Source organism: Akebia trifoliata, chromosome 8 (genome assembly GCF_017979445.1).
Source record: "Akebia trifoliata isolate Shusen 1 chromosome 8, ASM1797944v1, whole genome shotgun sequence".
NCBI lineage: Eukaryota > Viridiplantae > Streptophyta > Magnoliopsida > Ranunculales > Lardizabalaceae > Akebia > Akebia trifoliata.
The window spans coordinates 6,602,220-6,657,740 of NC_141382.1; the positions used below are offsets into that span (position 1 = coordinate 6,602,220).

At 34.4% G+C, this 55,521-nt stretch overlaps 7 protein-coding genes across 8 annotated transcripts; all 7 read left to right on the top strand.

Moving 5' to 3' along the window:
- The first annotated feature begins 2,031 nt into the window (after positions 1–2,031).
- On the top strand, positions 2,032–7,850 carry LOC147395773 (mavicyanin-like). The gene is made up of 2 exons (XM_086450472.1): positions 2,032–2,296; positions 7,241–7,850. The coding sequence occupies exons 1-2, from the start codon at positions 2,125–2,127 to the stop codon at positions 7,594–7,596; spliced, it is 528 nt and encodes a 175-aa protein (XP_086306598.1). The 5' UTR covers positions 2,032–2,124; the 3' UTR covers positions 7,597–7,850.
- Positions 7,851–17,152: 9,302 nt separating this feature from the next.
- LOC147395774 (putative membrane-associated kinase regulator 1) lies at positions 17,153–18,478 on the top strand. The gene has a single exon (XM_086452196.1). The coding sequence runs from the start codon at positions 17,388–17,390 to the stop codon at positions 18,228–18,230; it is 843 nt and encodes a 280-aa protein (XP_086308322.1). The 5' UTR covers positions 17,153–17,387; the 3' UTR covers positions 18,231–18,478.
- Positions 18,479–25,091: 6,613 nt separating this feature from the next.
- On the top strand, positions 25,092–28,173 carry LOC147395775 (Tetratricopeptide repeat (TPR)-like superfamily protein). Its single transcript, XM_086450321.1, has one exon. The coding sequence runs from the start codon at positions 25,355–25,357 to the stop codon at positions 27,326–27,328; it is 1,974 nt and encodes a 657-aa protein (XP_086306447.1). The 5' UTR covers positions 25,092–25,354; the 3' UTR covers positions 27,329–28,173.
- Positions 28,174–31,478: 3,305 nt separating this feature from the next.
- On the top strand, positions 31,479–32,451 carry LOC147395776 (uncharacterized). The gene has a single exon (XM_086450325.1). The coding sequence runs from the start codon at positions 31,631–31,633 to the stop codon at positions 32,414–32,416; it is 786 nt and encodes a 261-aa protein (XP_086306451.1). The 5' UTR covers positions 31,479–31,630; the 3' UTR covers positions 32,417–32,451.
- Positions 32,452–38,021: 5,570 nt separating this feature from the next.
- On the top strand, positions 38,022–39,150 carry LOC147395777 (2-hydroxyisoflavanone dehydratase-like). The gene has a single exon (XM_086450322.1). It carries the CDS (start codon positions 38,131–38,133, stop codon positions 39,085–39,087), a length of 957 nt encoding a protein of 318 aa, XP_086306448.1. The 5' UTR covers positions 38,022–38,130; the 3' UTR covers positions 39,088–39,150.
- Positions 39,151–42,495: 3,345 nt separating this feature from the next.
- Positions 42,496–46,404, top strand: LOC147395778 (Chaperone DnaJ-domain superfamily protein). 2 transcript variants are annotated; one of them, XM_086450324.1, is made up of 7 exons: positions 42,496–42,875; positions 42,953–43,033; positions 43,187–43,224; positions 43,305–43,384; positions 44,878–44,937; positions 45,878–45,986; positions 46,090–46,404. In XM_086450324.1, exons 1-7 carry the CDS (start codon positions 42,588–42,590, stop codon positions 46,229–46,231), a joined length of 798 nt encoding a protein of 265 aa, XP_086306450.1. In that variant the 5' UTR covers positions 42,496–42,587; the 3' UTR covers positions 46,232–46,404. The 2 variants fall into 2 exon arrangements, with proteins under 2 accessions (XP_086306450.1, XP_086306449.1); XM_086450323.1 differs by having other exon boundaries at positions 42,513–42,875; positions 44,878–44,961.
- A 2,343-nt stretch (positions 46,405–48,747) lies between these two features.
- On the top strand, positions 48,748–53,421 carry LOC147395779 (P-loop containing nucleoside triphosphate hydrolases superfamily protein). Its single transcript, XM_086450704.1, has 12 exons — positions 48,748–48,975; positions 49,076–49,126; positions 49,500–49,639; positions 49,714–49,813; positions 49,910–50,173; positions 50,384–50,663; positions 50,764–50,925; positions 51,309–51,528; positions 51,625–51,658; positions 51,817–51,980; positions 52,088–52,201; positions 52,306–53,421. Exons 1-12 carry the CDS (start codon positions 48,969–48,971, stop codon positions 53,050–53,052), a joined length of 2,283 nt encoding a protein of 760 aa, XP_086306830.1. The 5' UTR covers positions 48,748–48,968; the 3' UTR covers positions 53,053–53,421.
- The last annotated feature ends 2,100 nt before the right edge of the window (positions 53,422–55,521 follow it).

Below are 55,521 nucleotides of genomic sequence, written 5' to 3' on the forward strand. Positions count from 1 at the left end.
CACTAAGAATATTTTGATCAATCATATTAATGGTTCGATTTGATTTGATTTATACAGATTCTCGGAATCGATTTTTCCCTCTCGATACTTTTCATATACATTTATATTGTGAGGCAACTCCGAGAATCCCAAAATAATGGGTAACTTCTACACTACCGGGCGATAACCCATCTACACCCACTATTTCTACGTTGATTCAGATGTCGATAGCGTGGGAAAAATGGCAAGATTGCCCAGCTTGTGAGAGTGAAGCCCAAGACAATTTGAAAAGACCCAACAATATACTACTTTATTGTAACTGTGAAGATTGCCCAGCTTAAGAGAGGAGAGGCCCAACACAAGTTTGACTTAGCTACAGAGACACCACTTCAAAAGATATCAATCCCCAACAATATACCACTTTATTGTAATTTTAACATGTTTTGTTTAGTTGACTCTAATTTTTTGTATTTGATGTTGTTTTTGTTGTTGTAATAAGAAGACATTTGTAATAGGATAATGCTGAAGTGACCTCAGGCTGAAACCTCATATCACACTTCTTGACGTGAAAGTGGATAGGAACCGTAGAATCTTGAAGTGAAAGTGGATAGGAACCGTAGAAGCTTCTACGGTTCCTATCCACTTTCACGTCAAGAAGTGTTGTATGAGGTTTCAGCCTGAGGTCACTTCAGCATTATTCAAATAAATATTGATTTGATTACCATTTAATAGAACTTAGGCCCTCTTTATCATTTTTTCTCAAAAAGGTAGTAAAAAATTCTTAAAACAGTAGACTATTCATTTTAATTCCGAAAACAGTAAATTATCATTTTTTGGAATTAAAATATTTTTTAGTTAAAGTGGAGAAAATTTCCCTCTTCTCTTCCATAAAATAGTAGATATTTTCCTTATTTTTATTTCAGTTAAAAAAAAAAGTTATATTTTACAAAACAGTAAATTTTTTTCTCTACTTTAACGAATGCGATAATTTACCATTTTTAGAATTGAAATAAATAGTCTACTATTTTGGAAAGTTTTCAATTTTGAGTGTATTAGCCTTTATTAAAAATGGAGAAAAAAATAAAAAATTTGATATTGTGGTTGCTGATAGTTTGATTGGAAGGATCAATCCCATTTTCTAATTTCAATTATAAAATTATTCTCAATGATATTGAAATGGATCATCAATGCTGTCATCAAATCTGTGGACCAAGTCAAAAGATCTATGGACATTTGTGGCCCAACAAGGCCTCCTATTTATATCACATACACTATAAGTCAAAAAGATCTAACCACCCAAAAATTTAATTGATTTGTTATTTGTTGGGAAAGCATCTCAACATAAATGAATTAGTTTTACATCAAAAGCAATGCTAGTACAACATAAATTAATAGGTTTTACCTAACTTTTAATTCATGGGCCCCATAAACAATGCAATCGGCCCATGGGCCTAAAAAATTTGAACCTTTTTTTGTTTAGGGATGATTCTTTATGTCCATCTAAAGCTCTTGTGTCACAATTTTTTGGGCCCACAGGTTGATCAATCCTGAACTTTGAAGCTTCATCCCTTCTCAATAGCTAGGGCAATCAGTGGGCCGGTATTTGGATCGGTCCAGCCTGTCTATTGTGGACCTAGTTTTTATAGTGTTACTGTTACAAGATCAATTTAGTTAAAGGGCTGGACTGTTAAGGCCCCAATCCCATTAAAGGTTTCGGCTCAAGTTTGTAAGGCCAAGTCTAGCCCACCTGAGCAGTCTTCAAATTCAATTTTAAATAATATATAAAATAGTTAGGGTAATTTATTCATGCCCTCTTGAGTTTTTGAAAATATTTAAGTTTCCCTCTAACTTTTCAAAGTGGTGACATAATCCTTGAATGTAGTCTTGTTTGAGAGACTAACAAAAAATATCTGAAATACCCATATCTTGAAACTTGGGTTTTAGTGACAAAGATGACCACATGGTCATGTAGTGGTCCTTTGGTCCACAGAGAAATTTTTGTTTCTTCTTGTTTTTCTAAAATTCTATCCACCCCTTCTCAAGGGTCATTATGATAGACAACTACCACACAAGAGGAGTGTTATACAACTCTCTCTCTCTCTCTCTCTCTCTCTCTCTCTCTCTGTTTCTGTGAGTTTATCAGCCATGGAGTTTGCTAAGAGATTAGTGGTGATTATGTTGATGGTTATGGGTGGTTTAGAGGTGTCCATGGGTGTAGTTTATAAAGTGGGGGACTCTGTTAAATGGACTACACTTGGCCATTTTAATTACACCAAGTGGGCTTCTTCCAAGAACTTCCATGTTGGAGACATCATCCGTAAGTCTCTCTCTCTCTCTCTCTTAAGAAAGAGAGACTTTTATGGGTTTCTTTTTTTTTCTTTGATCTTGATCCCATGGAGTCTTTTTTTTTTTCTTTTTAATTTTATGATTATGGGTATTTTCTTCATTTTTTTAATGTGTATTTATCATTACTCTATCCTTAATTAAGAGAGCTGCTATTGCGACACTAACTTTACTAAATATATCATCAAAGAATTGCACACAGTTGGTGTGGCGTTAGTAAAAGCTGTTGTGACAATATTAACTCTCTTAATTAATTGTGTGAACTTTCTTTTCTATTCTACTCCTGCCATTTTTATTGCTTTATTTTGTTGGGATATTTACGAAAAAGTGATCAACTTTAAGGGAATTTATGATTTCGGCTCATTGTTCATTTTAATTAGGAAAAATATAAAAAAAAATTAATTCGCAAAAAAATATCAATTTTGTGCAAATTGTCGATAAGAACCCATTTAGGGCTGAAAATATGTTTTAAATTAAAAAAATAAAAAATAAAAAATAAAAACTTACGAATAAAAAATGAACATTTCAACCTTTAATGGGCCGAATTTATTTTATATTATAATATTTTGATTTTTAACTCTTAAAAAGTCAAATTTTTTTTTAATTTAAAATTTCATGATTTTTTCTTGTCTTTTCACGATTTCATCTTGTTTTTACACGATTTTCCACCGACATTATCACCTTCATCTTCTTCTTCCTCTTTTCTCTCCTTTCTACTAGTTTTATCTTCATTTTCAAAGTAATTTTTCTACATTCTACTTTATATTCTATATTGGCATTCTATGTCAATCTATTCATAATCAAGATCGTGATCATGATCAAGATCGTAAATAGAAAAAATCGCTTAAAAATTAAACAAAGTTCGACGTGTAAAATTTTGGCCCTTATAAGACCGAAAATATAAGGGCCAAAAATTGAAATAGGATAATATAAAATAAATTCAACCCTTTAAAGGTCGAAATATTAATTTTTAAATCATAATTTTTTTTTTTAATTTAAAATATATTTTCAATCCTTTAAAAGTCAAAATGGGTTCCTACGACAATTTACACAAAATTAATATTTTTTTACGAATTAATTTTTTTTTTGATAATTTCTTCTTTTAATTATCAAAACATTAGCGGTAACGAATTTAAAGACTTTTAAAGTGACTATTTTGCAGGTTAAGGTGACTAATTGGAAATAGTCACTTTAAATCTACGAAATAGTCATTTTTAAACCGTTAAATTCATTATCGTTTTGAATTTTTTTAATGAAAATATGGTCATTCATGTTCGGATAATTAAAATGGACACTTAACACGAATCGTAAATAACTCATTTTCAACTCACTAAATGGTAATTCACCTTATTTTGTTCTTATTTTTGAGCTAAATCTGTCTAATCTTTTAGAAATCAACATGTTTGACACGAGTCTCCAAACAAGTGGTTTTAGTTTTATAACGGAAATTGCATTATTGGGACCATACATACCTTATCAGATATTCCTTGGATTTTTTCTCCATCACAAATTCAGTGCTCCTTCATTTAATCTCCGACTTTTCTAGCTCTAACGTCTGCATCAAACAGGTAAGATTGATGGAGTAGCAATTGCAGATTATTATTAGGGCTCAATACTAATTTCCTAGGGATCTGTTTTTCAAAAAGCTCTTTAAAAACTTAAATTACTAAATCAAAATTTCACTATTAAATCATGAAAAAAAAAAAAAAAAAAAGATAACGTTGACTTACAAGAGGGTTATACCTGATCTTTCATTTTGCAAGGGGGTAAATTTAATTTCACCAATTTTACAGGGAGTTGTTTCTAAAATACCCTAAAATAAAATAGATGGTAAAAACCTCATTTTTCCCCTCCTTTTTTTCATTTATGTTACTTAAAAACATTCGATCCATGTTCCCTTTCATGCGGTTTTTTTTTTTTAAACTAGTTTCAAACCAGGTCCAACCCAATTTTGTAATTAAATGAATTTCCTTAGTGAATTGTGTATTTTTCTGAACAAAATGAAGATAATATAGAAAAAAATTATAGTTATCAATTTGATTTTTAAAATATTGCTTTTGTGAAAAATAAATTTTAAGTGTTTTATTACCATTTGCACAATGTAATTTTCGATAGCTATGAACTCAGTTTTAATCATGATTTTTAAACTCGGTATCTCATCTCGTCTCGTTCAGCTCCGATACCGAGTTGTCTCGGACGAGTTTTTCGATATGTTTGAGATGTCTCGTGAGACAAATAAAAAAATTGCACGTGAGTCATAAAACTCGGTTAAAAAAATGACTTTGTGAGTTGGTCTCGTTCAGCTCTGATATCGAGTTACCTCGGGCAATGGTTTCAATAGAGTAGAATGGAGGAACATGATTCTTTGTGACCTCAAATCTTTGGTGGTGGCGGTGGCAGCGGCGGTGTAATGCTATTTTTATAAGGGTCTTGTTAACATGTGTCCTAAGAGCACATGTTAAAGTGGAATAAATACACTTTTGAAATTGGAATCTGAGGGTATTTTGATTATAAATAATAAAAAAAAATTAAGGGCATTTTCAATACAAAATCCAATTTCCAAAGTGTATTTATTGCACTTTAATGTGTGCTTACTAAAATTTTATTTGCACAATGACAATATAATCCTTGCTTTTTCTATTGAAAAATATAAAATGGTTTCTATGTCCAATGTTGCATTTGTTTCCAATTCTTGAATTCTTTTTTGATCATCCCTTGATATCTTAGACGCAATGTCTAGAGAAGGCCTTGAATTTTGTCCTGAAAATACAAGATTTAAACCCTTTACGAAAAATCTCTCTTATTAAATTTGAAGGTAAAATTAATAGTTCTTATTGATATATTCTTCTATTCTATATTTGGGTCATGATTTAATGACTAGAACACCTTATTTTGCTCAATAAAACCATGACTTGTTGTATGTTATATATATATATATATAGGGAAATGTTCAGCACCCAACCATTTACCCAACAATTTGCCTAACATGTTTTGTCTACATGGGTTAGAAGTTTTGGAATGGACTGGTTTTTGGTGAGGATGATCTTTACGGTTTGAAGATCATCCTCACCAAAAATCAGCCCATTCCAAAACTTCTAACCCCATGTTTACAAGTTGAAAAATCGTGGACCATTCATCTTTTGTAAATCATTTGTGATGGGGTTAGAAGTTTTGAAATGGGCTGATTTTTGGTGAGGATGATCTCTATGGTGAGGAGATCATCCTCACCAAAAATCAGCCTATCCCGAAACTTCTAACTCATGTAAACAAAACATGTTGGGTAAATGGTTGGGTGCCGAACAGGACCTATATATATATATATATATAAAAGGAGCAGTTCGACAACCCTAAAGTTTGCCAAACATTGTGCTAAACATTTTTTGGAAATCACTTTTGATGGGGTTAGAAGTTTTGGAATAGGCTGATTTTTTGTGAGGATAATCTCTACGGTGAAAAGATCATCCTCACAAAAAATCAACTCATTTTGAAATTTCAAACCCTAGTTTACAAGTTGAAGAATCGTGGATCGTCCAATTTTTGTAAATCTCTTTTGATGGGATTAGAAGTTTTGGAATAAGCTGATTTAGGAGATCATCCTCACAAAAAATCAGGCTCATTCCAAAGCTTCTAACCCCATGTTTTGAAAAATGTTTGGCAAACTTTAGGGCTGTTGAACCTCCCCCATATATATATATATATATATATATATATATATATAGGGTCCATTCGGCACCCAACATTTACCCAACAATTTGCCCAACATGTTTTGTCCTCCATGGGTTAGAAATTTTGAAATAGGCTGATTTTTTGTGAGGATGATCTCTATGGTGAGGGGATCATCCTCACTAAAAATCAGCCCATTCCAAAACTTCTAACCCCATCACAAATGATTTACAAAAAATGGACGATCCACAATTTTTCAACTTGTAAACATGGGGTTAGAAGTTTTGGAATGGGCTGATTTTTGATGGAAATCATCCTCACCAAAAATCAGCCCATTCCAAAACTTCTAACCCATGTAGGACAAAACATGTTCGGCAAATGGTTGGGTGCTGAACATTTCCCATATATATATATGGGGTCCGGTTCACCACCCTAAGCTTTACCCTACACTTTAACAAACGTGTTTTGTCCAACATGGGGTTAGAAGTTTTGGAATAAGCTGATTTTTGGTGAAGATGATCTCTACGGTGAGGAGATCATCCTCACCAAAAATCAGCCCATTCCAAAACTTCTAACCCAATAAAAAATGGTTTACAAAAAATGGACGGTCCACGTTTTTCAACTTGTAAACATGGGGCTAAAAATTTCGGAATGGGCTGATTTTTTGTGAGGATGATCTTCTAATCATAGAGATCATGCTCACCAAAAATCAGCCCATTCCAAAACTTCTAACCCATGTAGGACAAAACATGTTCGGCAAATGGTTGGGTGCTGAACATTTCCCATATATATATATGGGGTCCGGTTCACCACCCTAAGCTTTACCCTACACTTTAACAAACGTGTTTTGTCCAACATGGGGTTAGAAGTTTTGGAATAAGCTGATTTTTGGTGAAGATGATCTCTACGGTGAGGAGATCATCCTCACCAAAAATCAGCCCATTCCAAAACTTCTAACCCAATAAAAAATGGTTTACAAAAAATGGACGGTCCACGTTTTTCAACTTGTAAACATGGGGCTAAAAATTTCGGAATGGGCTGATTTTTTGTGAGGATGATCTTCTAATCATAGAGATCATGCTCACCAAAAATCAGCCTATTCCAAAACTTCTAACCCATGCAGGACAAAACACGTTTGTTAAAGTGTAGGGTAAAGCTTAGGGTGTTGAACATTTCCCATATATATGTTCTTGTTTCTTTGGAGCTGAAGTTAGTCTCTCATCCACTCCATATTTGTTGATGTTGTGATGCGAAGTTTTCGAATACAGTCCAGCGCACCACAATGTCTTGGAGGTGAACGATACTCACTACCAGTCATGCGATGCAACTGCTCCAATAGTCACCCATGCCACGGGCAATGACTCCATCATTTTAACGAATAAGCATTATTACTTCCTCTGCGGCTTCCCGGGACACTGCCAGTTAGGACAGAAGGTCGATATCAAGGTCGCTAATGGGTCTTCTTCAATGGCGCCTTCACCAAATCCCACAATGACACCACCACCACCACCATCACCACCACCACCTAGGAGCAGTGCTTCTCTTACTTCTAATGGGTTCCTTGGTATGTTGGCTTTGGGTCTAGCCATTGTTGCAGGGTTTGGCTATTAGGATGGTATGAGAGTTTGCATTGTTGGTCTTTTTGTGGAGGTTTAATTTACCATAAATTTGAACTTCTCAGTTAGCTATTAGACTTAGGTCAGATTAATTTAGTCATTTTATTTTGTGTGATTAAAGTATCATTTGTGGGTCTAGCCATTTTTTAAGGTTTTGCTTATTAAGATGGTTTGAAAGTTTGCATTATTGATATTTTATGTTGATTTGGAATAAATTTGAACTTCTCAGTGAGGTCATTTTAATTTGTATGATTGGAGTATCATTTGTGGTTTATGTGTTATATAATGTATATAAAATATTGGATTTCAGTCCAAGCCCAAGCTCAGGTGCAATATAGGACTGCTAGGCTTGGATTGGGATCTGTAATGTATGCCTGATTAACAGGTACAAAGTAACGTGGTTTGCGATATAGTTTGTTCTGGGTTCACGATGAGAAGTGTTGAAGTTCAAGGATTTTAGATAACTAGAACTAAGACTAAATATGTGGAGTGTAAATTTAGTATTGCGATACATCACCCAAGAAGAGGATAGTCAACTAAAAATTCAGGGCTTACATATAAGTCAAAGCTACTTCTTTCGTTATCTTCGATTTATTATACGTAAAGATGGAGAGATTGAGTTTTCTTCGATGCGAAGGTCATTCACTCCTAAGTCGAATAAGCTAGGCAAGTGGAGCCTCACCGAGCTCGCTCCTACAAGCAAAGAGGATACATTCAAAGAAGACCAAGGTCAAGAGTAGGATAGGCAAGATCGGACTAAGCTAGGATGAGTCCTCTAGGCTAATCATAACGAGGTGAGTTATACCTTGGATTAATCCTAAATCTATCAGGGCTAAGTTAATTGAGACCAAATCCAATCCTAACGGTTCGAACTATTTTATAAAAAATTAATTTTTAAGTTTTATAAAAATATTAAATTCATACATGTTTCAAAGTGATTCCTATTTTAAAAAGATCCGAGATAAGAGTAAATTCATTATTATTATTTTTTTTTGTCTTAATTTTTTTTTTTTTTTCTAATTATACATTATAATGGGTTAAGTCCGACTGGACTAGGCATTACTAGGCCCTAACCTGTCTCAAATTAAATGGGTTGAAATATTTTGAACCCGTTCCAACTCTTATGGACTTAAAATCTAGGCCCTAAACCTTATATTTTCAGGTGGACCGGGCTTGGTAACAGGCCTTTTGGACCTGTTCCATTGGGATATCTCAAATATTCTCCAAAAGATGGGGGTGGTATGTCTAAAAAAATAAGGGAAAATTATTTAAAAGACCCTAGCAGAGGTTTTTTTCAAAGTAGTCCCTAAGTCTTGGGCAGTCTCTTAATAGTCCATTTAGTAAACTTTTCTTTTCTTGACGGTCACTAAATGATATCTCCTACATTTCTCACGATTGAATGCCCTAATTGTTCGAACTCATTGTTTTCATCCAAAAAAATTAGATTTTTGGCATCTCAATTAAGTTCAGAGATTCCATTCCATTGGAAAAGATTTAAAAATGAAGAAAAAGCCATTTTCAATGGGGTTTTCAAGCATTTTGAAGATGTACATAAAAAACTAAGATGTTTTTCACTTTTTTTCTTAATATTTGGATGAAAATCGATTAAAATGGTTCCTTTGGGTTGCAATCATCTGGACAAGTCATTATCTTTTTAATCGATCTTTCCATGTATTTTAGTTGAAAAAACTCGAAAATTGAAAATGGGTGGGTTTTACTAGTGTCAAGTTTGACAATAAATAAAAAGTGATGAACTCGACAATAAATAGTGGTGAGTTCAACAATAAAAATTGTGAAAGTCGACACTAAATAAAAAAAAGGTCGAGTTCAACAGTAAATAAAAAGTGATGAACTCAACGATAAATATAAAAGCAGTGAATTCACCAATAATAAGGGACCATTAAGAAATAAAAAGTTTACTAAGAGCATGCTTGATTGCGGGGAAAATATTGTTTGACAAATCATTTTCTACTGTTTAAGCACATCATAAAAAATTATTTTTGTTGTTGAGTTGCATAAATAAATAAATAAATTATTTTAATATCTATCCAACTAGCCTTACAAGTTAGTAAGGCTTTCACCCTCACTAAGGGTACTTGGGCTCAAGTTTTGGCATCCAAAACCATGATCAAATGCTTTGGGGTTGTAGAGAATAAAATTGTATGAACTTTTAAAAAGAAATTCCAGAAAAGTTATTTCTCACCGTTGAATTTTACTTTTAAATTTGGGAGTTATGTAGTCGTCCATTTTCAAAATCTTTGAATTATTATTATTATTTATTTATTTTTATTTTTTTTGGAGGGGTGGGGGGGGGGGGGGGGGTGGCATCCATTTTCAAGTGTTATTTTCTTTTTTTCTTTTTTAATTAGTCCATTTGTGCGGGCAAATCAATTTCTGAGTGGAGGGGATAAGAATTGAATTTGCCCATAATCGCCGACAAATAAATGCAATTTGTTTTTATTTGCTGCGTCAAACACTTGAAAATAACATTTTGCCATGAAAACCCATTTTCCTTGCAATCAAACGTAGTATCTTAAATGTGCGTAAAATTTAGGGACTATTTAAAAACAAATCCCTCCACCAGGGTCTTTTAGGTAATTTTCCCAGAAAAAAAAAAGAAAAAAGAACGATACCCATGGATTTATCAGTTATCACTAAGGGTTGGATAACATAAACCTCGATTACGTTACCCGGGTTTACTTTAATACTTCGATGTACTTAAGGTTGGATAACTTAAAAGCGTGTTTGGGAAAATGTAATTGGCTTTTGAGGTCACGTGATGATTATAGGGATCCAGCAAATCTTACACCCAAATGCAGCGTTATCTCCCAGTTAGTTGTGGTCCTGGTCAGCCTTGGTCCGGCTGCAGGACTCTTTTGCTTCACGTGATCCATCAATCAATACCCCCAACAGCTTAGTTAGCTTAAAATCATGACACACAGACAAATGCAACAAAGAAGCCAGTAACGATGTCTGCAAATGAAGAGAACTCTTATTAGTACACCAACTTTTACTTATAAGACATTAATCTATATGTAAACTATTACTTAATCTCAAATGATTGGTGTCTTGTAAGTAAAAGTTGGTGTGGCAATAGAACTTCTCTAAATAAAAAAATGGTAACAATTTTTTTTTATTTTTTATTTCTTTTTACAGAAAGTTATAATTCATTATAACTATAAATTATTTATAAGTTGTTATGATTCCACTCTCACATGTTATAAATTTAGTTTGGCTTGGCCCACCAGTTCCTCTTCAACACCTTAACTCGAAAGATGAATGGGTATGATTTGAAAATGGGGAGAAGAAGAAAAGGTAGTAAAGTTGAAGGGGGTATTCTTGATGAGGTAGAAAGAGAAAGAGGGATAAAATTAAAAAAAAAAATTCTTGAGATATGTGCAGGATTGAATTCGAATCCCTCTTTATAGGGATAAACATTGAAAAGATAATCGTTATGTTTTAGTTATGTTGTATTATATAGATTAGGGTCAGGTTCAAAGGACAACCATTTCTACACACATATAGACAACGTGTTTTGTCTTATATGGGAAAAAATGTTTGGAATGGATTGATTTTTTGTGAGGATGATCTCTGTGATGAGGGGATCATCCTGGCAAAAAATCATCCCATTCCAAAACTTGTAACCCCATCAAAATTGATTTACAAAAATTGGACAGTCTATAATTTTTCAACAAAAATTGGACGGTCTAGAAGTTTCATAATGAGCTGATTTTTGGCAAGGATGATCTCCTCACCACAAAGATCATCCTCACAAAAAATCAGCCCATTCCAAACATTTTTGCCCATATAAGACAAAACACGTTGTCTATATGTGTGTAGAAATGGTTGTCCTTTGAACCTGACCCTATAGATTATAGTTTAGTCATGCCTACAAGCAACAAACATCCTTTTTGAAGAGGATGAAAGAGGAAAGACAATTAAATTGGTGGGGTATTATTGAAAAAAAGGTAGTGAAAGAAAGATAATAAAGTTGCATGGTTCTTCTTGAAAAGGGAGGTAAAAGAGGGGAGATGATAAATTTGGAATGACATTCTTAAAAAGGAAGAGAAGTTGAAAGACAATAAGGGTATGTTTGATTGTATGAAAAGTCATTTTCTATAGAATTTAAATCCATAAAAAAAAAACAAAAAGGTAGTTTGGAAAAATCAAATTCTATTGTTTGATTACATCTACAAATGCAGAGGAGACATAAAAATGAAATGAGGAGTAGAGGAAGAAGAAGGGACAAAAATATAGAGAAAGAGAGTGGAGCAATGAAAGACGTGGAGTACGGGTAGGGTGGGGGGAGGAGAAGAGAGAGAGAAAGAGAGAGAGTCATTGATGATTTTGAATTAGGGGTGAATTTCATTTTCTCATGAGGATAAGTGAAAAATGAAATCCATACATTATTAAATTTTTCAATGAGGGTAAATTTTCATATCCATTGAAACGATTAATTATATAAACTTCTTACTTTATTATCTTTCTTGAGACAAAGAGAGTAGGATACATCATTGTGTTTTATTATATATTTTAAAATTCACCCGTGCCTACGACACAAGTATCCTCTCTTGGATTAAGGGGTAAAAGCAAAAATAATAATTAGAGATTAAAAGGGTAAAGGACGAAAAAAAATAAAGCAAATTAATGGAATAAAAGAGGAACGATAGTAAAATTAGGGAATGTGAAGAATAAATGAAATAAAATGGGTCCCAAGAAATTATAACTGATGGAAGGGGTATTATTAAAAAAAACTGATATTAAAAGGGTAAGAGATGAAAAATAATAATGTGAATTAAATAGGTAAAAGAGAAAGTATAGTAAGGTTAGAGGAGGAAACATCCCCTTTAGAGTTAGAGGGGTATTATTAAAAAATAATTAAGATTAAATAGGTAAAAGATGAAAAATAATAAAGTGGATAAAAAGGTAAAGAAAAAAATGTAGTAAAATTAAAGGAGGTGAATAATAAAGAAAATAAAGTTGGCCAATGAAACTATAGCTCTTTTTTTTTTAATAACGAAGGGTATCTAAGCCAGCTTGCACGCATCAGACTAGTCCCTACGCCCCGCACCCAGGCTTTGCCCATTATGTGCGACGGTGCGTGACCACCAAGGTTTTTTTTATGGGTAATGGGATTTGAATTTAAGACCAAATAAGGAGCAGACTCCTTGACCCCAAGTCGGTACCATTCAGCCACCCTTTAGTTAATGAAATTATAGCTTGATGGGAAGTTTAACCCACAAACCTATTATAAAAAATTTGAGACAAAAAGGGTAAAATATGTAAAATAATAAAATAGATTAAAAGGTAAAAGAAAAAATACAGTAAAATTAGGAGAGATGAAGAATAAATGAAATAAAGTAGATCATAAAAAGTTAAAGCTTGATAGAAGGAGTATTATTAAAAAAAATTGACATTAAAGATGTAAGAAATGAAAAATAATAACGTAGATTAAAATGGTAAAAGAGAAAATATAGTAAAGTTAGATGGGCCATCTTTTTTTTGGGTTAAAGGAGTAAAAGTGAAAAAAAATAGAGATTGAGAGATATTATTAAAAAAAATTGAGATGAAAGGTGCAAAAGATGAAAAATAATAAAGTAGATTAAAAGGATAGAAGAGGAAATATACTAAAATTAGAGGAAGTGAAGAATAAATAAAATAAAGTTGGTCCCATGACATTATAGCTTGATGGGAGGTTTAACATACAAAAGTGTAGATAATGGTAGATTTGTCTTAGTTGGATTTGTTTCTCACAACACTGTAGTTGATTGAACATTTGTGTCTCACACAACTATTCCAACTCAGTTGTGTTTTATTATATAGAATTGGTCACTACTCTAAAAGAATTTTTTTTTAATTTTAAATTTAAGTTTTTTGAGAGAACAACTATAAACACACATTTCTAAAAAGAAGTCATTTTTAAGGATTTTTTTGTTGAAAAGAAGAAAATTAGAAACATAATACCATTAAAACCTTAAAGTTATAACTTTAAAATCCCTTTTGGATTTTAAGAAAAGAGTTGGATTCCAGTGTGAGAAAACACGTGATCCCAACTGTTTAGATACATAATCCAATAGTTATGATTTTTATGTATCTTGATAACAAATATATCATAAATACTTATCTTGTGGATAAGTCTCAACCATTGGAGTTTGTGTTTAAATGGTTGGGATTGTGTGTTTTTTCCATGAGTAAAGGAACCTCACCATTAAGAAAATTATATATTTCACCTTTCTAATTAAAGGAATGACATGTCTCTTAACTTTGGTTTTTCATGAGAGATTAACCTTAAATTGCCAAAACACCTTCATCTTCGAGCTTATGAGAGAATTTTGCCATTTTTTTTCCTCAAAACATGGAATGCTGACGCCCAAAAAGAATAAAAGTTGGGCGATGAAATCCTTGACTAATCTATTAATTCATTGGTTTGAGTGGTTATCCTTTCTTTGACAATTTTTGAAAAAAATATCTAAGAATTTTAGTGAAAGTGTAATTAAAGAGAAGGTTTGAATGCCACCTCAACTTTTGGGAAAAATTAGAGATACCACTCTACGATGAGTCGTACCACACAACCTCCGTTGAACACTGGCTTCAACATTGAGTTGACCTGATAGTGCACAGATAATCCTAAATTTATTTTCTTGAAATACAAGTGAGAAATTTAACGATTCTCTATGCATTATCAGGCCAGCTCAGTGTTGAACCCAATGTCCAACGCAAACAATCAAGCATTTCCCTCCTATAAGATCAAACCAATGACGTATTGTTTGTCTTTGATCTTGAATGAGAGAATAAAATTAAGAATCGTACTGGAGTGACTGTGCAAGACCGTGTTAGATACTGTGCTAGTGTGGAGGTGTGCACAAAACCATAGATTTTTTCACTTGTATCTCAAGAAAAAAACATCCGTGGTTCTGTGTGTATCTTCATGTCAACACAATGTCTAATGCAGTGTCCTGTCCCATCACTGCAACATTTTCCTAAAATTAACTAAAACACCCTCATTTTTAATTTAATTATTATTATTTTTTTTTTTTCAAAAAGCTAAATCTTAAGTCTTTGGGACTTTTTTTTAAACCTAATGCAACCCTCCAAACTTGTCTTCAATCCATCACCTTCAACCTTATCTTTTATTTTATTTTGGTAAAAACCTCTGAGTTTTTCTTTCAAAAAACTATTGTCCAAAAAACCCTCCCAAAATATATCCGAGTTTTGAGGTTTGATGATTGAAAGAGATGGAATCCTCAAGTTGGAAGAGAGGGTGAGAAATTTAAGACAAGGATAAAATCTAGAGTTTCCTCAAAAAGATAAGGAGGGGATATTTCAATCATTTTATATTAATCTCTCATGACAGACCAAAGTCAATGGATATATCATTAGTTTGGAAACAGAGAGGTATTTCTAATTTTCACCAAAACCTAGAGATGTTATTCAATATTACCAATAAATAATGGAGTTAGTTTAAATAAATAATAGGATAATATATATAAAATTGGGATATATATAATTTATATATTCAATATAGATCTTTCGGCTAGAACCGTCTAATTAATTTTGATTAATTTGTGGGACCCATAACTCTGTCGGTCTAGCTCCTACATGTGTTGTCTCTATACATGGTTTTCTATCACAGATCCAAACAACAAAAACAAATGAGAAATATTTCCCCCACAGTACCAAACAGAACAAATGGTAATTTAAAGCACCCCTGAACTTGTCGTACCAAATCATTGATCTTCATTTGGATGGATCAATCTTAACCGTCAAACCAATAGCTTTATATGGAATTATCAAATAAATGTGCCTTGGACTGGAGTGTGGAAATTATGGAAGGAGCATATCCAATAATCAATGTACCTAAAGTTGAACCTAACTCTATCCAAAATTAAAATTTAAAATATATTGTCTTGTCAAATCTTATCCTAATTCCATATTTTCTGATTTTTGCCTATTTATAAAATCTAAATATTGATATAATTTCAAATCCAGTAAGCGACGAGAGTCTGTAGGTTGTGTGTTCGATGTACCCAATATGAGCAATATTTTCTTGAGGCCACTTGCAAGGAGGTTCCCTTACTTACCTGGTGATGTGATGTGCGGGCGTTGCACGTGCTCAATCCCATATACCTTGGTTTCAGCCCTGATTCATTTGGTCCCCCTAGTCAGACATAAGCCCAGACGCCCCTTTATCAAAATAAAAATAAAAATAAATGCAACATACAAGTACGACTATAACATAAAAACTTTTATATTTTTACAAGTTATTGGTGAAAAATCTCCACTCTACAATTCTAAATCACATTTAATAGGGTTAGATGTTTTCGATTGGACCGATTTTTTGTGAGGATCTTTTTATCATAGAGATCACCCTTACAAAAAACCCAACCCAATCCGAAACTTTTAATTCTTATAAGACAAATGCATTGCTTCCCTAACGTTGGCTGCAGAACAAGACTCCACATATATATATTTCTGATTGTATTGCATGTCATCCAACCTACTTGTATTATATTCGAAAATACTAATACTTTATATTCGAAGTTTCATTAAGATGTCATTCTACGTGATATCATGATATATCTATTTGCCACATAATGTGTTTAATTGGGAAATATGTTTCTATCGTCGATTTTACGTTTTAGACTCCAATCCAAGATTCTTATGATGATTCTTTTAACACTCTTGATCACGTTTTGTAGAATCTAGAGTTTCGGGTTTTCTTCAGAGTCTCTCCTGTATCAAGATAAATTATCTATGTTTTACTTATCACAATTAGATTAACAAGTAATTTTTATTTTATAATAATTTTTTTATAAAATATGTGAGTAAGCATGTTGACTTTCTTTTTCATAAATCCATTGAGAATACCTCTTATAATTATGCCATCTCTACCACTATAGTCTCTTTAAAGTTTTACAAAATTCTATTCTTCTCTCTCTCTCTTTTTTTTTCTTTTTTTTTATTATTTAATTTTCTAAATTAAAAATGGAGTCCCAAATTGAGGATCTCAATACGAAAATTATGTTTAAGAATTAAAAGCAACTCCAACAATTATGTTCCCTCACATTACCTTATACCATTTTACTAATGCCAAACCAATTTCAATATAAATCGTCAAAGAGTTGGATATTAATTAGTGTGGCATTAATAAAAGTTGGTGTGGCAATAGAAATTATATTATTAATAAAAAGATTTGATCTCCATCATCTCTGCCTCAAAGTCTCATCACCCTTTCACGTGATTATCACGTGCTGCCTAACTAAAATAAACACAACACATGACTGCATCACTGTCAATAAAGAATTCAGAGAGAAAGTACAACCAGAAAGCTCTCTCAAACTCCCATGTGAGTTGTGTGACCTCTCTCTCTCCCTCTCGAGTGTTGATATTCAAGTAGAAAGTTTCACTCGGTCAATACTCGATTGATGTGTTATGGACATGAAATCATAGATCTGATTCTTCGGGATAAGCGCATGCACATCCTTTTGGGATTTGGAGGAAACAGATTTATGATTATGTCATAACACGTCAGCCGAGTATCGATCCAGTGAAGACTTTCTAGTTAGAAATCATTATTCCTCTCAAAACTTAAAACTGATCCTCCCATTATTATACCCCACTTTGAATCTCTCTCTCAACCCAAACTCATTATAAACCCCCACTTTGAGAATCTCTCTCTCTCTCTCTCTCTCAAACTCGCATTCGAGTTCTCATCCTCCTATTAGAACCCACTTTCAACTCTCTCTCTCTCTCTCTCACACACACACACACACGCACGCACAAGAGATGGGAAGAAGAAGAAGAGAAAAAGATGAAAAATCTCAAACTCTTCCATCATCTCCCTCTCATTCTTCCTCATCTTCAGATTTTGAGTTCACAATCTCTTTATCTCCTCGAAAATCTTCCTCAAATCTCTGTCCAGCTGACGAACTCTTCTACAAAGGCCAAATCCTTCCTCTCCATCTCTCTCCTCGTCTCTCACTTGTTCGAACCCTCTTTCTTTCCTCCCCCAGCACCTCCTCTTCCGACACCACCACCACCGCCTCACGTGACTCCTCTGGAAGTTCTAACGATTCCAACTCTTTGTTCCCTGAGTGTGACTCGTCTCGTCCGAGTTCTGTAACCGATGAAGATGACTTTAATAAGCGACTCAACAATCAAATCAAGAAACCCAATAAGTATTTCTCTCTTCTGAGATTCTCCTCTGTTTTTCGGAAAAACAGAGATCCAGAGAATGTGAAGCGGACGACTAGTTCCAGTAGTTCTGCGAAAGAGGTGATTAGGAAGTATTTGAAAAAGATGAAACCTCTGTATGAGAAATTATCACAGAAGCAACAATTACAGAGGAAGACGAACAAAACGACTGAGATTTCTTCTGCGAAGGGCAGTAATGGTGGATTATCTAATTCTTTTTCAGAAAATCTAAAGTACCCAAGAAGGGGAAGATGTATTTCGAGTTGCCCATCTTCGATTCGATCGTCTCCAAGTCACCATTCAAACAGAGATGTTCGTAAAAATAGTTTGATCGTGAGTGGGGTTTCAGATTCTTCAATGGAGGAGTTGCAGAACGCGATTCAAGGAGCTATTGCTCACTGCAAGAACTCGAACAATGGAGCAAATATTTCATGAGTAGATTTTGCTTCAAAGATCAAAGATGAAAGATTTCTTTCTAACTCTGTTTTTATTTTTTTTGGGACTCAAAAGTTTGCAACTTTATTTTAATTTTTTTTTAATGTTTATTATGGAAATCCCATCTTGATTCTCTCTAAATTTGGCTCGAAATTTCGACTTTGAAACTTTTGGAGTCTGAATTTGTTGGCTTTCGAGCTAAGAAAAGCTGTATTTCTCACTGTGAATTAACATTATTTATTGTTTGCTCTTCCCGTGTTCTTGAATCTTGATCGTCTCCATGTTTGATATTTATAATTAATTTATCTAATTTTTATTTAATTTTTTCTATTTTAAATTTAAAGAGGTTCTATTGGCAGACCAACTTTTACTTGTAACACATAAATCCTTTTGAAATTGCACTATTGCTTAAAAATTAGCTTATGTGTTAGAAGTAAAAATTGGTGTATTAATACAAGTTCTAAAATTTTATTTATTTTTAATTTTTATTACGAGTGAAGAGGAAGGCATCCATGACCATGTGCGTTAGATTAATTGACACGTAAGACGCTATTATTAGATTAAATATGACAGTTAAGTTGCTATCATGATAATCTACCAAACTAATACGTGGCAGTCTTTAAGTCTTACTGGTCTCATTCTTATTAAACCTAAAAAATCTTTTAAAGATTCTAATCTATAGATAGGCTGTCATCATACGTAAGCAGTCCAAACCGATATAAATAGAATCTAACGCTATTCAACACCACACCAACGGCCCTAATTAAGGGTGAATCTCATTCAACAATAATAAAAACACCTCATGAATTAATTAGGGCAACCCACACCATAACTAGTTTAAATTTCTTTATTTTATACGAATTAAAAATTTATGGTCTAGAGATCATCCCCACTGAAACTCAACCCATTCCGAAAATTTTAACCCCTTCTAAATTGATTTATAAAAAAAATTGACGATTTATAATTCTTGAACTTATTTTGATGGGATTGAAAGTTTCAGAATGGACTGATTTTTTGTGAGGATGATCTCCTCATCATAGAGATCATCCTCATAAAAATCAGCTCATTCTGAAACTTTTAACCTATATAAGACAAAATGATTTGACTATGATGTGGGTTTCTCTTATTAATTCGTAAGGTGTTTTTATAATTATTCATCTCCATTTCGTGCATTGAAAATGATGAAATTCTAAGCTCAGTCACTAATCATTTTAATTTCCAAAACATGCATTCGTCACTTACGAACACTGGTGTTAAATCTCGTCCAATACACTTGACTTGTTTATCCATCTCGTTGGTGGGCAATACCGAGATGTATCGGATGACTCGTCTCGATTTTGGATAAGATTTTAAATCATGTGAATTCATCACTTTTAATATCTATGAATTCGTTGATATACTGGCAAATTCATTGATTATAAAAGTAATGAATTCACTTGAAATGCATGTGTTTGAAAATGAAAATGAATAGCGTACAAAAATCGAAATTTAGACATAAGTTGCACACATTTTGAAAAAAAAAATCCTCCTAATTAATATCAAGAGCTTCTATTGCCACACCAAATTTTACTAAGCGCACCTAAGATGCGAACTAATCTTTTGTTGCTTTAACATAGGATTTGGCATATTCTCAACAAAAGTTGATGTGGAATTAGAATCTCTCATATGACCCTCCCAACCACTATAGAATCTAAAGACTTAAAGTCCAGGGCTTAAAAATGGGTCGGATTTTATCAGAAATCTGAGAGAATTGAATTCGAATTTAACGAGTTTGGTTCTTGCAGGTATATCCGAATTAAAAAAAAGGTCGAATATGGGTTGATGTTCCTTGACATGAGTCAGATCTGGGTCGGATACAAGTCCATCCCTATATTCGAATGATATATTACTTGGTAAGTTATATTTTATATTTTTCAAAGTATCTTTTTTCAACCAAACCCTATTAAAGTCCCACTAGCCTAACTAATATATGGCCAAACTCTTCAAGACCAACACATCATGTAAGAAGTGAATTTGTTATTTTATTTATACAAAGAGTTTAATGTCGTTTGTGATCTATTCAATAACCTTCATCCTTATTGGCGAGATTTATAATTTTTCATGGTTGATTATTAATCATTGATTAGATATTGTATTTTTGTATATTTATGTAGCACTAACCAATCTATTTTTTTGATTTGTAGGTCTAAATATCTTGGGTTATTGACCTTGTATTTTTTATTTAAAAAAAAAAAAAAAAACATTAGGTAGGATATCCCACATACATTTTAAGATTTCCCTTAAGGTTGCACGCCCTCACCCGCAAAAGTTTCCAACATGTGCAAAAAGGGTATTTTAGAACACACATTCATTCGGAGCAAACCCTTGTTGCTAGTTTTACCACTCACGCAACCCTATGATTTTATTGATCCTATGGATTGAATGTGCCAATCATTTTTTAGATGACTAGTTTTAGTGAGAAAATCAATGGATTTACTCATAGAGGTAGGTTATTTATGTTAATATCTCATACAAGAGACGAATGTTAAGGGAGTATATCCTCTGTAATTTTTTTTTCTCAAGTTCTGTGTGGTACTCTTTCCACATAAGAGGTAATATTGAAATAAAAAACTACGACATCATATATGTAAGGATCATGCCTTGGATAAGATTTGAAAGAAAAAAAATTAAAAATTATTTAACCTACTTAGGGGCTTTGAAAATGAACAAATGAATTTCAAAGTCGCTGTCATGTGGCACTCTTTTCAACCGTTTAAGTGCATTTCACGGAACTTCAGGAAAAAAACTACAAATGATCCACTCCTGAACAATCAATAAGAGATTATCAAAAAGAAAAAAACAATTGAAACCTCTCGACTTATTATTAATTGAGTCTAAATGATTTCGATAAGAAATTTTTGAATAGACCTATTAAGAATTATGTATTTTTTAAGTGAAGTGTGAATTTTTATTTTTTGATGCGAAAACTCACATCAAACTCCTTCTAATGGACATACAAACGAAGTAACATAGCCAAAACATTCTTAGTCCCATTAAATGCAAACGAAGTAAAATGGCCTTTCCATTGTGATTTTTGGGTTGGATCAACAGTGCAATCTCAAAATGAGAGGGGGAGAGAGAGAGAGAGTACACCTGTCGGTCTTTTATTAGAGAAATCTGTGTACACGTGTCGGTCTTTTATTGAGAGAAAGAGAAAAGCTGGAACAAAATAAATTCCTTGGTCGAGGTACTTGTGAATCATTCACAAACTAAAGTTATCTGTAATTCAATCAGAGCCAAACAGTGGGTTTGTTGTTTTCTTAACGTCATTTCTAAGATTTGATGGATGGAACAGATGTAAATATTTAACTTTTGTTGGGGAAATTTGAAATCTCAATTGATTATTGAGCCGTTGGAGGGCCCTCTAAGTGGTCATGTGGGACCAGTCGAATAGTATTGAGTATTGACAAACACAATCAATAAACCAATCATTTAAGTATAATAATTGATAAAATTGTAATCAATAATGGGAACAAGTTTGAAGCTACTTTGAAGTTGGGGACACGTTAGGTTTGCATTGGGTGGGACACCTCTAGATCATCATCCTCGTCAGGGGCGGATTTATCGGGAGAGGGGGGATGCACTTGTCCCCATCATAACTTTTAAAATTTAAAGTTTAGTGAGCTATTGTGACAGATAATAGCGATAGATAAAAAAATTTACCACTCTGATAGGGGATACGCATGTCGTTCCCATCAGAACTTTTAAAATTTAAAGTTCAGTGAGTTATTGTGACAGATAATAGCGATGGATAAAAAAAAATTTGCCACTCTTACCTCCACAAATTTTTTTTAACTCTTCGTTGTCAGTTAGGCTCTCGCGTGTCTAGGATTCTTGTCCCCACAAGAACTTTTAAAATCTAAAGTTTAGTGAGCTATTGTGACATATAATAGCGATGGATAAAAAAATCTACCACTTTTACCTCCACAATTTTCTTTTTAACTCTTAGTTGTCAGTTGGACTCTCGCGTGTTTATGGTCTGATCAAATCAACCAACGACCGATTTATAGAACAAAGAGTTAAGCAAGGGCCAAGAGATTGATGGAAGAACTGGTTGAAGTCAATGTTGTGTTCAACTCCTCGGGTTTGCTGGTTGGAAGGATTACTTTTTGTCCCCCCCCCTCTTTGCATACAAAAAATCACTGTACTCTTAATTGCCCCCGCATAGGCAAAATCTTGACTTCGCCCCTGATCCTTATCCACTTGTGAGAAGACATGGATTTAAAAAGAATTGAATTACTTCTATATTAATTTTGATAAGATTATCAAGATATAAATTAGTATATCTTGTCACAACCCCAACCCCAATCAAAGTAGCTAGTTTTGGCTTCAAGATTAATGTTAATGTATATCTTCAATGGTATTCCTGTAAATTTATTTCAATAATCATTCAATCTTTAAGGTGAGAGACTAAAGATATTGTTTTAGGAAAAAATGTGTATCTTTTCTTGGAGACAGTCTTCTCATTTATAACTTTTTCCTCATGTCTTGGTCGAGTCTACATTGTGTACTCCACGGATCACGCTTATCTAGACCATTTTGCTTGTTTATCCCATGAACCATGTTAAGTAGAGAAAGTTATCTTTTCTTCTTGATTGTTTAAAGACACATTGTCTTGATGTTGAACTTCTTTTTTATCTTTTCGTTAATAAGTACTCTTTGAATTTAATACTTTCATTCTTACAATGTCAACGTAATGAGGCCCACCTACAAAAACGTTTTTCTTAAGTGAGGAATCTACCACTCTATGTCTCGATTCCACATCCTTTCAATTGGTTGGATTTGGAAAACCTCCCTTTCTCAAGAAAGCACGTCCATGCTCTCCCCTCCATAATTTCTACTTTATCAGCCAATGCCTCCTCCCTTTCCTAAGGGTAATTGAAAAATCAAGATCAAGTCTAATAGAGGCCCAATATGTCAAAGTTATCTTCTTCTACTTTAATATTCGGAGAATATCACAATGAACAATTATAAAGATAAGACATTCATGATTAATTAAATCGAAAAGAGAAAACAAAACATGTCAAAAAGTCCTTGGATTGCTAAACAAAAAACATCATCGGATCTCAAAATAACTAAATTTTATTCGAAAACACTATCCATTTGACCATATCTAGCATGTTTAATCATAGAGTCGTGATAATCTGACTCCCCCTCTAACCAAACTCTCCTATCATGGAATGTGCACAGTATATAGATTTTCCTCGGTATTCACAATTTTACATCCCCATAAATATGTGTAGTTTTGTATCTTGAGGGAAAAAAAATCTATGGTTCTATACACATGCCACGTCAGGAGAGCATGTTGTGAGGGAGTCAGAAAATCATGTTTCTTAATCATAATAGATGGGTAAGTGATTCAATTGAATTTTCCATCATAAAATTCAACAGTTAACTCTATCATGTTCCACATTATTTCATACCAATGAAAATTGACAATCACGAAGGTGCGAACTTAGTTAAGTTGGTAAAACTTGAAGGAGTATTGATCAAATGACCTATGTTCAAATATTCTTTGAACCCACCTTCACCACTCTCGTCCACTAACACCTTGCTTGCCTAACAAAAAACAAGAAGACTAGCTCTTGCAACTCTCTCTCTCACAATTCCACATTCTTTATCTATAACAATATAATGTTCTAACCTTGGCCTAGTCGTATGCCGAGCCTTGATAAGCTCCTTAGGAAGGATAGGTCAAGTGTTCGAAACCCCATGAAACTATGAATTTCTTGAGACCACTCTTCAGGATCCGGTTGGCCCTCTGCTCAAAGGGTGGGGATACCCACGATAAGAAAAAAAAAAAGAAGTTAAATGATTGCCTTTTCAAATGAGCCTACTTTGAATTATTCACTTTCCGTTGGATTATTGTCGACATAATCAAATAATGCTAATTTTTTTCTAGAATTTTAGACTAAGCTTCGTATGTACTTATGCAAACATTCTTTTCTAATAAACTTGCTAGCCCACACACAAGCCTAAGAGTGTGAACTTAACCCATGTCTCCCAAGCCTTCATAAAATTCTTCACTTCAAATCAAATTAAACCACATGCACCATAATTTGTGCGGTCAATGTCAATTTCTTTTAGAGTTGCATGAGCCAATATGTACAACACTCATTTATGGTTGGGTTAACTCCCCTAACTCTTCCATTAATCCACAAGTCATTAGGACTTGCAGCACATGAATTACTTGATTGGATTAATTCGTCCAAGAGACTAAACCACCATCGACTCTAGTTTAAGGGATTCAGATTCTTGGTTCCTATTGATTTTTATAGCTTCTGATTCTCAATTGATTCGGTTCTAAGTGATCTAGTTCTAATCAATTCCAATAAAAAAAAAGGGATTTGAAAGTAGGGTTTGAGCTTCCAATTCGATTAAATGGGAAGCTATTGATAGGGAGCATTCAAGTACCCAAAACTGAACCCGACTCGATTTTCGGGTACAGGTCTGGTATACATGAAACTAGAACCGACCCATTAATTTTCAGGTATAGGTCGAAGATCAAAAGGGTATACCTGTACCCAAACCCAATTTTTCGGATACAAATTCGAGTGGGATACGGATTCGGGCATATATTGAAATTTAAAATTTGATTTATTTATATAGGTTAATTTAACTTTAAAATTAAAGTAGAAATTTATAAATATATACATCTTTAAAAAATAGAATACATACAAATTATAGAAGACATTTCTAAATATTTTAATGGGTAGCGAGTATGGAATCGGGTATGATCAAGTATTTTACGGGTTCAAGCGGGTTCTAGGCCATAGAAATTCTAATCGAATCGAACCAAGCCAGGTTTGGTTCGGGTATTTTTTTGGGTTCAAGTTGGTTTCAAGCATGTTTTTCGGGCGGGTAAAGGGTTCTTGGTACACCCCAACCCATCCAACCTAATCTTGGGTCAAACAAATTTAAATTTTGGTGACATGTGATCATGTAGAATTCGAAAACAGAACTATTCGTTACTTAGAGAACTCCATAGCCCCCAGCGCATCGTAGCAAACACCATCTTTAGCAAAATTCATAAGTTTAAGACCGTTAGATCTTCGACTCCAACGGTTTTTAACTGTTTTTCATGGATGAAAGCAAGATGGATAATAAGCAAATTCAACACCCACTTTCTCTCTTCTCCAATTTCTTGTCTCCCAAAAAAGAAATTTCAACCTTCACAAAATCCTCTTCTAGACACACAAAATGTCCATTTTGTCCTCAACCATGTAGACATAAGCCATCTCCTTTCCATATGTGGAAAGGAGGGGTATTTTCGTCTTGGGTCTTCCCTCCATGCCTCCATCATCAAGAATTTCGAATACTTCGATCCCAAATATCAAACTAATTCCCGAAATGTCGTCGCTGTTTGGAATTCTCTCATTTTCATGTACTCAAAATGTGGAGAATTATTGTTAGCAGCTAAGGTGTTCGATGTAATGCCAATTAAAGACACTATCTCATGGAATTCAATTATATCGGGTTTTTTGAAGATTGGAGAGTTCGAAATGGGGTTTGAGTATTTTAAACGAATGCATGGTTCGGGTATTTTTCTTTTCGATCAAGCAACTTTGACAACTATTTTATCTTCTTGCGATAATCCCGAACTACTTTATCTTTGTAAAATGATGCATTATTTCGTATTTTATAATGGGTATGAGCGGGAAATTTCGGTGGGGAATGCTCTTATAACTTCCTATTTTTGTTGTGGTTGTTTGACTTCGGGAAGGCAAGTGTTCGATGAGATGTTTGATAGCAATGTCATCACATGGACGGCTTTGATTTCGGGTCTTGCCCAAAGTCAGTTTTGTGAGGAGAGTTTGGAATTTCTTTTGAAGATGCGACGTGGATTAGTGATTCCTAATTCTTTGACATACTCAAGCTCGCTTATGGCTTGTTCTGGTTTAAGAGCATTAAAAGAAGGGCGTCAAATTCATGGAATCGTCTTGAAATCAGGATTTCAATCATATTTGTGTGTTGAAAGTGCACTAATGGACATGTATTGTAAGTGTAGTTGCATGGAAGATGCTTTCAATATCTTTGACTCTGTCGAGGAATTTGATGAAGTTTCCATGACTGTGATTCTTGTGGGTTTTGCCCAAAATGGATTGGAAGAAGAAGCTATTGAGATTTTTGTGAAAATGGTGAAGGCTGGGTTCCTAGTTGATTCCAATATGGTTTCGGCCATTCTTGGTGTGTCTGGTTTTGATATGTCTTTATCTCTAGGCCAACAAATTCACTCGTTGGCAATCAAGAAAAACATCAGTTCTAATCCTTTTGTGAGCAATGGGCTCGTCAACATGTACTCCAAATGTGGTGACTTGGAGCAATCAATCAAAGTCTTCACTCAGATGGCACAAAGGAATTCAGTTTCGTGGAACTCGATGATTGCAGCTTTTGCTCGCCATGGACGGGGCTTTGAAGCACTTCAATTGTATGAGGAGATGACATTAGAAGGTGTGGAGCCAACTGATGTCACATTTTTATCGTTGCTTCATGCTTGTAGTCATGTAGGATCAATTGAAAAGGGAATGGAGTTCTTGGAGTCAATGTCTAAGTTTCATGGGATTAGTCCAAGGATGGAGCATTATGCTTGTGTGGTCGACATGTTGGGGCGAGCGGGGCATTTAAATGAAGCTAAGAGCTTCATTGAGGGGTTACCAATGGAGCCCAACGTTCTAGTCTGGCAAGCCTTGCTTGGTGCTTGTAGCATCCACAGGGATTCTCAAATGGGGCGATATGCTGCAGATCGCTTGCTTTTGGTAGCACCGGAGAGTGCCACACCATATGTTTTGATGGCCAATATATATTCTTCTGAAGGCAAATGGAATGAGAGAGCTAGGGTTATTAAGAAAATGAAGGTGATGGGGGCGAAGAAGGAAACAGGGATGAGCTGGATTGAGATTGAGAGGGAGGTACATAGCTTTGTTGTTGAGGACAAACTTCATGCACGAGTTGAGATAATTTATGAGGTTTTGGAGGAATTAATTAGACTAATGAAAGATGAAGGATATGTGCCAAACAAAAAGTTCATGCTCTATGATCTTGATCAAGATGGAAAGTGAGCTTGCTAAGTCTAACTTTGGAACATGGATTCAATAGTGTAAAAAGTCTAATATCAAAACAAAAAACCATATCGGATCTGAACTTTGAATCTCCATCTCAACTTTCATGGGTAGGAATCTTTGTAAGAAAGGATTGCAGGTATGAAATGCAATGAAGTTTCTATACTCTTTGTTTTATAGACTAATAATCGCTTACATTTATTCAAATGTTTGATAATGTTGTGGTCATTGTGGTTTTATGGACTAATGCTTCTCTTTTATTATGTTAGCATGTTTTAGATGCTTAAATGTCTTGCTCGACTAATTACATATAAAGAAAATGTCTATGATCCATTTAGGTTTGTTTGGATGTCGAACTTTCTGATTCTAGTAATTTTTAATTTGAGGGCTCAATTTGTGAGAGAAAAAACACTTAAACACTTAGAAGCATCTCATTTTCATGCATCTTCTGATTGTAATTGAAGGAGATGCAAGAAATGTGCTTAGTTTGGTGTCTAGGGAAAAAAGAATGGCATGGGGTGATTGACTCTCTTACATTGTCAAAGAAACTCGGAATGTGTCTTTTTAGAAGTTACCTTCTCCCTAGGGCCGATTTCTGCTGGTGTGGTGGGTCGTCTCTGAACTCTCAGTTTGTCGAGGTATATGCTATTTCATATAAGTAATACATCTAGGTTCAAAATTTCATGGAGTTATATGGGGGAATAATTTCTTGGACTTTCGAGTTTAGGAGATATTTCCATGACTAGTAGTTGGACTCTTTGGCTTCCCTAATCTATTCTGTCTATGAAATCCCAATTGTTCTTTCGATCGAGGATGCTTGGGTATGGACCGCTGCCTTCAACAAGATTAGGGGTTTATCTATTGTTAATTTTTTTTTTCCTTTACAAAGATAGTATAAAATCAATTGATTGTGTTCTTATTGAGTATGCTTTCATAAGATAAATATGATCTTATTTAATTCTCATCATGTGCATAGAATGGATTTTCCCAACTTCGGTCTTTCTTCTATTCCAACGTTGGACTCAGGGGCCGACCTACATGGGGACTACGGGGGCCATCCCCCCCTAATTTTTTTTGGAAAATATTTTATCTAATCTATAAAATCCTAAAAAGAAAAGGAAAAGAAAATAGTGGCTGATAAATCCGTTGTTATAGCTCTATTTTTATTCTCAAATTTTTTTTTCTTTTTTCTTTTCCTTCTTTCCTTTTGTTTGTAATCAATTGATGTGGCAATTGAAAACAAGAAGATCTATCTCTTGATTCTCCATTCCTTCTTTCGGTCTCTCAATTGCATTTGCGTGCTTTTATTGGTTTTATTTGAAGTTAGGGTTATCGATTTCTTTCTTTCATTGATGGAATTTTTAAAACTTTTTTGAGATTCTGGTATTTTTAATCTGAATTGTAATTTAATTACTAGAGAAAATAGCTTCATTTCTTAGCTCCAAATCAAATTATAAATTGAATCCAGGAAGAGAGAAAGAAAAGACAGAGGAAGGCCTGCCTTTTAGATCTTTAGGTGATTTTTTTTATTTTTATTTTTATGATTGCTTGATCTGATTGATCTTTTTTATGATTTATTACAATTGTTTTTTATTATGATCAACTCATTTAATAGAAACATTTCTTTTGAAATTTCTTTTGTTTCAATCTGACCTTTTTTTTTTTTTTCTTTTGTTGTCAAGAATATATTTCTTTATTTTATTTAGCAAAATTTAAATATTATTTTGATTTCGTTGAGTTCTGATTGTAAATTTGAAGTTTTGTTATTTGAAGTGGATATCAGATTGACCATGAAATGCTAGTTGTAACATAATTTTGTCTCTTTAAAAAAAAAAAAAAAATTAAGTTGTAAGAATTTGATAATAAAAGAATTATCTCATTCAAAACTCTCTATTGTTTGTTTTATATAAAATTGATGTTGGCCTGAAATTTTATATTTTTATATGCATTACAACTAGAATGGGAATCAAATAGTGCAAGAAGCCAGTTTTAACATTGTTACCTTTTGTTTATAATCTACCCTTAGTTCTTATTTTACAGTAAAAATATACATTTAAGACTTTTAGTACAAAGAAATATATAATTATTATTTATAATTTTTCTAATTTTGCACACTAGTTCGGCCGCAAATGAAATTTTGTGGGACTTAAAATCCTTTTAGCGCGCGTAAGAGAATGCTTTGGAGAACTTCCCATTTTATGAAATGTCGAGGTAAAGGAGATGGAAATCATTGATGTAGTTATCAACATTATAGGTTTCTTGTATTATTCGCGTAAGCCCTTTAAGGAGTTTACGGGTTTCTTTTTTGAAGACTTTCTTTTTAGGTGGGATTCAGTTTTCAATCAGGATTTTCAGTAGCTCTCTTTATTTGTGCTTGTGTTTTCTGTTTGTTTTTCTCTTTTCTTTCGGTAGTCTTCTTGACTTCCTTTTCCTTCAATATTTTAAGCCCATTATGAAAAATACTCAAATCCAACGGTTTAAATTTGGCCGTAGGTCCATCAACCGTTGCTTGGAAACTCTCTCTCGATGATCGGATGGCTGTCATCGTTTCGCTAAAGAACAAGTTAACAGTGTACCTACCATGTGATCTCACTGCACTACTGTAGTGATCATCAATAGTGGGTGACAGGTGGTGGGCCTACACTGAACCACTATTCTCACTTTGAATGAGAACCATTTGATCCCTTTTGCTTTGGCATCAGTTTCAGATCATTAGGCCCTCTTAAAATGCACACAGTGCACAGTACACAGTGCACAGTACTTGTGAGTGATCACCACTAAAACCCTAAACTTGTGGTCCCTAAAGACAGTTCTTTTGAATATAATTGAGTCAAAACCATTCATTCCATCACATAAAACAAGTTCATGTTTCAATGATCGGCTCTATCGGTTGATCATAGCCATTCATTCAATCACATTCTTTACGATGATCAATCTCGAATCTTGTTAAAATAAAAAATAAAAAAAGTATACTATAGATGGTTTATGATGCTACATTGTTTAAGAGAGTTGCTATTGCCACACCAATTTTTTTTACTAATTTGTGTGGCATTAGTAAAAGTTGGTGAGGTAATAGAAGTTCTCTATTTTAAATCAATAAGATTCTGTAGTCCATTTATTTATTATTATGAGCTATCATAATCAAATCTTAAGATAACTTTTAATAAGATTAACAGGAGATCTACCTCTTGTAGACTTCTTTGATTGACAAAATTACCCTTTCCTAAGTGACAAATTAGGAGAGAGTTTAAAACCATTAATCAAACTTTTAAAAGGGTAATTTGGACAATTAAGACATGGGTTTGATACCTTTGATATAGTTGGGGAGTGGGAAGTCACATGGTAAGGAAATTTCTCTCATGTGACCACATGCTTGTAAGCAAGGTGAGTCAAGCTTCCAAAAGCTTATCTCTTTGACCAAACCCCCTATTAAATATAATTAAAATCTATTAAATAACCTAATTGATCAAAATTATTAGAATGCCCCTGCCCCTTGCTTCTTTTAATAAAAGATATTATACTCACCAATAAAGCTGGATTTATAATAATATAATAATAAAAATAAATAATAAAAATCACATTTTCCCATATTTCTCATCATATTTTCATGAGGGGGTGCTTGTTTTTGGGGCACAAGTTTATTCCAATTAGACTTATAACACTAACCAAACACTATCCAAGTTTTGCTAAAAAGAATCACAAAAGTATTTCTCAAAAATCAATAATATTTTGTCTTTAAGTGAAAGAATCAAAATTTTTTTTTTTTTTTTCATTATATAATGTTACTTTTTCTTAAAAAGGAAAAAAAACAGTTTTTCAAATTATGATATTTACAAAAATATTATTGCACGATGATATAAAATTGTATGATTTTGAGAGTTGTCAACATCGAATGATGCTTGCACTAAATATAACACTCTTACCTTACCAGATACGAGTAGGTTGAGTTTGCAAGTCGACGAGATTTAATTATATTGTTTTCTAGTTTGTGCACCGAGTCATCTCAAAAAATCATTGAGTCTGTTCGATTGGACATATCGAGTTGTCACAAAGTAATCAGCCAATTTGAAAGGAATTAACCCACAAAAGTAGGATGAGGTAGGGAAACTGGATGTGCAGGCTTCAAAGTAACTCATCGGGTTTTATAACTATGGTTTCAAGCTTTGGCATCTAGTTCCCATGGACTCCATGTGCTGTCCCCATATTCTAAACACAACCTTAACTCCATTGTTTCAACTTCACCAGACCACTTTAATTTAAAAATCTCAAAATTACGAAATTCTCTTTATAAAACCCATATTCATGCATGTCTTGCGACACACAGCCCTCCTCCCCTCCCCAAGCACACACACACACACACACACACATACATGCACACACACCATGGTCTCCCTACAAAGTGTTGAGGCAACCTCTACATTCGTTGAACCGATGTCCAGCCCACGGATCTCTTTCTCCACTGACTTCCTCGATACCAAGAACTTCATCTCCCCAAGCCCAAATGTAGATAACCAAAAAGTCCTTGAAATCGAGAGCGAGAAAATGCGTAATTTGGATTTTGAATTTGATCTCCTCTCTTGTGACTCGGCTTCTGATACCATGATAACGGCTGACGAGCTCTTCTTTGAGGGAAAGCTCCTTCCCTTTTGGCAAATGCAACATTTGGAGAAACTTAGTGACATCACTTTAAAGCCGAAAGAAGAAGAGAAGAACGAAAAGAGAGTAAGTTGGTTCATCGATGAAGACCCATCTCCTAGGCCACCTAAGTGCACTGTTTTATGGAAGGAATTATTAAGGTTGAAGAAACAACGCGCAACTTCATTATACTCTTCTTCTTCTTCTTCTTCATCTTCATCGTCGAGCTCTGTAGTTGATGTGAGTTCCTTTGATGAAGGGAAGGAAGGCAAGGATGGGTTGTGGAGTGGGGAGAAGCATGTGAAGAGGATTAAGAAAGGGTTAGAGAGAACAAGGTCAGGTAATGTTAGAATAAGGCCTATAGTTAATGTGCCCATTAACATCCAAGGAAAGACTAGAGCCTTACCACCTTTTCTTTCACCTAAGAAAGGGAATGTAAAGAGAGATAAGTAAGAATGGTCTTTTTTTCTTTTACTTTTTGTGTGTGTTGTAGGATTCTTCTTCTATCATGTTTTTTTGGGAATTTTTGTTGCTAGGGTTGATTTTGATGCATTGTAAGTAAAGATGACTTAGATTTTGTTGAAGTGACATTGACCATTGTGTATTTTTTCCCCTCTAATTTCAAATTTTCACGTATGAGTAAAATTTACTATTGAATATAATAGATAGTGAATTGTGCCCAAATTATCATTTCATGCGCTGAATATGACGAAATTCCCATTCTAACTCACTACTCATTTTAATTCTCAAAACATGAACAACGAGATTCCAATGACGATCTCACTGATAAAACGTAGCGAGATTGTCACTTTAAAATACCTATGATTTCGTTATTGATGTTTTGGGAATTAGTATGAGAAGTGAGCTGGAATGGGAATTTCGTCAAAAGTTGAGTACGTTTTTGGAATTTTATCTTGTAAATAAATAATACTTTATAAACCCAATCTCTCAACCATTGCTTCATGTGCAAAGATTGTTGGGATGGATCCAATATACAATGGGTTTATGATCATATAACAACCATCCAATTGATAAAATATTGTAGGGTGGGATGGATGATTGTGAGGTTTGGTTTCTTAAGTAGTCTACAAGTTGGGATTAACTACTCATCTTGTGCCACTTTCCCTTTTCACCCTTTACCTAATTATGAATTCCTTTTGGGTGAAATGGAAACAGCATGGCCAAATATATCCATAGAACTATTTCCACACTAACTTTTCTTTATAAAATATCATTTAAAGAAATTAAACTTAACATTCCAAATATGGATATAGATGAATATCTATATTTCTATGGTCTTCTTCTTGTATTTTCTTTAGATTAGAATCTTCAAGAAAATCTTCTATCTATTCTCTCCTCTCTTTCTCTCTTATCGAATCCTTTGCATGATCTCCTAGGATTTACACTCTTTAAAAGAAAATATTTTCCCTATGTTCTTTACCTCTCTCTCTCTCTCCCTTCTTTTGCGTATGTGAAGAAGACAAGGGTGGGTGGTTGCATGAAAAAAAGACTGGTTATCCCCACCCCACCCCTCACACATATTTATATTATTAGCATGTTAATACGGAAAAATTGATGTGAAAATAGAAGTCCTCTACGTATACAATTGGGATCCATTGACTTTAGTAGAATGACTTTAAAATATGAAATCCAAATATTAATGAATCTTAGGGATTCATGTAAGGGTGTGAATGATTCCATTCCTATTTGGCTCTTAAGTACCTAATAGAAACCATCATGTGGAGAGCCTTTCGGGCTTCCAATCCTTGAGATTTAAATTGACCTTTGATTGAAAGCTTGATCTCAATCCAATGATTTTCCTCTCACGTTGGTGAAAGATTATGGAAGTCTTGTTACCATTCCTGATTCTGAAATGATTGAAGGGGAGAAGGAGAGAATGATGAGACTCTTGTGTGGTGCCTACCAAAGAATCAGTAATAAGTGAAAGTGAGAAGAGATGAGAAATTGGAAAAGATGATGAACAATGAAATTTTAGAGTGTGTAAAATGAATTCTTAGATAGAGTAAAAACTTACGAAGAATTTAGGATTTTACCATCTCTCAATCTTTGAGAGGGGATTTTATAATTGGAATCTAGGGATAGGTGTTACCACACAGCTGATCCAAGTGTAATGCCATATAGGATGTGAATTGGATGAAGGTTGCCCATGCCTCACTGATATTAATACTTGAGTTTGATTAATAGTATCTCAATGTAATTAATGTTGAGTTAGTATAAATTAACTATTTGAGGGTGGATGAGTAAGAAAATATTACATCCACTCATAAATGGATAAATACTAATAGATTTCACAATTAATGTAATAGATTTGACGCACGAGAGAGTTCAGATCTTCATTAATATTTCGTCTCATTATACATAAAGCCTTGAGATCGAGTTCATGGATTAATCGATCTAAGAATTGATTTACGCCCCTGTTTGGACCACCTCAGTATAATAATATCTGTGTTAGTCCTTTGGTATCCTCTTTGGAGAAATACTCGGCTCATACCGCTCTAACTATGGACTCTGAATAAGTAGGAGTGGGGCTAGGTCTTTTTTACTTTTGACTGTGATCGGTTTTAATTAAGCATTGTCCTCTATTTTGATAATGCCTATCATGTTATGTTGTAGTCCCATGGACACATACTAGTGGAGTAAATGGTTTCCACACATCACACTATTTCTTTTTGGGTATCGATTCTTGTTGGTTTTGATTATAATTCTAAAATAGGTGAAACCTGAGCTAGAACTGCCAAAAATCATGAGTACTCATTGATTCTAATTCTCAAGAATCAAATAAAACAAAAAAAATACCTCTAAAGATAGTAGAATTCCATTTTACTTACATACAAACTTTTTTTTTCAATCACCAAATATGAGAAATCTATAAATAAAAAGTCTTCTATGAATTATTGTAAAGCTTTTTTTCTTTCTAGAAAATAATGCCTGATCTACGTAACATCAATGACACAATTAAAATTTGGTCAAGTAAAGATATGAGCATTATTTTTACAAAAATTAAAATTAATTTTCTACAAGTAATAAGACTTCTACGAGAATACATAATTTATATAGAAACTTAAAAACTTTATTAATTATAGACTAATCTTAAATTAATGTAAGAAAACTTAAATTATTTATAATTAAAAAAAATGACAAAATAAATTAAATCCGAGTACCCTCAAGTTCGGCTGGCAATGGATTGGTTTGGTTTCGGATCAGTATTAAATTTTGTACTATAATCCAGATTTGATTAAAATGTCATCCAATCCAAAATCGATCCGATTCGATTAAGTTTCATCAGATCCAAAACTGATATGATCTGTTTCAGAGATTATGAAGGAATCTAGGGTTTGATTTATGAGAGAGAGAGAGAGAGAGTGAGAGAGAGGGAGGAGAGGCGTATAGGCTTTGGGGAAGACGAATTAATGGTCTAGAGTTGGTATTTTTTTTATTTATTTATAACGAAGAGGAGATGAATGGTTTGTTTTGCATTGAGAAAATGACCGGAACGGATTTTTATCGGATTGATTTGGGGTTGATCCAAACACAATCCGAAAATCCAGAAACTTGATTCAAATCCTATTTTTTCAGATTGGATACTAAATAAAAGTCGGATCATTGCCAGCCCTACCCTCAAGTATGAGTCAAATAGAACCATCTTGTTTATAGTTCCTATTGGTTCAATTCCTTTAAAACCCGACTTTAATCTTGTATAGGAATCCAAAAGTACCCGTTGACATCCTTAGATACATAACGTATTTTTGGATGTACATTTTAACCTGACGGTATACATGTAAATAGGTTTGAAAGTTTTGATAAATCTCGTTTATATTTTATAACTAAGCTTGCATATTAGTCTATGCACCTCACTAATCACTTTTTTAGATTAAGAGTCCTTTATTTGGAGTTACGACCTAGACCCAACTGTTCTTCAGAGTTCTAAATTTTGAACTACCATTGCCATAGGGGTGGAGCTAGGATTTTCTTGTAATGAGGGCAAAATATGGTTAGTGGTATACTTGAAGAACTTGAAGATGAATGATTTTAAGGTGAAATTCAAAGATTTTTTTTGTTAGAAGTTGAATAAAATTATATTTATGTCATTTTCAATTAGTATACGAGAAGGCCCAATCAAGAAGCAATGTCATCAACAAAAAAACATTGAAAGAGGGAGGAATTAGAGGTAGATGAGGGTGTGGGGGTAAATGGGGAGTGGGGACAAATAGGACATGTAATTAACTAAAAATATAGGGGTATCTTAAAGTTTTGTGGGGATAATTGCCCCCACCATTTCCTTGCTAACTCCACCCTTGCATTGCCGTGAACTAGATTCCTAATTATGGTTCAAATAAATTTTTTAAGACCCTAATCTAACTTGATAAATTAGGTCATTCGAACAACTGGCTCAAGTGTACCAAGATATCATTTAATATCAATAAGTCTTTTTGTAATTTAGATAGTTTTTGTAAAGTCATTTATGATCTCAAACAAGCCCCACGAGCTTTCTTTGATTTTTTGGTGTTTCAAAGCTAACAAATAGTTGGTGTAAATAAGACGTCAAAGAATCAAATCAGACCCGTAGTCCGATCCAGTCTAAATCCGATTACTTCGGATATGGATTGAGAATTGGGCTCTTATCCGATTTGACCAACATTAATATTGGGCCCGATTGTTGCCACGTGGTGTACATGCCTTATGGTGACGGCTATCTAATGAGAATCTTTCGACAATTTTTATTATATTATTATTATTATAAATGGACGAGATCTCCATGCGTTGAATATTAAAAAATAAAATTCATTTTTAATTGGTGATGTAGACATACCATTTGCTCAAATATTAAAGACGCGTTTACGTCCCTCATGTTTTGAAACCCCAATGATTTATGCCCCTTGACCTTGGTTTTCTTGATAGAAAAATTTAAATGACTTAAATACCCTCATCTTCACCTTCTAACTAGCAACACTTTTATTTTCTCCCCCAAAATAGTAATATTCGACTTTTGAATAAAAAAAAACTTACTCTCGAATTTCTTCTTAAGATTTTTTTTGTTTTTAAATTTATAAAACAAGTTATATCACTTCCCTTTTGAGATATAACCTAATTCCTACGATTGCACATCCTGAATCTATGAAAGTTTTTTAACATATAACAAGGTATATCAAAAAGCCACTCAATTTCAAACACACAATTAGAGGGAACAAAGCCCTTACGCTAATTTTATAATTGAGCTTACACCCTAATTCCTTAAGTTTTAATATGATAACAAAATATGATCTTGAGAAGTAGAATGATGGATTCACCCTCTCTCTCTCTCTCTATATATATATATATATATTATATATATATATATATAAATATAAAGAGAGAGGGTGGGGGTGGGGGGGAGTGTTCAAGGGACATATGTAAAAACAATGGTTTTTCAAAATATGGGTTAGATGTTTTGGATTGAACTGATTTTTTGGGAGAATGGTCACTATGATGAGAAAATCATCATCACAAAAAATCAGCTCAATCTGAAATTTTTAAATCCATCAAAAGTGATTTATAAATTATTGGCAAAAATTGACAAAAAATCGACGATCTACATTCTAAATCACTTTTAATGGGGTTAGAAGTTTCAGATTGGACTGATTTTTTTTTTTTATTCCAGATGATTTTCCTAACATAGAGATCATCCTCACAATAAATCAGCTTAATCTGAAACTTTTAACTCATATTTTGAAAATTTATTAATGTTACATTGATTTTCTACAAGACCTTGGATATATGGTTAAATAGGTTAAAAATACCTTATCTTAACAACATGAAGATGAAAGCTTTTTTTTTTTAAGATTCTTGCTAGAGTTTAAAGATAAGGGTATTTAGGTCCTTTCCTATTAGTCTTTCAGACAAAATCAAGGTCAAGGGGCAAGGCTATCTCTATTATTGATCAAGAAGAAAAGGACAGGTTCCTAGGGATCCGTCATAGCACTATCTTCCCATCACAGCTGCAAGTTTGATGCTCTGTATTATTGGCCTTTCAGACGTCTTTTCATCTCCAAAGAAACAAACAACACTCTTACATCACTAAAATCGCCAAATTATTCTTATTTAAAACAGCTTCTACTTCTATATTCTCTCTCACCCGCTCACAATCGGTTCCCCTTCCGCTCTCTTCAATGGATTCCTCACCCCATGATTTATCTTACGATCTTCTCCCTCTCCTTCGAGTCCACAAAGACGGCCGAGTCGAGCGACTCATGGGTTCAGAACTCGTTCCTCCATCTCCACAAGACCCAGAAACTGGTGTCTCCTCCAAAGACATCACCATCTCATCTGACCCCACCATCTCTGCAAGAATCTATCTCCCCAGAATCACAAGCTTTGAAAAGAATCACCAAAATCTACCGCTTCTCGTGTACTTCCATGGTGGCGGATTCTGCGTAGAATCCGCTTTTTCTTTTCTAAACCATCGATATCTCAACATCTTAGTTTCCAAAGCTAACGTCGTTGTTGTATCTGTGGAGTACAGGAAAGCCCCTGAATACCCTCTCCCCATAGCTTACGAAGATTCTTGGGCTGGACTTCAATGGGTTTTGTCCCACTCGAAGGGACACGTGGCAGATGGTGAACCATGGTTGATTGATCATGTTGACTTTGACAAAGTCTTCTTGGGAGGTGATAGCGCTGGTGCTAATATAGTCCACAACTTGCTTTTGCGTGCCAAAAGTGGAATTCTAGGTGCGTTTGTGTCCCATCCATATTTCTGGGGATCCGACCCGATTGGATCAGAGTCGGATGCGGATCCTGGTGTGAGATCGTTGGTTGAGCGGATCTGGTTGTTCGTTAACCCATCGACGACTGGAATTGATGACCCATTGATCAACCCGTTTGGGTCTGGTGCACCGAGCTTGGCTGGGCTTCGATGTGGCCGGATCTTGGTTTGTGTGGCTGGGAAAGATGTATTGAGAGAGAGAGGTAGGGTTTATAGTGAGGAAGTCAAGAAGAGTGGGTGGAAAGGAGAAGTGGAGTTGATTGAAATAGAAGGAGAGGATCATGCATTTCATATGTTTGACCCTTATTGTGAGAATGCTGAGATCAATTTTAAGTGCTTGGCTTCATTTCTCAATCATTAAAGCTTTGTGTGTAAGGATCCAACCCTTATAATAAAAAATAAAATAAAGATCCTTATAACTATAGTTTCTATTGTGGAGGTATGTATATGTTCATATGTTCCATGGTTTTAATACTTGATTTTGCGTCTCATCTAGGACGAGTTTTTCGATATGTTCGAGACATTTCGTAAAAAAGTTTTAGTAGTCCGTCTCATCCATACCTGATATCGAGATGACTCAAATGATACGTCACTATGTGAAAAAGGCTCATATTTGACGGTTTTAGCTCGTCAAATTTTGAGAAATTTGATAGACCCTTCCGTCAAATATGCCCGTCAAATATTCTCTTGTAGAATTTTTTTTTTTGACGGCCCTGGACTATCAAATTATTGGAGAATGGATTTAAAAAAAACAAAAAAAAATCCATAGAGTATGATCGTCAAATTTGGAGGTTTAACAAATAATAACACGGTTCTCTAATTCACCAATCACAATGAACAAAATAATATTTAAAAAAAAAAAATTAGAAAAAGAAAAAACAAAAGAAAAATCATAAAACAAACTCCAAACTAAACTAAATAACCCAAAATTAATATACATGTAAACCTTTTTATTAAGATCGAAAATTCTGTCGAAGCTACAAATAACTGACAATAAAGCAGTATATGATATATATACAGCTATTTATGTCACACTCCTGATTTAATTTAGAACACAAAACACAAACAATTGAAGAAGCAATAATAGATTCTAAGAGATACCTAAAAGAAAGCCTAAGAAGTAACTTTATAGACAAACTGTAAGAGAACCAACCCTCCTCAATATTATATATGGCCTGCAATCTTGTTGTTGATCAAACTGTGAGTGGTTGTTGCTTGCCATTCCCATCATAAGGTTCGGTGGATGCCTCGGATTTCTTCTTCAGAACAACGATCCATGTCGTAACTTCCAACACTAATGCAATCCCACCAAATACACACAATACCACAATATAAGCTGTTTTCCACATTTTAGCTGGATCCAACATGTTTAGACCTTTAAACACCATCAACAACTCAAAAATCACTGAAACATAACTGAAAAATCATCAATATTAACAACTAAAGACAAAATAAAAGCACCAAAACCCTCCAAAAATTCAAAAATTTAAAAGAAAAATCTGAAACAATGATAACTTTATCATTAGGTGTAGAGATCGACTATAGAACCAGATCGTTGGAAGAGTAAATCAAATAAAAAACATACAAATAAAATGCAAGAGATGCAAATCAAAGAGAAGAGGGAAGGAGAGTTCATACCGATTAGCCCTAGCTAGAGCTTCGAGAGCTAAAAATCCAATATGAAGGAGAGTTCGTATCGATTTCTAGATTCTTACAAGGGAAGATGCATACTTGGTGATTGAGTCTATGTGTGAGGTGCAAAAAAACCCTAGAGATTGAGAGATAACATACCAGAAAGCCGAGTGAGAGATCGAGTTGAATGAGAGAAGGTAAATCGTGAGTGTTGCGTAAGAACCTTAGAGCGATGTCGATCGAGAGAGAGAGACTGTGAGAGAGAGATATGGAAGGTCGATCGATCGATCGATGACTGTGAGCGAGACACAGAGAGAAAGAGAGACAATGAGAGAGACACACAAAAGGAGAGAGAGATGAGATCGAGTTAGTGAGAGTGAGATCGAGTGTGGGATTGGAAACGTGGTCCGAAGGCCGCGGAATTTGGGTATCAAAAATTTGACGGGCCACGCCCAACAAATTTTTTTTTTTTAATTGGGGATTTTCACGTAGTGCGTCTTGATCTTGGACGAGGTTTGAAACCATGATTTAGACATTCCACGACCTCATCATTGTCCTTCGACTTCGAGCATTCCATAACATAATTTGATTTCGAGTTTCAATTTCCTAATCTCGAGGGCTCTAACTCAGGAGTATAGAGTTAGTTATCTAGAAGATCGCACATATTAACATGAATCCTGAGGTGACATGTGTCATCGTTGATTGGAATTATCCTCTCGACACAATCATTGTGAATCATGGATCTTGAAGATCCAAAATCTAATTTGTAGAGTTCAAAAATTGTAAAAATTAAACTAGAATTTACGGGAACTACTTTCGATTACTTTATTTTTAGATGAAATTTCTTGTGTAATTATTGATGTTTTAGAATTTTTTGTTCATTTTTACTTTTCGTTGAGGGGCTACCTCAATCTTCTCTTTTTGTATTTATTTCCTCTCATTTCTTCAATATATTTTATACTTATCAGGAAAAAAAAATCGGATAAAGAGTTCAAAAATTGTAGAAAACTAAACTATACTACCTCAAAGTCCAGAGGTGTCCACTTGACCCCAAAGTCTTGAAAATGTAACCATAACTCATCTTAATAAGTCATGGCGGTTAGGTGAATTACGACACCATTATTAAAAAGTTAACATATGCCTTAAGGACGCACCTTAAGATCCATTAAATACACCTTGAAAATAAGCATCTCCTGGGTATTTTTGGTAAAAAGAAATCTTTTAAAGACATTTTTGGAAGAAAATTCGATTTTCAAGATGTATTTAATGCAGTTTAACCTTAGAGCACATGTTAACAAAACCCTTATTAAAATATCAAGATGTGCCCAACATGGACTTTATCACCATGAAACTTAAAAATACCATGTGTTACAATTTTTGAATATGGTGTAGGTAGAATAAAAATAATACAATTAGGAATTTTCAAATTTTCTATAAACAAAAAAAATAGAGATAAATGTTGAACTGCAACTTGGGAGGGTTGAAGGGTAAACCCAGGTGCAACCCAAGCTCAACTCGACCCTACCATCGGGCTCAAGCTCATCAACCTATGATTGAACTTCTAAAATCAAGTTGAGCTTGGGTTAGTCCGGGTTGGACTCATTGAACATGAAAATTTTCATTTTGATCATAGAAAGAAAAATCAATAAAAAAAATTTCCTTAGTTCTACAAATATATGTAGGAAAAGAAAAATAAAAAATAAATTAAAATATTATATATTGATATATAGCATGGGGTTCAGGTTGAGTTGGGTTGCCCAAACCCTCAACCCGAATTTAGATATCTTAGCTCATGCTCAACTCATATTCTACATAACTCTGCCTTGGTTCGCCTATCAATTAGGTTGAACCCGAGTTGAGTTTAGGTCAGCCTCTTCAAGTTACAGTCTTAAATAAATATAAATTATTTTAACTTAAACACATTTATGTTATTTTACCAAAATTTTTATTGACTTGATCATTGAAGTGCAATCACAAACAAAATGAAAGAAATTTTATATTCACGATAAAGATCAACAACAAATCTTTACCACGGGAGACAGAAAATATACATTGACAAGTGGTTCCCACTCCATGGTAGGCCTTTAATTTCAAACAATATGCATGTGCCATATGTATAATCGTCGGGTAGTGAAGACGGAAACTCCCGTATTCGAAAATGCGCTTAAACCTTTCTCTATTATATGTTCTCACATAGTGATCTTGCAAATTCCAGCACAGATAAGAAAAATGAGGTCCTTGTTCCTCTGCAATACAACTGTACGGTTCACTCAATTTTCAAAAACCGTTAGTCGTTATAATGGCTCTCCATTTCCCTCTCTCTTCCCATTTCAAGTCCCTCTAAACAAAACACTAAACCCCATTTCTTTCCCTTCTCCTTCAACATCTCCATTCACTATAAATTGCAAAGAGAGTGATGATGAGGACCACTGGATTTCAAATTCTTCGGCTTACGCTGTCCTTGGCGTCGAACCAAACTGCTCTTTCGATGAACTCAAAGCCGCTTTTCGATCTAGAGTACACACACTAACCCATAATTTGATTAATTTTTAAGAGTTCTAGTGATGTAATTTTTACTCATTTGGTTATCACAGGTGAAGCAATTCCACCCTGATGTGTGCAAAGATGCCCAAGATTCGGATTTAATGATTCGCCGTGTGATTCGGGCTTATGAGGTACAACTATTTACTAAAACAGAACAACGTGATTTAATGTAGGATTTTTTTTTTTTTTTTTTGTCTTGGATTGTTAATTATAGTTTGGGTCATAATGGTCTGTAAGTGTCAATTTTGAGATTAAAAAATTAATCCTGAATTGCTGTGGTGTAGATGTTGTCCAAGAATCACCAATTCGAGATGGCCGACAGGTAATCTTGGCCTTAAGTAATTGTATTTAAGTAAGCTAAGATTAGTACTTTATTATTTTGGTGATTTGAACTTGAAATAGGGAATGTTTAGATCCTTTTGATGAACCTGAATGCGAGGCGTTCGATCTGTTTGTCAATGAGACTCTTTGTATTGGAAAAGGTACCTTATTCTCATGGCTCTCATGCCCTAATGTTTGATTTTGTTGCATTATTGCTAATTAGGTTGCTCAATAATATTGATCTCACATTCAATAATTCTTGAATCTGACTAATAAAAAGATCCCCCCTTTTTTATTTTATGCTTTTGTTCTTGTGTTAGAATTTAGAAAATATTTTATTTTTTCAGTTCAAGCTGTCTCTAGCAGTCGAAAAACATCTTCTTCGAGTCCTAGATGTTGTAGATGGCCTTGTTGATGCAAATCCTTTTAAAGCTCCCATAACAACTAACAAGCATTCCCATTGTTTTAAGATTTCAAAATTCTAGTATGCTTTATATTTTAAATCACAAAACGTTGGTTTGATGCACGCGCCAACTGTTTGATTCTCATTGAGAAAGAAGAGCTTGACTTGTCTCATCCGATAGTATGTTTGCATCACCCAGCAATGAAATCCCTAAAAGAGAGGCATTGAAAAAGGTGGCAGAACCGACTAATCATAAATAATAAAAAAACAAAAAAACAAAACGAATAATCGTTAAGTTCAAATACTTTCAAGATGACCCCCCTCAAACTCAACTGCCTAGGACATATTAAACTGGATCTGTTGATCTTCAGTGGTCTCATGCTTAAGTAATTGTTTCTCAAGTCCTTTGAAAGTTAGTGGTTCCCTTCTCTCTTTTGGTCTTGGGTCTTAGTGAGATAGGTCATTATGGATCCTGAATCCATCATGGTCTCATACCATGACCTTTCCACACAACAATCCCTGATGTTTAAGTAATATCTTGGATCACGAAGATCCACCACACTCGTGTTTCTGGGGATTCATCTTTGGCTTTTTGAAATAAGAGAGGTCAAGAAGTATCTTATAAGATTCAGCAAAAGACCCATCTGAAATTTAACATAAAACACATATAGCTTGCCACTCACGAGTTCATGATCAACAATCGAAAGCAACAATGTATGTTGCAATGCACACTTCATTACCAAGGATATGTTGCAATGTTGTACGATTTTTATTGACACATTCATTTGTTCTTCAAACAAGAAGGAATTCTTGTGAAATGGCTGAAATTTTCCATATACAAAATGAATGAGCGCCGCAGTAGACCTTTTTGTCTACTTTTGTATCTAGGCATTGTTTTGTTGCTAAACAAAAGATAGCTAAAAAACTTAAGCTTGTGGATCTAGCATATGTGGAAATTTAACTTGGTTCAAATTGGGCTACAGGAGCTATATGGGCCACAAATTGGTGAGACCCAAATTGCCAATTGGTACCAAAATATTAAAAAAAATTATGTTTCACATTACGAAATACTGCGTCTTAAGGGTTGTCGAAATCCCTTTTAAAAATAGATTCAATTTGGCTCTAATAGTAAAGAATTGCTTCACTTAGTTCATTTATTTGTGCTTTTTCATACTGCAAAGAGGGAACTAACCTTCTTGAGAAGGTTTCCTTCTTATTTTTAATAAAATCTATCATTTTTATCTTTTTCAGGATGTCCATATTCATGTGTAAAAACAGCACCTTATGTCTTCTCCTTTGTTTCTTCAACTGGTACTGCACGCGCAACTTCTCAGGGTTAGATTATGCTCCTTTTAAGTTATTTTTTGCGATTGTATGTGCAGAATGGCTGGGATCTCTCATCAACAATCACAATAGTGTATCTTTTATTTATCTAATTATATTAATGAATAGTTTAGTTATCAGATTCAAAATCCATCGAAACCTTTGAGTTATTCATCATCATTAAAGCCTTTTGCCCAATTATTTGGGGTGGGCTGGACAAAATATGTCCTTCATTCAATTATGTCTAATTCCATGCCTCACTGTTATTGCAAGTGTGTTCAATCCATGTTCTTTTGGGTCTTCCTTTCACTCTTCACCTATAGTTACTCTAGTGGCAGCACCAATATTTAAAGATGCCAGCTTGTTAAGTTGGTAAAATTTGTGGGTGTCAATAATAAAAATCCGTCTTCATCCAATAACAGTCCCCCCCCCCCCCCCCCCCCCCCCTCAAAATAGTGCGTTTTACACTCTCTTACCAATCCCCTAACATGAATTATGATCGTCCAAGACTTCAATGGAGGAATGGAATTTGTTCTGCTGGGCCCAAATATTTAGTATAAGGCTTTGATGATGATAATTGTGGCATGGATAGGTTTGATTCTCTTGAATTACAAAGCGAAGGGTTCTACATTCCACTACACTATGTGGCTGTTTTCCATAGCAACCCCTATGGAGAGGGCCTTTCCAATTGGTGCATCTACACTTTTGCCAGTGAAATATTGGTCACAAAATGTTAGACATTAAGGCCATTCGAGAGCTTATTTTCACTGTTAGGAAGACACTTGTCCCACTACGCCTGCCTTTTATGCCCGTCATCAATAGTTTATTTTTGTGTCAAAAACCGCCACTATACGTTCTAATTTATTTATTTTTTCTGTCATCTCCTTTTCGTAATTTTGTTTTTTGGAACCATAATTTATGTATGCAGGATGTGGGGACGATTACCAAGTTCAACAAGCCGTTGGCCAATGCCCGAGAAACTGTATCCATTATGTAACACCTTCTCAACGAGTTATTCTGGAGGAGATACTCGAAGGGTAGCAATTCACTAACTTCCTCTCACCAAATTTTAGGATTTTTCATTATTAATTTATCACGAAAAAGTTTCCAATTCTCTTTATTTATCTTGATTTCTTGTAGTATCTTGAGTTCACCTTATAATGACTTGGCTGAGGCAGACTACTTGTATTCTCTCATCACCAAAGCTAAGTTCGAGAACAATCGTTATCGGAAGCCCAAGAAGCAACCCAAAACTTCCACACAAAATGTTGATTGGTTTTGATACTAAATTATCAATGTTGATGTCCTGATGGACACCACCACCACCATCATCACCTCTGTTGAGTAGATGGAAGAAATGGGATTATACTATACTATCTGATGGTCAATGCCTTGACATAGATCTGATGGGACAGAATCACGAGGCTTTGAATAGAAATGCTATGGACATGCTTTCGTCGATTGAGGTGTGAACTTAATGTACTGTATTGTTATTGTATATAGGTTTACACATAGAAAAAGGGATTAGTTTATCGGGTAAATTACCATTTTTCAACGAGATCATGACTTTTATAATCAGCGAAATTGTCACTTTTAGAATAATTACCTGTGATCTCGCTATTAAATATCAAACGATATTTGACTTAAAAAGTTACAATATATCTGATTTATTAAGTCATGATATAACTGCCTCATGTTTTAATTTTTTTATTAGCGAGATCATCACTTTTAGAATAAAATACATGCGATCTCACTAATCACTTTAAAATTAGAATAAATACCTATGATCTTGATCTCGCAAGCTCATGCTCATGCATGTTTTGGGAATTAAAATGAAAAATGTACTGAAATGGGATTTTAACAAAAGTTGTGCATGTTTTGGGAGTTTCCTCTTAATTTAACTAACCCCTTGAGTGATTTGAGAGAAGGAAATGTTGGTTGACTCAGGAAGCGATCGAAATTTTGGGTTGATTTGTGATCATTGAATGAGCACCACCCATGTGACACCAACATCTATTGGATCCATATTATCTAATTTCATCAACATCGAGATGCTAAAATCTGGTTTATTTTTTATAGCATTGTTTTAAGGGAAAATTAATTACTAAAAGTGGATTAAATAGTTTAATATTTACAATATATATAATTACCAAAAACGAATTAAGTCGTTGGACAGTCCAGTGTTTTAGTAATTCATTGGATTGTCCAACGTTTTAATGAGTTAAATTACATTGTTTTACCAAAATTATGTTTTCAGGATGATTAAAACGCTCGGCTATCCAGCATTTTAATCTTGCTTTTAACTCCCCACAATTTAGCCTCCATTTAAATGTTGGACGGTCCAGCAAGCTATTAAAATGATGGACTGTCCAACTACTTAATTTGTTTTTGATAATTTTTCGGAAAAATCCGTAAATATTAAAATATTTTACCCTCTTTTAATAATTTACCCTTCTTTTAAAATTCAAAACTCAGCTTGACTCAAATATCCACCGAGTCAAGTCAAATCAATTCAGCTTTAGTCGTATGACCACCCAGTCAAGTCAACATCGTTTTAATGTTTATTGTCAAAATCATTTGGACTGGCCAAAGACCCCAAACCAAAAAATACTCAACATTTCCAAGAATTTAAGAAAAGGGTTGTGCTACAGTAACATTAAAACTGACAACAATTCCACATTGCTGAAGTGGAGGTACACATATAAGCTATACATGTTTTTCTTTACTGAATAATGATGAATGCACATGGTGTTGGTATGTGGCTGGGTACGTGGCTCACATGGCAAGGGCATATAGCCATTCATCTTTTTTCTATATATCTCGATGAAAAAGATCTATGGTTTTGTGCCCTTGCCATGTCAGTCACGTACTAGCACCATGTGCATTCATCACGACTCTTTTTTTTTTTTTTTTTGTAACCGAGGGAGTATCCCATCAACACTCTCAAGTAAGCGTGACAGACTAATCTCCCTTGGGGGCCCCGCATGACCAACCCCATACGAGTTTTAAGGGGACGAACCCAAACCCATTAAGTGCCACACAAGGTGGTGGGAAGGGGATTCGAAGACAAGACCTAGGGAGCACACCCAGTCTTACCCTCAAGCCCAACCCCGGTTGGTACGACTCTTTTTTTACTTGTATCTCAATTAACAGCATTTATGATTATGTACATACATCCACGTCACTAATGTGAGAATCGATGTCAATTTTAATGTTACTTCATCATTTTTATTAATTTTTCATGTAATTAAAAAAAAAAAAAAACAACAACAACAACAACAACGTTGTTATTTTGGTAACTTTCCTTATTTTAAAAATTTTAAAATAAAGAAGGATATTGTTTTTTGAGAGCTACTATTGTCACACCAAGTTTTACTAATGCCACACCAATTTCTATGTAAATTGCACAGTTGGTGTGGCGTTAGTAAAGCTTGGTGTGGAAATAGTAACTCTCATTTTGTTTCTCTCCGCAAAAATGTCATGTGCTTGAATAACTTGGTCAAGTTTTTGACCCGATCCATTTTTTGAGATGGCTGGTTGAGTTGAGTTGGAGATTTGGTGCCATCAAGTTTCCTGGTCAACTCACTTGAAACCCTTCCGAGTCTGTTTGACTTGGCCTGTTTCTGATACAACTCGACCGAGTTTCCAATTGACTCGACGAGTTTTAAAACTAGGGTTCATAGTGTGTGTTTTGGACAGAGAGAATCGTGGGCAGTTTCTTTTCTAAACGCTCCGCAAATTATTTCAAATCTCTCAGATCTACAAAAGGCTCCTAAAACTAGCCGTTTATACGTATCATCGAATCCAACGGTTCAAGTTGATTTGTAATTCAAAAATCGAAATCGAAACAAAACCCTATATGACCGTTTGAAGGACCATAAACAAAACCCATCTCTCTCTCTCTCTCTCCCTCTCATCTTACATCCAATTCGTTTCGAGCTCTGAAATCTTCTCATCTTCTTCGCCAAAAGTTCTTAATTTAAAATTTCTGATTCGTTTAACAGAAGTAAACTAACACCATGGAAGGTATGGTTGACTATTAAATTCCTTCTATCTTCTTCTTTGTTTTCCCCCTATTTTACTTGATTGAATTAGATCGATCCGTGATGTTTGGATGTTTTTTCAGATCAAAACCAAGAAACTCTTTCAGAGAAGACCAGTTTCATTGCGGATCATGGTAAGAATTCTTCTCAAATTTCTTCTTGTTTTTATTTATTTTTTTCATTTGAGATTAAACCCTAAGAGATCCAGTTTGTAGATTTTCAATCTTCTTTCTTTTCTTTGTTATAGGTTTCTTTTTTTCTTTTTTCTTTTTTTTTTCCACCATTTTATTTAGTTTTGGGTTCTACACATTGATCTGGTAAGAATTCTGCTCAAACATTTTCTTTTTTCTTCAATGTTGTTTCGTTTGAGATTAAACCCTAAGAGACCCAATTTGTAGATTTTTCAATCTTCTTTCTTTTCTTGGTTATGGGGTTCTTTTTTTTTTCCACCATTTTATCTAGTTTTGGGTTCTACCAATTGATCTGAGGTGTTTGGGTTTTTTTCAGATCAACCACCTAAAAATATCCATTTGATGATCAAAGATGATCTTGTTAATCAAGCCCAAGAAACAACTTCTTCAGATCAGGAGCAGAAAAACCTAATTCCCCCTTTGCAGAGAATCGATTCTTTGAATGAAAAAATCCAGGTCAGATTCTGCAAATATACAAATTTAAATAAATCCAAATCCATTAGCACAGTTTTTTATTGTTTCTGTTTCAGACTTTGAAGAAGGAGCACACAGTGCTTTCCGACGAAGTAAAGTGCATCACTTCGGAACCATTCCCTGGATCTGATGTTTGGGCTGCTCTTCAGCTTTTCAGTATGATCCTTTACAAACCCTCACTGTTCTTTTCCTCCTTATATCTTATCTTGGGTAAATTACCTGATTTATTTATGCTGTAATGGGATTATTCAGGTTCTGAATATGAAACTCTCAAGAAGAAATACCTTGAAGAAAGTCTTCAACGAAAACGCCTCTACAATGAAGTAATTGAGCTTAAAGGCAACATAAGGGTCTTCTGCAGATGTAGGCCATTAAACCAGGATGAAATCGCCAATGGTTACTCTTCAGTGGTAGATTTCGATCCATCTCAAGAAACTGAGCTACAAATTGTTTGCTCTGATTCTTCCAGAAAACAATTCAAGTTTGACCATGTATTTGGTCCCCAGGACAATCAAGGTAATCATAATCTAGGGGAAAAAAACCATACATAAATTTTTGTTTAAAGAGGATTCAGTTTAATGGGTTTGTGTTTGATTCTCATTGCTGAAGCTTTTTCAGTAATTTTACAATGAGCCATCTCATTTTAATTTATGTATTATAAGATCCGAAGAAAGGGAACATATGGGTTGAGAGGTATTTAATTTCTTGATTTTGGAAAACTTGCAGAGGCTGTATTTTCTCAGACTTCACCTGTCGTGACTTCGGTGTTGGATGGGTTCAATGTCTGTATATTTGCTTATGGGCAGACAGGGACAGGAAAGACATTTACAATGGAAGGAACCACGGAAAACCGAGGAGTTAACTATAGAACCTTAGAGGAATTGTTTCGGGTTTCCAAGGAGCGCAACGGTACTATGAAATACGAGTTATTTGTGAGTATGTTGGAAGTTTACAATGAGAAGATTAGGGATCTTCTAGTCGAGAATTCCAACCTACCATCGAAAAAGTAAGTATTTTTTTTTTCTCTTCACTTTCTTCAATTGGTTTAAACTGGAAAGAAAGAGGAAATTTTTATAGGTTTTGGATGTTTGTGAAAATTTATGAAGGTTGGAGATAAAGCAAACAGCAGAGGGAACACAGGAAGTCCCAGGGTTGGTTGAAGCTTCTGTGCACAACACAGAGGAGGTATGGGAGCTGCTTAAGACTGGAAGCCGAATTAGAGCCGTTGGATCAACCAACGCTAACGAACTCAGTAGCCGCTCTCATTGGTAAACAGTGGTTATTGAATCTTGTTTTTTCTGTTTGTCATCAATTCCATATACACCAATTTAGAGGTCTTAGTTTCTTGGTATTTTATCCCCACTTATCAAATTCGGGTGTTTTTGGCTCTTTCTCTAAAAATCCATCCCTAAAATTTGTATCTATAAACTAATACCAATGCGTTTTAACACTTTAGACAGAATAGAATGGAGGAACAAAATTTGTTCTGCAGACCCCAAATTTTATGATGATGATGATTCCTTGTAGGAAATATTGAATATGTTTTTCTTAATAGTAATTCTGATAAACAAAGTGAGGGTGAAGAAGATATTGTGTTTTTGAGGATGTTATATGATGAAGATAAATGATATAATATCCTTTTTGAATGCAGCTTGTTTCGAGTAACTGTAAGAGGGGAGAATTTGGTAAATGGGCAGAGGTCCAGGAGCCACCTCTGGTTGGTAGACTTGGCGGGTAGTGAGCGTGTTGGGAGGATTGAAGTTGATGGTGAGAGGCTTAAAGAGTCTCAATTTATTAATAAATCCCTCTCGGCACTTGGTGATGTTATCTCTGCTCTAGCATCCAAGACACCCCACATTCCCTACAGGCACCTCTCTCTCTCTCTCTCTCTCTCTCTCTCTCTCTCTGTGTGTGTGCATGTGTGTGTATCTAATGTTTGTATGTGTTTTGTTGTCCAAACCAGGAACTCTAAGCTCACTCATTTGTTGCAGAGTTCTCTTGGTAAGCTTGTTCTTGTTTAAAAATTAAGTCCTTTATGCTTAGACTTGTTATTAAACATGGTAATTGACTGATTAGTATATAGTTTTGGTCAATCTCTATTTAAAGATTTTACCCCCCGGAAACTTTTACTAATACATGAATTACAACGAAACATACAGGCGGCGATTGCAAGACTTTAATGTTTGTTCAAATAAGCCAAAGTTCTGCAGACTTAGGGGAGACCCTTTGCTCCCTGAACTTTGCTAGTCGAGTTCGGGGGATTGAGTATGGCCCCGCCCGTAAACAGTCAGACCCTTCTGAAATTTTCAAGTACAAACAGATGGTAATAATCTCATCTCTACATATTCTATACTAGAATGATAGGACAACTATCGAATGAAGTTTACTTCATGGTTTGAACTCATGCAACTTGGCTACTTTTTCTAACAGGCCGAGAAGCTAAGGCATGAAGAGAAAGAAACAAAGAAGTTACAGGACAGTATGCAATCCTTGCAACTAAGATTTGCTGCCCGTGAACAACTCTGCAGAAGTCTCCAAGAGAAGGTAATAAGTAGTTTTTAAAAAAAAAGTTTCCAACATGTTCTCTTCCATTTCCATCAATTTCAAAGAGTTAACTGATTTTTTTTTTTTCCAAAATTTCTTAACAGGTTCGAGACCTTGAGAACCAATTAGCAGAAGAGAGGAAAACCCGACTCAATCAAGAAACCAGAGCTGCCCGATCATTAGCATCATCAGCTATACCACAATTTCCGAAGGGCCAAATACAGAAAAAACCGCCGTTGTGTCCCTCAAAGCTGAGGCCACCACTGAGAAGAATCACAAACTTCTTGCCCTCTCCATCAGCGGTCCCACCACATAAACTTGGCTCTGCCCCACTTACTGCAGCATCAGGAGTAGACAAAAACAAAGAAAACATTTTGGGGACAATGGTAACGATGACCAACACTAGAACTTTGATGCAACCGAGGAGAATTTCAATTGCGGTACGGCCTCTTAGTGCAACAACACAGGTTCATCAGCCCAAGAGAAGGGTCTCTATCGCGACTATCCGCCCTGAGTCACACTCATCATCAACTATGACACCACTCAACACCTCTAAATTCCAATCAAACAATGGTGGTGGTCGACTACAGTCATTCTCAAAGGACCCACGAAGGAGGGTATCAGTGATGGAGTTGAGATCAGCAACAGCGGGAGATGCAACTCCAGTTGTTGGTCGATTACAATCAAGGTTCTTGGGCAGTCCTCCAGTGCAGGTTGGCTCATGGAAGCCAAAGCATCCAACCGTGGTTGCTCTGCAAAGGAGACATTTTGTGTGGAGTCCACTTAAGCAAAGAAGCCTGAAGAATGATAGAAAATCAATACTTTCTACTAAATTTTTAGACAAATTGTAGGTACATTCGAACAAGTCTTCAGTTTCGCCATTACATTGTGTCATCCCATCCCATCCATTCTACATTATAGTCGTTACTTGTTAGCCATTTGGTTGAGGAATCATGCTTAATATATAAGTCAGAGATTTGACTGTCGTTGTAAATTGGTTTCTCATCAAAGCGGTGGGGTAAAAGTAATTTGGGCAGGCTCTATAATCTTACTTTTTTAACATTCTTATTTTTGTGTAGGCATGTTTGTTGTCCTAGTTCTGTTTGATTCAGTTCATTTGTAATCCATTGAGAAATCCAAGTAGATACACTACTGTTCATTCATAATTCTGAATTACAAGTTGTTTCTTGTTTGCCATTAAGTAATTTGACTGTCGTTGTAAATTTGTTCCTCACTGGTGTGATGTTGGTAAATGTAAACGTAATTTGGCAAAATCTTGCTTTTAACCCCCCCCCCCCCCAAGTCTATTGTATGCCGTCCATTTTTTTTTTTTGCAAACCAGTTTTGATGGGGTTAAAAGTTTAGGAATGGGCTGATTTTTGGTGAGGACGATCTTCTTATTATACAAATCTCTTCACCTAAAAGCGGTCCATTCCAAAACTGCTAACCCCCGTGTATGACAAAACGTGTTGGCCAAATAGTTGGCACTCATGGGTTAGTCACTCTTACACATGTTCCTTACATGTTGGATATTCGTTATGTATTGGACATTGAATTATTTCTTTAAAATGCACGGGATCCCACATGAAGAGATGCGAAAAAAGATATCTTCTAACAAATTGTTTGTTTCCATATTTTCTTGAAAATTAAAACACTCTTCAAACATTACAAATGTTTGGCTACTATAACACTAGTGCAAGCAATTTCAATAGTTGGTTACAATTATGATTAGAGTCATATAAAATCCTAAACAAAAAAAAAAAGAAATCTAACCAAAAATGAGAGAACTTTTATTGGCACCCCAACTTTTACTTTTATTTTTAATTTGGATTTAAGATGTAACAGTTGGGGTGTCAATGGAAGATTAACGCACTCTTCAAACATTACAAAGGTTTGGCGCAAATTATAATGCAACATTACACAACAATAATATGACACTTCCCACAAATGTTATACACTCGTGGGAAACTCATTCTCACACCCCTAATAAATGTCCGTCTGTTTCTAGTCAACCCATCATCTTTAACCTCTTGGCAGCCACATCATAACACATGATTAGGCTCAAATTATGATCTTAACATTACAAAACATTATAACATTCTTGCAAACAATTTTAGTAGTTGTTTACAATTATGATTAATGGAATGGGTGAGAATGGTGTGTTCTATGTGGAACCCTTACTTTAGAGTCCGCCTTGCCTTACTAAGGGTCATTGGGTTCACCTCTTGGCATTCAAACACATGATCCGATCCTTTAAGGTTGTAGAGGACAAAATTCTATAACATTTGAAAGAAAACAAAATTAAAAATATTATTTTCGCCATTGAATTTCATTTTTAACTTTGAGAGTTACATGGAAGTTCGGTAGTCATCCATTTTTCAAAACTTTGGATCTAATTCAAAAGAAATTATTTTTTGTATTTTTTTTATTAGAGTTTTTAGATGAAACTTAGAGGATTCTGATGTGGTAATCTATTTAAGCAAATCAACCCTTAGTAAAGCCTTACTATGCTGTCAAGGAAAGGGTTTCTCCTTACTTTATTAAGTTGTTTATGAACAACTTATGAATTAGGCTAGCATGACTAAGTTAATAAGATTTTGAATCTTACTAAGGTTTATTGGATCCACATAGATGATTAAATTGGCAATCCACCACCACACCCTACTGGATATCATGGAAAATCTCATATTCAAAAAAAAAAAAAAATTTTGAAAATTTTTTTTTTGAACATAATCGAAGGTGATGAAAATGGATAGCTATCAATTTCTCAAAGCTAAACGGTTAAAATTATAAACAAAAAATAATAATAATAATTAAGTACTTAGGATTTTTTCCTTTAACACCCTGTGGCATTAAATTATATTTTTGGATGCTACACATTGAGATCGTATTTCCTCTTTTACCTCTTTAACCCATTTTAAGGTTTTTTTTTCGCTTGTTGGGGTTAGTGATTAGCATAAGAAGCAATTCAAGAGATTTGAACTTAAGATCTTGGGAAGTATCTCCATAGAGTCTTACCACTTAGTCAAGTGGTCCTTCTTCAACCTACTTCAAGGTGTGCTGAGTAACAAACTTGATAAAGTTAGGTGTGGTGGGTAAATCTCAAATCTTAAAAGTCTTAAAATTTGTATTATCTAATATGGTGTGTAATAGAATGGTTAAAGTGGATCCCTCACAAAGATTTGTGTCTCACGATTGTACAATTTTAAAATAAATAAATAAATAATTATTACAAAAGTAAAAGACAAGATTTGATATGAAAAGATGAACAACAATGACCTATCAAAAAAAAAAATAATAATAATAATAAAATAAATAAA

Bases quoted from the DNA above. Each gene is read 5' to 3' on its own strand.
- LOC147395774 (XM_086452196.1), top strand. From the start codon at position 17,388: ATGGGAAGAAGAAGAAGAGAAAAAGATGAAAAATCTCAAACTCTTCCA.
- LOC147395777 (XM_086450322.1), top strand. From the start codon at position 38,131: ATGGATTCCTCACCCCATGATTTATCTTACGATCTTCTCCCTCTCCTT.
- LOC147395776 (XM_086450325.1), top strand. From the start codon at position 31,631: ATGCATGTCTTGCGACACACAGCCCTCCTCCCCTCCCCAAGCACACAC.
- LOC147395773 (XM_086450472.1), top strand. From the start codon at position 2,125: ATGGAGTTTGCTAAGAGATTAGTGGTGATTATGTTGATGGTTATGGGT. The intron at 2,297-7,240 runs GTAAGTCTCTCT...TGTGATGCGAAG, and splicing joins CCATGTTGGAGACATCATCC to TTTTCGAATACAGTCCAGCG.
- LOC147395779 (XM_086450704.1), top strand. The intron at 49,640-49,713 runs GTCAGATTCTGC...TTTCTGTTTCAG, and splicing joins CTTTGAATGAAAAAATCCAG to ACTTTGAAGAAGGAGCACAC. The intron at 51,981-52,087 runs GTAATAATCTCA...TTTTTCTAACAG, and splicing joins TTTTCAAGTACAAACAGATG to GCCGAGAAGCTAAGGCATGA.
- LOC147395775 (XM_086450321.1), top strand. From the start codon at position 25,355: ATGAAAGCAAGATGGATAATAAGCAAATTCAACACCCACTTTCTCTCT.
- LOC147395778 (XM_086450323.1), top strand. From the start codon at position 42,588: ATGAGGTCCTTGTTCCTCTGCAATACAACTGTACGGTTCACTCAATTT. The intron at 42,876-42,952 runs GTACACACACTA...TGGTTATCACAG, and splicing joins AAGCCGCTTTTCGATCTAGA to GTGAAGCAATTCCACCCTGA. The intron at 43,034-43,186 runs GTACAACTATTT...GCTGTGGTGTAG, and splicing joins GTGTGATTCGGGCTTATGAG to ATGTTGTCCAAGAATCACCA.